We start from the raw sequence: 68,276 nt of genomic DNA, 5'->3' as shown, positions 1-68,276 counted from the left end.
CTTGTTAAAGCCCTTGACCCATTTAAATACCCCTATTAGATCATCTCACACTCTTCGTCTTTCCAGAGAGTATAAGTTAAGGTACCTAAGTCTGTCTTCGTGTGTATAATTTTGGTCATTCACCTCTATACTGATTCTAGTGAATTGATATAATTTCTATAGGATGGAGATCAAACCTGCACCGCATAATCAAGGATGGGTCTAAATATCGCCGGATGGAATTTAATGTTTACCTCTGCACCTTTTTTTTTTTTTTTTTTTTTTTTTTTTTTTTTTTTTGTAAGCGATACATCCCGATGCCCTATTCCGGGCACTAATTCACTGTTTCCTGAATTTAAGGTCCGGATTCACTGACACTCCTAAATCCTTTTCACATTCTGTTTTATTTAATATGGCCTTACCTAAGGTATACCTGTTAGCTTGGCTGTGTAATTCTACATTTTGCACACTCCACTTTGAGATATTGAAGTCCATTTGCCATTTCACCGACCATACAAACTATTTATTAAGATCTTCCTGCAGTATCCCAGACTTTCCCCCAAATCTAATATGGCGTCCTATTTTAGTGTCATCCACAAAATTACTAACATTACTATTAATGCCACTATCCAAGTCGTCTATATGAAATTGAACAATAAGGGATCCAAAATCGAGCCCTGGGGAACTCTACTGATAACACTTTCCCATTTGGATTTTACACCGTTAATGGTGACCCGCTGTTTTCTATCAATGACCCATACATCCATTCACTTTTCCTCCTTTGTCATGGGCCTTGATTTTTATTAGTAGTCTCTGGTGGGGCACCTTGTCGAACGCTTTGCTAAAGTCAAGGTATATAACATCGTAACTATCATTGATATCTGCCGCCTTGTAGACATTAGTGTAAAAGGATGAAAGATTAGTTATACACGACCTACCCTTGGTGAACCCATGCTGAGTCACGAATAAGATTATGCCTCTCTAAATGTTCCCTAATATTATTTGCTACTGATTCCAGCTTTTTACCTATAACCGACACTATAATAAAATAAAATACAACAATAATAATAGATTAAATTAAATTAAATAATAAATAAATATTAACAAAACAAATTTCAAGACTGTCGTGACTCGACAGTATACAGTCTGAGTTTGAATTTCCCACCGATAGCGGTGGCTCTGGGAATATAAATGGAAGGGAGTGAAAGATAGAGTAGAACTAGGAGTGGAGGAGAAATGGGGGTGATTCAAGGAACGAGTCACAAGGTGTTCAAAGATGGTGTGTGGAACAAGGAGGATGGGAGGAAGTAGAAGGAAGGATAATGGGTGGTGGGATGAGGAAGCAAAGAAGGCTGTAGGCGAGAAGCAAACATTCACAGATTGGTTACAAAATAGGACGAGAAAACCATATGAGAGGTACAAAGAAAAGAAAAGAGGAACAAAGCATAAGATAAAGGAGGCAAAGAGGAAAGCAGATGTGAAATGAGGTGAGAGTATGACAGAAAATTTTGAAAGTAATAAAAAGATGTTTTGGAAAGAAATTAAAAGAGGAAGAGGAGGCGAATCAAGTATAGAAGAAAAGATAAAAGGTACTGATACAGAGATGATAATGGAAGCGAAAGCTATAAGAGGAAGATGGGGAGAGTATTTTAGGGAGTTGCTAAATGTAAAGGAGGATAGGGAGGGAAAGGTAGTTGCAGTGGAAAGCGCTAAGAAAAGGACAGTGATGAGTGAGGAAATTGGAGGAGAAATAAGGAAAGATGAGGTGAAGGCAGTTGTTAAGATGATGAGAGCAGGTAAGGCACCTGGGTTAGATGGGTGTTATGCAGAATGTCTAAAAAATGGAGGCACAGTGATGGTGGACTGGAGGAGGTGGCACAGGACAGACATGGCAGAACAGTTAAGCGGTTATGGATCACCAAGTGGCTCGAAGACCAGTGGAGTGAATATCTATTTTAAAACAAATAAATATTAAATGACAAAAAATATATAGTTTTCTTGTGGTTTAATTGCTGTTTTATACACACATACCTGTTAAGTCTTTTTTTTTTTGTAAATCTTTCAGAAAATGTTACGGCATGGTATCACAGTAGTTTAACAAGTACAGTATATGTTACCTACGTCATAGGCAGCCATATTGGAAAGTAATTCTCTTGGACATCTTGCTTTCACTTAGTTGTTGTATGGTTATCCCATTGCGGTGGCGTTTTCTTTGGTTTTCTATTTTTAGGAGAATTTGTGTTACTGTTTTCCTTTTTTTTAAGGAATTCTCGAGTGTCGGATTCATTTTACGACCGCTAGCCAAGATGGATTCATCATAATACTTCAAAGTGCATGTGTTTCTGTAAGCGGTCGCAATGATCAATGTATGTATTAAGAATTTCTTATTATTTTTTCGCGTTAATGTTACTTCGGAGTGGTACTCAGCTCCTTAGTCCTCCTTTAAAGATGTCTACTAAACAGAAAAACCATCATATATTAGCAGCCAAACTTCGCCTCAGACCATGGCTAATGCTACATTTACCCTTTTACATCAAGACCCTTCCGTAGTTAAATTTTCATCATTCAGTGGCTCCCTTCATCCAACAATGTAAGGACATAGTGAATACTAATATGGTTAATGGTTCTAAGAAAATCTCATTCGTGAGATCTCAATTTGTTCCTAACTCACTGGCAGCTGAAATGATGGCAGCCCCATTCCTTAACCCCAAAACATTAAACTACAATTATGATAATTTTAGAGCTAACTTCCTTAAGGTTTTTTAAATTTTTCCTGTAGGTGATAATCTTCAATTGTGTTTCTATTTAACTAATATGCTCACGTCCCATTTGGGAACACTGAACTATACATTATGTGTGCTCAGGCCAATACCAGCAAGATTGCTTTGAGGCTTTAGAGTCATTGTTTCAATTAGATTGAGTAGATAGGGATGCTATCACTTTAGATAAGCTCCGCCTTATTTTGGAATACATTTTTTATATCTTGTTGCTGGTGCCTTTTGGTAGAAGAGTAGCATCTTCTCTCAGCTATAAGACGAATGAGTCCCTATTGTCTTTTGCAACAAGGCATCTAAGAAAACTAAAGGAAGTGCCTCATGGTTCTTTGTGTATTAGCAATGCGCAATAGCATACGGATGCTCCTAGTTCTCCTTTCCACCCCGTCAGTCATTAGTACCTACACAAACCACTCCTTCGTCTACGTTATCACCACCTGTACTTACATGTACCTATTGTAACAAGTTAGGTCACACTAGTGCTTTTTGTTTTCGCCGTAAGCTATACGACCACAAGTCAAAGCAGGCCCCTGTACGTAGAAACTTCTCTGATACCTCTTCTAACATGACACATGATCTATCTAAAGTAATGCTTCAGGATAGACTTAATTACTGTCATGTCCATGGGCAATGTAAGCATTCAACAGAACAGTGTGATTCTGAAACTGAAATCAGAAACCTCTTCAACTCTCAGCCCCATTTTCACCAGGGCCTGTACCGAAAATCAATGGATTGACCAGTAATAATCGGTCTCAGATCATCCCTTTGGTGACTGCTGAGTCTTCTCAATCACTTACATTCCAGTGTATATACAGGAAACACCTGTCTCCGTAACAGTATATGCTAGACCAGAATGTAGTCTTGTAGATAAAAGGGCATATTATGTTCTTGAGGAATTATACAATGTACCTTTACCTTCTTTTTGTAAAGGATTGCATTCTGTACAAGGTTCTCCCTTGCCTATTATTGGGTCTGTTTGGATTCCCTTAAGATATTTTTCCCATGCTATTGTTTTCCATCTTAATTTTGTTGTAGTTTCTGGAATTGCTCTCATGTGTGATTCTCTTGGGTATTGACGCTCTTACAGCTAATAGCATATATCCTAGGCGCCGTGTAGTGACTTTCCACAATTCTGTTATTCCTCCATCAAATAAGCCAGTTTCCATATGTAGCTCACCTTCTGTGCATGATCAGACAAGACAGTTGTCCTCAAAGAGTCCTAATCATTTAGGCTTTCCTATTCTTTCTTGTGGTGCTGTTGTTGTAGGCGAACATTATATTGGGCCTTCAAGTACAGTTCGAGTCCCGGTACGCATTTCAGGTGCTCCAATTGGTTCTGACGTCTTATCTCAGCCTGACTCTGTTCATGTTCGTCGTCTAGCATTAGAAGGAACGCTCTCTACTGTTTGTGAGGATCATGTCACCACAGCTATGGTAATCAACGTAACTGGTGCTCCTATCACACACTCTTCAGGCAGTCATTTAGGTTCCCTTGAATTTGTTGACGTTGACACTGTCCAGGATTCGCCTGCTATCATAGCAGCTTCTCTGCTATAGTCTCCACAAGCAAGTGATGCAGCTCACTTGGCCTCTAAGTATGCAACGAATGTAGATGAGATTGATTTTCCTGAAGTGACGCCTCGGATCATTGACCTGTAAGTAACCCATCATCAAGCTTGGCCTTACCTGGTGATCCATTAGGAGTTTGGATCAAGTTGTACTTAGCATTGATCTGAAGCCAGATATTCGGCTTGCTTGCATACCCTCTTACAGGATGCCTCACTCTCATCGGTTTGTAGCAGTCCTTGGCTGACGACTTGTTAAGTGAAGGCGTTCTCCAAGAGTTACTTAGAGTGGAACTCGCCGCTCATCCTGGTGCCTAAGAAAGATGGACCTTTCCGTCCTGTTATAGGATATAGGCGAGTCAATGAGGTCACAATTCCAGATCATTACCCTTTGCCTGTGCTAAGTGATTTTCTCCAGTCCATAGCAATGGGTAATAAGGTATTCACCACCTTAGATTTAAAGGCTGGCTTTTGGCAGATTCCCTTGGAGAAGTCTCATAAGATCACGGACTTCTCGACTCCATCAGGTCATTCTGAATGGCTTTATTGCCCCATGGGGTTGTGGAATGCTCCCTTGACATGCCAACGCTTGGTTAACTTGATTTTTCATGGCCTAGTAGGAAACAGACTCGTTGTTTACCTGGACGACTTATTCTTAGTCTCCAAGGATGTAGAAAGCCACTTCCATAAGTTGTCCATGGTCTTGCAAAGCTTTGCTGAAGCTGGATTGAAGCTCAATATATACAAGTGTTCATTCTTAAACCTAGCATACAATTCCTAGGTCATGTTGTAGACAAAAATTGTATTCATACCACAAATGATAAAGTCAAAGCTGTTAGGAACTTCCCTACACCTAAGTCAATAGACCATGTATGTTCCTTCCTTGGGCTGGCAGAATACTATCATGCATTTATTAAGAATTTTGCTTCAATTGCACCTCCCCTTGCACGTCTCTTCAAAAAGGATACTTCCTCCCAGTGGCGTGATGTTCATCAGGGGAGTTTTGACTCATTGAAGAATGCACTTACTGAAGCGCTTCTGTTGGCATCCCCAGATTATAGTCTCATTAGAGACATTGACAGATTGGAAAAAGTACAATGGCGAGCCACAAAACTGATTCCAAATATCAAAAATAAATCATGCGAAAATCAACTAAAACATATGAATATGTTTTCCTTAAAAAAGTGTAGACTCAGAGGTGACTTGATACAAGTCTTTAAGATTTTAAAGGGAACTGACATCAAAAGTGACCAAATTTTCACACTAAACGAGAATCCGACAAAAACAATGGTCTCAAACTGTCAGGAAATAAATTCAATTTGGAAGTGGGTAGAAACAACTTTGCCATATAGTTAATGAATGGAATAAACTTCCTGCAGAGGAAGTGCAATGTAGTTCAGTTCGAAGCTTTAAGATTCGTTTTGATAAACACCTAAGTAAGATGCTGTAATGACTGCCATTTATTTTATATTATTTGTTTGTTATTATGTCTGTTTTATTTGTTTTATTTTCATTTATTATATATCTGTCAATTTATTATTATTTACTATTTACCTATTTGTTTATTATTCAACTATATACATTTATTTCATTATTATTTATATTATTACAATATACCGTATTTATCATTATTATATATTTTTTTCGCATTGTATACGCCTCATATACATGACGAGTAGTATCGACCAGTCATATCACCCACTCACTCCCTCACTCACTCACCAGACTACCACCAAACACGCCTGCCCGACGATAAGGCGCCTGCTGACTAAACAATTCCTACCACCACCACAGCCGGGCATCACACACGCACGCACACACGAACACACGCGATCACTCAAGTAACCACACAGTACTAAACGCATTATTACGTATACTGACGAACCTCCCCTGGATATATATATATTTTAGATGTTAGACTACATTATATAATGTAACCCCAAGATAGTAATAAGAAGAAATATTTGTAATCTTGCTCGCATAAAATCATAAGCTTATACGAGCGTGGGACCTCCAAAAATGCTGAATCCTAATTTCCGGTCTTTTTAACGGAATGCAGAGAGCTCGAGTCGGAGTCGGTCCGATGATACGTGCAAAGAAATAATAGAGTGCATTGTGATATAGAACCAGGAGGTGATTGACTTAGTGTAGAACCATAGAAGAAATTGTGAACCAATAAAGGAAAGGAACCAATAGTGAGTTTAATATTGCCGCCTTAAAAACAGTGTTATGTATCTACTCATAGCCAGTTGAGGATACAGCATATTACCTAGTTACCGACCAAAAGGTCTCCTGTTGGCATGTTCCTCCTTTGTAATCCTTTGAGATGAGGTGCCTCAGGAGTATCATAGGGATTACTAGGCTGGATAGGGTGAGAAAAGAGGAGGTGAGGAGGAGAACGAGGGTGGAAAAGGAGTTGGGAGATAGGGTTGATGAAAGAGTATTGGGATGGATTGGGCACATGGAAAGAATGAGTAAAGAAAGACTAGTAAAAGAAGTGTGGAGGGCATAGGTGGAAGGAGTGAACATGAGGGGGCGACCTTGCTGTGGATGTGCTGTATCTTGCGACACCACTTCTGACCCAGGGCAGTGGGCGAGATGCAAGGATGACCCGTCAACCAGAAGGAGCCAAGATAAGAGGGAGGGAGTAGAGTGAATGGAAATGGAGTATGTGGGGATAGGATGGGTGGGAGTGGATTTTATGCCTTTGTTTCTTGGCTACTTCCCTTGTAAGGAGGAAAAAGCCTTTGGTATATGTATGTATGTAATTATTTACGATACTGAACGACTGGACCTATTTATCTTTGTTCGTTTAAGCATTTGCATTAATATTATAAGGTGAATGGTATGTATTTGATGTCAATAATCCTTGTGTTGAATACTGGGTTCTGAAGACATAATGTTGGAAGCTAAGATCCGATTTTGCACCCGTTGAAGGAAGAAAAGGTCTTGTTACTAGTACTGTCATTCTACGGGCATTCGTCTGCTGACCGGACTGACAAATCCTACTACGGAAGTTACGTGACCAACTGAAATATTTCCGTTTTTCTACTTTATGAATGAAATTAACAATAAATGAAAAGTAATGGTATTAAAATTGTCAGTTTAAATCGCATCCTTGTTTTACTCGGGGGGTTAACGTATTTGTCACTGTTAGACAAAAGAGGCTGTCTGCAAAGCCGTCAGAACAGATCAAGATTTATTTGCTGTTTTATTGGATTCCTGCAGTATGAAGCCTTATGAGGCGTCACATACTATTACCAACAGCGTTATCGTGTATTACTATTACTATATTAAGATTATCGTTGTTTCAAACGTATGACTGTAAATACAGTAAGTATCGTTAAGTCGCCCTTCAGGTTGTTTGTTATACTCTGAAAATAGAAAACGAGGTGAGGATGCAAACATACACATACATTTTTCAGATATGACATCCGGTAATCGTATTTTTCAATACCCTTAACGGAATATAATCTACCTTCCACCATTTGTGATAATCTCATAGATTAAACAAACGTTCCCGTAGCTTTAAATCGTTTTCACAAATGTCTGCTTATTTGAAGACTTCCATGTCGTTTTCTTAATTATAGTTATTATAAAGAAAACGACGGAAATATTACGTCAGTAGCAGCTACGAAAAACTGGTTATTAAAGGCACTAGAATGGCCTATTTTCATTTTGGCACGTGTGCCAAATGTTGTCCTGGATAATATTGAATTTCTGCTTATGTAAAGTGATTATATTTTAAGCTTATAATCAATACGTATTTTGTGTTTACTCTACGTATGCATTTGTTTCTGTTTTTTTTTTTTTTTTTTTTTTTTTCTTCTTTACAAATTTGGGTTAGAATGTTCCGTGAATGAACAACCCGCCAACCGTGGCTGATAAGTGATAACTGATAAGGTTGACCAGATAATCTCGTGCACAACAATAATTTGACAAGGTACGTAAAGCTTGCGAAAGTTACTTGGATAAAAAAAAATGTATTTACGTTATACAGGAACAAAGGATTCATCTTCAACCGGACACTAATATGATTTAGGTTATATGAAAATCTGCAACCAAGACGTTAGAAGTATTGAAGCCTATCATAAGACAAGTCACAAGATGAAATGTGATCTCGGTATTGTTAATAACGAGAACAGTCGGATTAAACTATTCGGCGATTACTTAGTTTCTTCGAGCCAGCAGTGAAACCTGATTAGTATAGAATAAATAAAAATGGGAACTGAAATAGAAAAGACCAAAATGAACTGAACAGTGGTTCAAATGAAAGCATACATTAACAGTGGATGGGCGAATTTGTTAGCTCAAGGAGGACGACATAACTTGATTAGATTAAATTAGGGTATGTTATATTGTTCAAAAAGATAAACGAAATCGGAGGTCTATGTATGTAATTGTGTTTAAAGGGTAGATATCCAGAAACGCGCAAGCTTACGGTACTCAATAGCACCTAACTTAACCAAACCTATCCTAACCATTCCAGAAAAATAGATATTTAAAATAAAAATAATAATGAAAATAATAATAAATACATACATACCTATACCAATGACTATATTCCCCTTATAAGGGAGGTAGCCAAAAAACAAAGGCATAAAATCCACTCCCACCCATTCCATCCCCACATACTCCACTCCCACTCACCTCCCTCTTGGCTTCTCCTGGATGATGGGTCATCCCAACATCTCACCCACTGCCCTGGGTCAGAAGCAGTGTCACAAGACACATCACATCCACAGTAAGGCTGCTTCATTTACTTGGAAACCAACCCTCACTGTCCTCTCATGCAGAAAAAGAGAAGACAGGGAGAAATCCCTTTGGGCTGCATCAAAATATTCACACTTACTCCCTCACCCCCCTATCCCCCACCCACTCATTTCCATGCCTCAAATCATCCATACACAACCATTCTCCACTCACCCCTGTCTTCTCCTTTCCTCAACAGATATTCCCATCTTTCCCAATGCCCCTTTTACCCCATCCATCCATCTCATCTTTGGTCACCCCCTCATGTTCACTCCTGCCTCTGCCTTCCACACCTCTTACTAATCTGTCTTCACTCATTCTTTCCATGTATCCAAACCATCCTAATACTCTTTCATCCACCCTATCTCCCAACTCCCTTTCCACCTCTGTTCGCTTCCTCACCTCATTTCTCACTCTATCCAGCTTGGTAACTCCTATCATAGTTCTCAAGAACCTCATCTCAAATACATTGAAACTCCTCCTCTCTTACTCTCTTATGTTCCATGTTTCTGCCCCATACAGTGCTGTCAAGACAATCACTCCTTCATACAATTTCCTCTTCACATTGATGCCTAAATGTCTATTTCTCATTACACTTTTTAATCCCCCAAGGCATTTACATGCTTATCTCAGTCTACATTTTACCTCCACCTCCACTCCTCCCTTTCCCGTCACATTTGTACCCTAGTATATAAAGAAAACCACTTCCTCCAATCTCTCTCCCACTTCCAATTTGCTGCCACATTCTCCCCTTGTACATCTCATTACCTTTTACCCAAATTTTCTTCAACTTCCTTCTTTTGCACACCTTCCCAAACTCTGTCACTAACTTCCTTAATCCTTTCTCTGATCCTGCTACAGGTGCAGTGTCATCAGCAAACAACAACTGGCTTATCTCCCACTTTTCTCCATTTTCTTTAACCATCTCCAGTCCCCAGCCCATTACCCTTGTGTTAACCTCTCACACCACCCATCCATGTATAAATTGAACAGCCAAGGTGACATAACACATCCCTGATGAAGTCCCACCTTTACCTCTAACCACTTTATGTTTAAAATGTAAAGTTTACAATCAATGCATTCTGCTAGCAGTAATCTACAGGTGTGAGACTTAAACTGATGAAGGCAATGGAAACAAAACTACAAAACTAAGGACTGCACTGAGAATGGAGAGATCAATGATGGGAATAACGCTGAGAGACCGAAAGAGAGCAAGTTGAGTGAGAGAGCAGACTAGAGTGAAATATATTGTGGAGGTGGTAAGAGAGAGGAAGTGGAATTAGGCAGGTAAGTTAGTGTGAACGACTGATGAGCGATGGAGCAAGTGTGTTACCAAGTGGACGATGCAAGATGGGAAGCATGGAAGAGGGAGACCAGACAGGTGGAGAGATGAGATTGAGAAGTTTGCAGGAGTGATGTGGCAGAGGGTTGTGCAGTCATGTGAATCATGGAATGCTATGAAGGAGGCCTTTGTTCAGCAGTGGACTCAGGATGGCTGATTTGATATGATATGACTTTATCAAAAGCTTTTTGTAAGTCTAGGAAAGCACAGTCATCCCATCCATCCCTTTCTTATATTATGTTTATTAGTCTTGAGTAAAAAACAATTAATTTTTTGGCACATGATCTTCCCTAACTGAATCCAAATTGACTTGGGTTTATTATATTGTTTTCTTCCAGATGTTTTATCCATCTATTCTTGATAATTTTTTAACAAATTTTGGCTATAGTGTTTGTAATGGAGACTGGTCTGTAATTTGATGGCTCCTTGTTTCCTCCTTTATATATTGGTACAGTATTGGCATTTTTCCAGTCCATTGGATTGTGCTGACAGCACTGTATGGGGCAGAAACATGGAACATAAGAGAGGAAAAGTTTGAATGTGTTAGAGATTAGGTGCCTGAGAAGTATGAGAGGGGTTACTAGGCTGGATAGAGTGTGAAACGAGGAGGTGAGGAGAACAGGGGTGGAAAAGGAGTTGGGAAATAGGGTTGATGAAAAAGTATTGGGATGGTTTGGACACATGGAAAGAATGAGTGAAGAAAGGTTGGTAAAAGAGGTTTGGAAGGTAGAGGTGGAAAGAGTGAACGTGAGGGGGCAGCCAAGGATGAGATGGATGGATGGGGTAAAAGGGGCATTGGGAAGGAGGGTAAATTCTGTTGAGGAAAGACGGGAGAAGATAGGGGTGAATGGAGAGTGGTTGTGTATAGATGATGCTGTGATGAATGAGGGGAGTGGGTGGGGATGAGATGAGAGGTGAGGGAGTATGTGTGAAAAATAAATTGATGCAGCCCAAAGGGATTTCTCCCAGTCTTCACTATTTCAGCATGAGGGGATGGAGAGGCCAGGCCACTGATTTAATGAAGTGGACTTTCTGTGGATGTGCTGTGTCTTGCAACACTGCTTTTGACCCAGGGCAGTGGGCAAGATGTAGGGATGACCTGTCATCCAGGAGGAGCCAAGATAAGAGGGAGGGAGGGGAGTGGATGGAAGTGGATTTTATGCCTTTGTTTTTTGGCTACCTCCCTTGTAAGGGGGGAAAAGCCTTTGGTATATGTATGTATGTATGTATTTTTGAATTAAAGTTGGACCAATGTTGTGACTTATTTTGCTAATTGGGAACAACTGCAGTAGAGGGAGAGTGGCAAAAGTTTATCCAAGTTTGGCAGCACAGGACAACAATCCATTTAGTATTCCAAAATGCTTTAGAGCAACTACTTTTGAATTAAGAAGAACTCAAGGAAGCATACTTTTTAATGAAGTTGACAATTAGTTGAATGAAATTAAGTAGGTTGGAGAATGTGATTCAATAAATTGAGTGAGGTCATGGGTCCAAACCAACAATTTCATGCCTTTGAATATCTTAAGTGGAGGAGACTACAAAATGTTAGAAGAGGAATAGACATCAAAACCATATAGGACTGGAATGAGACAGTCACCTGGAATCACCTCACTGACATAGCAAAAGGAACCAGAACTAAAACACAAATCAAGGGTAGATCCATTACCAAATCTGTCTATAAATGCATGCAGCCCTGAGGTAGTTAGAAAAGGTATCAACAAGCGATAAACAAGGAGATGGATTACAACCTCATGAGTTTCTTTGAGGAGGAATTTGGTCTTGACCATAGGGGATTGTGTGACTTAAAGTCACTTCAGATAATTGTGTTATCTTAAGTTTTATTAAAATAGTAGTTGAATTCTTCCATAGAAATTGAAAGGCAAGGGTTATGAATAATGAAAATATCTAGATTGCAAGAATTTAAGTGAGTTTCCACAGGCAAAAACTCCTATTTGCCTGAAGGAAACAAAGGTATGGATAAGGAGACAGTTGTCATTTTGGACCAGTATTGCAACACCATAGCAATTGGTTCTATCTTTGCGGTAAAGCCTAAATCAAGGAAAGGATATTTGATAAGGACGGTCCAACCAGGTTCCAGTCAAACAGTATGAGGTTTCATTTATAATAGGAATTTTTTAACTTGGACCTCTGCAGTTCCATGGTAGTAAAAGAAATCCAAAATTTTTAGTCTGCAGGGTCCATTATGAGCTAGTGAAGATGTTATAGGCCAATTTCAGGATTTGGATAAATTGGATAGGTTGAAATTGAAGGATTTCATTTCTGTGAAGATAGCAAGGAAATGTTCATTAGAGGATTTTCCTTCAGAGCCCTTTGTGTTAGGATGTGGTTTTGTGTCATCTTTGTGAGTCGAAGGGTTATGGTTTTCAGTCTTGGGGGATGCAATATATGGGAATTGTTTTTGCCATCTGGATTAGGGTTAATGTTTGTGATGGAGGGTTGAGCATTTCTAGCTACTTCCTCAAGAGTTCTGATACAGTTATCACTAGGTGTGGGGGTAGTAACAGCACTGACAGGCTGAGGTGGCTGTTAGTCTGTTTATGTTGAATTTTGTGGGGTAGATCTATCATGGACCATGATAGACCTACCCCTATGTGTTGGCCTAAGGACAGACATGTGTGGTCCTGGGGACTGACTGCTGAGTTGTTCTGGAGCCTAGACACATTACAGTTAAGTACAGAGAACAAACTAAATGGCCTGCCTGCTTGGGGCAGGCAGTATATATATATGCAAGACTGACCCAATTTGACTGAGGGCAGTGACCCTTTCTGGTACTTCTGACCATCATCAATATCAGCATCAGGTCCTAGTACAATTCAACTCCCAAAAGTATACTAGCATACCTATGGGACATGCTTATGGGGTACATATACACCATATTACCCTCCTTCCCCAAAAGGGTGGGGCCCTGGAGGCAAAGCAGGCAGAGGGAAAGAGGTGGCACTGGCAGTGGCAGCGGTGACATCGGAAATAGGAGATCCCGAGCATAGTGACTTCGGTCTGCATTGATCGTGATGTCCAGTGCAAAGATGTGGTAGCAGCAGTGGCTGCAACAACTGTGGCAGTAACCACAGCAGCAGTAGTGGCAGCAGTGGCTGTGAAGGTTACTGCAGTAGCAGCGATGGTGGCTGCAATGGCTGTGACGGTGGTGGTAGCTGTGATGGCAGTGGCGACAGCAGCAGTGACCACAGAAAATATAATCAAGCCAGTTCACAGAATATGATGGTCACTCATCTATAACTAGTAACTACTGTACCAGGATGTGACATTTTCTGTACTTGGTCACAACCTTCTTGAATTCTTCCTGGCTGTCTTCCATGTGGTGCAGTTCAAAACTGTGTTCAGGTAATTCCTGGTCCCAGTCTTGATTTGGTAATGATTAAGTGTCCAGCTCTGGGCCAGTATTAGGTGCTGGCACAATTTTGTCCATTATTTCTTCAGATGTTGGATATAAGGTTTCTATTTTTCTTGTATTTATTTACCTATACTCGTTGCATTGAGAAATGGCCGTTAGGGCGGAGCACTGGGAGTCCCCCTGTGTTGCCACATATAATTATTTTATAATTTTATTTTATTCTATAATTTTATTTTATATTTTTAAAATGTTGCCACATATAATTATATTCCAATTTTTTTGTCACACACCACCACTGAGGTAAAAATCAAAGCAATGTTTTCTATACAAAGGTTTCGTTTCCTCGAGTCAGACATGGCATATGAGCAAGGGAGAGCGACGTTGCCCTACATTTATTCTCTGGCTCCGCCCCCCTCACACTGCATTCTGTGTGAGCCGTGCGGGCCGTGTTATCTGTGGAGATGTGGCAACACCGGGAAATCTCCTAACCCCGCCTTGGCGGTCACTTCTCGTTGTGCTGACTGTAGTTGTATTATACGGGAAGGGAGCTATGCTCGTGGTGACCCGTCTTTATATCTCTCAGCATCAAGTTTTTTCTTAAAATCTTGATTAGTGTTCGCACACACTTGTTTCTTTGTCTAATTTGTTCCAAGTATCTATCACTGTGTGGGAATTTTTTTTTTTTTTTTTTTTTTTTTTTTTTTTTTTCTCCAGATCTCTTCTGTAATTATCTTTTTTTAATTTCTTTTTGTGTCCTCTTGTTTTCCCATTGTCCCACTTCAATAAATCATTCTTATCTAAGATTTCCATTCCCTTCATAATTCTATAGATAGTAGGTCCCCTCTTTCCCTTCTTTGTTCCAGAGTTGGTAATTCTAATTTGGACAGTCTTTGTTCATGTGTCATTTTGGAAAGAGTTGGTGCCAGTTTTGTTGTTGCTCTTTGTATTCTTTCTATTTTTTTTATATTCTTTTTGGTACTGGGTGTCCATAGTGTTGCTGCGTACTCAAGTTTTGGTCATATTAGAGTAGTTAAAAAAAATTTATCATTCCCTTGTCAAATTAGGCAAATGCCACTTTTATTGACCTCAATAAATTGTAGGTTTCTCTGACTATTTTATTAATATGCTTATCTAGTGTCAAGTCTTTGCTGATCATCACTCCAAGGTCTTTTTCCGAGTTTAATTTTTTGACCTCTTCTTCACCAATTTTACAATCTCTATATTCTGTTTTTACTTTTTCCAAATTCCATTATACTACATTTCTTGATATTGAATTTCACTTCCCACTTTTGAGTCCATTTCCAGATCTTGTCCAAGTCTTGTTGTAATGAGTTGCAATCCTCCTCAGTTTTTACTTTCTTTAGTATTTTTGTGTCGTCTGCAAAGAAATTCATGTAACACTACTTCATCCATGTCATTTATGTATATGGCAAACATGATCGGGGCCAGTACTGATCCGTGTAATGATCCCTGCGTATGGATGGTTTGCAGAATATGAAACCAACTCCACCAGTCTCAGCTCAGTGCAACACATTTTGATTCGATTCCAAATGATGAGTTCCCATGTAATTATCTAATTATATTTATCTAATTGTAGTATAGAGGAAAGGACCAACACTTGTTGGATCCCATCTCTTACTCCTCAGTTTATCTCTTGCTTACCTAAATTCTGGAGTGTTGGTCATTCATGTTAGATGAAATTGTATGTGCTTTATTGTCATATCTTTGTTTTACAGGTGTATCACATCATCTGTTGGAGGTAGAATCAGTTTTAGACACCAACAGAAGTGGCAGTGTTTTGTCATCAAGAGAATAGCTTTTATGCAGACAGTATAATAAACAAGGTATGGAATTAACATTCAAAAAGTTTTAACATTTTACTCTAATAACCAATATGTGAGATTGACTGTCAGTTAGTCCAGTAACAAATTATTTAGAATAATACCCAAAGCTTTGCACCTCCATTATTGCAGTCCTAACTGAGAACCATCATCAAAGTATGGCACTAGCAAGATTTCAGCAAATGTTTGGTTGTTTTAAAATGGCCATCATTGGCATGGTTCATGTGAGAGCACTTCCAGGTAAGAGTTTATAGGTATTTACCTAGTTGTATTATATGGGAAGGGGAGTTATGTTAAGGAAATATTGATTTCTGTAAGTACTGGGCAAAGGTCCTTTGAAATCTATATTCAATCACTCAAAAGGCTGAGTAGCTTTTATGAGATGAGTCCTTTCTGGCTGATGAAAGTTTGGTTTAACATCTGCACATACTTTACATGATCTGGTCATCCATCGCACATCTTCCACTGAGTAGGGCATATTCTTAGACTTAACAAAATGGTACAAGTGGGTGACCCCAGAATGACACAAAGCCTTGTGGAGTGTTACTAGAGATTCCTGTCCATCACATGCTGCCTCACAGTGGGACCTAGAGAATACTGTATATCAGGGGAAATATTTTCTGGATCAGGTCGATACATAATCTCAAAGTCACAGCAAGATAGTTCCATTCACCAACGTAATATCTTATCTTTCTTTATCTTACTCTTATGCTGCTTGTCAAATATAAACCTCACAAATTGCTGGTCAGTCTTTATAGTGAAACACCTGCCCATCAGGTAATGCCTCCAATGGCGAACTGCTTCAATGATGGCCTGGGCTTCTTTTTCTATATAAGCATAGCACTTCTCAGGTCCTTGCAGTGTTCTTGAAAAGAAGGCTACTGGACGTCCATCCTGGGAGAGAACTGTTGCAATGGCAACTTCTGAAGCATCAGTTTCTACGTCAGATGGCCACGACTCATCGATTGCTTGAACTACTGAATTTTCAATGTCCTGCTTGAGAGTGTTAAAGGCCACTTCTGCTTCCTTGGTCACAGGGAATACAGTGATGGTGCTCAGGGGGTGGATTTTGCTTGAATAGTCATATATCCAGTGTGAGAAGTATGCAAAAAGGCCCAGGGCTCGGTGGAGTGACTTCTTGTCTTGAGGCACTGCCAATTCCCGTAGGGGTCAAAGTCGTTCAGGGTCTGGATGTTTTTCTCCACCTTCTACCACATAACCGAGAATGCTAAGTTGTTTTGTTGAAAATGTACACTTTTCCTTATTGTAACTTAAGTTTTTCTTCTTGGCAGCCTCCAGGAACTTAATGAGGGTAGCATCATGCTCCTCCTGTGTCATGCCACAAATGGTCACATCATCCAAGTATGCATAAGTTCCAGTGAGTTGTTCCTCTTGAATAAATGAATCCATGATCCGCTGGAAGCAGGCTACTCCACTGGTGACCCCAAAAGGAATACGAGTAAACTGGTACAGGCCATCACCAGCCTCAAATGCCTTGTAAGGTTTATCTTCTCTAATGGGAACTTGATGATAAGCACTTTGTAAATCAATAGTGCTGAAAACTCTGTACCAAGCAATTTTATTCACTGTATCATCGATACGAGGTACGGGGTAGCTATCAAGCAATGTGAATTTATTGATAGTCTTTGAGTAGTCAATGGCCAGTCGCCACTTTTTGAGTGCATCTTTGACAACAATGACTCGTGTATGCCAGGGAGAATTACTAGGTTCTATTATACCCTCCTTCAGCAATCTCTGAATTTCTTTCTCGACAAACATCCAGTCCGTATATGAATAGTGGCGTGGCCTTGCTGATATAGAACAGCAATCAGCTGTAAGGTTAGCAAACAGCTTTGGTGGGCCCACCTTTATGGTACTAAGTCCACAAATGACAAGAGAAGGTAGGTCTCCTCCATACCTCAGAGTAACAGTATCATGCATTTTCTGGAAGTCTTGACTGAGAATCACATCTGAGCACAGTTGTGGCAAAACCGTTAAACACATACCTTTATAATCCTGGTCATTAACTCTGAGGTCTACTTGGCAAAACCCTGATGTCTGAATAGAGAGGGATGTTGATGCCATAGACACTGCACCCGATGAGTGATGGACGATCAAGGAGTGGCACTTAACTAGGTCTGGGTGAATGAAACTTTCAGAGCTGTCACTGTCAACAAGTCCATCCACCTCTGATCCATTGATAAAGACTTTTACAACTGCCTTTGAGAGTGAACTTGGGGTAGCTGCAGAAGTAACTGTTGCTAGTGTTGCATAGTTATTGAAGTCTATATGTGCACTAGCTGTTGTTGATGGTTTGGCTCTGCACACTTTGGCAAAGTGACCTTTCTTCTGACATTTATGGCACACTGCTTCACATGTGGGACACCTTGAGCGGGGATGCCGTGAAAGTCCACAGAAGAAACACTTAGCACCTACAGCAGCAGCCACAGGGGCAGGCTGAACAGTAACTTCTTGACTGGTACTTGGGTCAGGAGTTGCAGCACTTACCACTTGAAATGGCTGAGTACCGTACATTTCAGAATTCCTTTGAGCTGAATCCAAAGCTCTTGTGTGATCATAGTGGATAGGTCCAGAGTTTTATTCTCCAGGTGTTGCCTTATTGCTGGTGACTGCAGCCCACTTATAATGGCATCTCGGATGGACTCTTCACAATATTGAACAGCTGTTACAGCCTGGAAATTACAATCCTTACTCAGAATTTTCAAGGCTTGAAGGTACTCCTCTAAGGATTCACCAGCCTGCTGGCGGAGAGTTCCAAGGTGGTGTGCAAAAACTCATTTGTGGGCTTGCCATACTGTGACTTTAAGATTTTGATTGCACTATCATAGGTGGTACATTCAGAAATTGTCTCATAGATTTTTGGTGACACAAAGTTGGTAAGTAAACCCAGTTTGTCAATGTTTTCCTAAGGTAGGGCACTCAAGAGGTCTTCAAAGGTCTTGAGCCAATGTTTCCATTCCCGGGCAGCTGTTGACAAGGATGGGTCATAATCTAGCCTCTCTGGTTTAAGCAAGTGTTCCATATTGTAGCCTCTGTTTACCAGTGGTGTAGTAGTCCTTCAGTCAACTCCAGTACCACACAAGAATTTTATATTGGATGAATTGTTGTGAAAAATACACAGACCTTATTACAAGGCTTTATTCAACATAAAATCTATACCATTCTCTGAAAACAGAGAGAGAAGAAATGGTATAGGAATATCAGACACAAAGCATGAATATAAAAGCACAAACCTGACATGATATAAACAAACACAACAGTATTTTATGCACATATACATATATTCGTAAATAGCTGGAGTCCAGGAACCATTTTTATGGAAGAAAGTATACGCTGGACTCGACGTTCGTCAATTTATTAACGGTGAGGGACGGTTTTGCTTCACTTTACGGTTACAATTTCTGGGATCTGTAACAGTGCATGCTTCATGTGACTTTTGTTCCTCGTGGTGAGTTGCAGTTTGTTGTGGCACGTCACAGCGTGCAGCTTTTTACACCCAATCTTGGGGGGCATTTTTCACAATGCATTTTGTTTTCTTATTTATTTTAATGTGAACTCCTTTTTGCATGTTTATTATATTGATGGATTATACATTCTTCTTCTTGTTCCAATTTCTTTGTTCTGTGACAATGCATGCTACGCGGGACATTTGTTCCACGGGGTGCATTGTGGTGCGGCCCATCGGCAGCGGGTTGAGTTCTTACAGCCTTCACTGTATTTTCTTTATTTTTCTATAGTAAACTCTGTGAATGTTTTTAAGGAAGTATTGCACATTTTGTATTATAGTTTTATTTATATTTTTGATTCTCATTTGTGTTTTTGATATGTTCTACCTGTGTTGGATTATAACAGTTACTGGGAAGACCTGTCCCAGTGTACCAGGTATCCCCTATGTATGTACATTTCCTATTGCTACCACTGTATTACCCTGAAGACGAATCCCGGACAGGGTTCAAAACGTCAGAATAAATTGACGAACGTCGAGTCCAGTGTATACTTTCTTCCATAAACATATACATATATAATCCATATACATATAACTCCTAACAATATAATACTGATGCTACAAACATACAGAATTGTTAATACAAATGCACCTTTACAAGGAGAACACTGGCCGAATACTGACAGCTGGAAAACAACATGGCTACCATTTAAATGCTTCCCACACAGTGTTGCCAGATCAATGATTATAGTGCACAGTGTTGCCAGATCAATGATTACAATGCAGTACTACCATAAAAAAAAAGATAATATAATAATAGATAAAATAAGTAAATAAATAAATAGGGTAAGTTAGATAATAACCAGGTAAATAGTAAACAATAATAAATTGAGAGAGAATAATAAATGATAATCAAGGAAATGATAAACAGACAATAACAAACAAATAAATGATATAGGATGGCAGGCATTACACCATCTTGCTTAGGTGTTTAAATAAACAAATCTTAAAGCTTCAAACTGAACTACATTGCACTGCTTCTGGAGGAAGTGTATTCCATTCAGTAACTACATGGTTGGTGAAGTTATTTCTACCCACTCCCAATTGAATCTATTTCCTGACATTTTGAGACCATTATTTCTTGTTGAATTTTCATTCAGTGTGAAAATTTTGTCACTTTTGATGTCAATTCCCTTTAGAATCTTAAAGACCTGTATCAAGTCGCCTCTGAGTCTACGCTTTTTCAGGGAAAACAGATTCATATGTTTTGTCAATTTTTGTATGATTTATTTTTGGTATTTGGAATCAGTTTTGTGGTTTGCCAATGTCTTAAATAAGATTTGGTGACCATATGGAAACAGCATATTCCAAATGTGGATGATACATACATACATATACCAAGGCTTTTTCCCCCTTACCAGGGAGGTAGCCAAAAAGGACAAGGCACAAAATCATTCCCACCCATTCCATCCCCGAAAACACTCCACACCCCTCCACCCTCCCTCCCATCTTAGCACCTCCTAGATGACAGGTCATCCCTGCACCCCGTCCACTGCCCTGGGTCAGAAGCAGTGTTGCAGGACACAGCACATCCACAGCAAGGCCGCTTCATTAAATCGGCGACCCCCCCTCTCCGTCCCCCCATATAAAGGAGAGGACGGGGAGAAATCCCTTCGGGCTGCGTCAAAATTTTTGCTCACACACACTACCTCCCCCCCATTCCCCCGTCCATTCCAACTCATGCATCACAACATCATCCATATACAACCATTCTCCATTCACCCCTGTCTTCTGTCCTCTCCCGTCCTTCCTCAACAGACATTCCCCTCTTCCCCAAAGCCCCCTTCACCCCATCCATCCATCTCATCCTAGGACGTCCCCTCATGTTCACTCCCTCCACATCTGCCTTCCATACCTCCTTTACTAGTCTTTCTTCACTCATTCTTTCCATGTGTCCAAACCATCCTAATACTCTTTCATCAACCCTATCTCCCAGCTCCCTTTCCACCCCTGTTCTCCTCCTCACCTCCTCATTTCTCACTCTATCAAGCCTAGTAACCCCCATCATACTTCTCAGACACTTCATCTCAAACACATTCAAGGTGAACTAACAATTTATATAGCTTGTTAATGAGAGATGGGCTTTTGAAGTCAGAAGATTGTGCAATTAGTCCTAGAATCTTATTTGCTTTCTCAGAGGCTGAAATACACTGCTTAGATGATTTGAGATCATCACTGATAATTACACCAAGATCCTTTTCACTATCCACTTTTATTAATGAATTTTCAAATAACTTGTAATCGTACATACTGTTATTTTTACCTATGTGTGTAACCTTGCATTTATTTGTGTTAAATTTCATTAGTCATTTTTCAGACCATTGTTGTAGTTTATCTTTATAAATTTTCTTGAATATCTAATTGGTTTAAGTGATCATTTGCAATTCTGCACGGTTTTGTATCATCAGCAAATTTGGAGACGAGATTTTAGTCTATGGTCTATATCACTTCTATATACTATGAATAGAATAGCTGGGGATCTATGATAGGCTGATGGTGGAGCTGCAAAATGAGGATCCAAGTTCCTTCCAGAACTTCATGAGGATGTCCCCAGCCATGTTTGATGAATTGCTAAACAGGCTAACTCCAAGACTCACCAGGCCAAGCACTAACTACAGAGCAAACTTGGAGGCTGAACTCAAGTTGGCAGTTACCCTGCGGCACTTGGCCTCTGGAACCAAATACAGGGACATGGCGTATGGCTGGAGGGTGCCACACAACACCATCAGCAAAGTTGCGAGAGAAGTCTGTCAGGCTATATTGGAGGAGTACCTGGATGAGCAGTTCACAAGCCCTAGCACTGAAGAAGGATGGCGCCAACTCTCCAATGAATGGATGCAGAGATGGAACTTCCCCCAAACCATTGGGGCCATCGATGGCAAGCATGTCGCATGCAAAGCTCCCCCCAAGACAGGCTCTGAATACTACAACTATAAGGGCTTCTTCAGCATCATGCTGTTAGCCATGGTCAGTTCAGACTATAAGTTCCTGTGGGCAGACGTGTCTGGGAATGGTTCAGCATCAGATGCCCAGATGTTCAACCACAGTGAGCTGAAGGAAGGCCTTGAGAACGACAACATCACGGGTTGGCCACGTCCTGACCCCCTGCCCAATGACACACAAGATGTTCCCTACTTCATCGTGGGTGATGACGCTTTCTCCCTGAGGACATACCTGATGAAGCCTTACAGTGGCAGAAACATGACCAAGGAGGAGCGCATCTACAACTACAGGTTGTCAAGGGCCAGGAGAGTGGTGTAGAATGCCTTTGGCATTATGGTGAACAGGTTTCAGGACATCTTCCCCCTACCAAGTTGGCTGGTGTACTGGTGAGAAATGGAGCGCCCGCCCTGTTTTAAACCTCCGCAACCCAAATGCCACACATGCGCAGTGCATCTGCAATCTCCGGGATACTTCTGCTCTACATCATCCATGCTTCCGTGACACATTCACTATTCTTTTGCTTTGTTTGCAATACATATGCAAAAAATACGCTATTTTCCGCATTGTATCCGTTTTATACCCGCAATACTTGCAATACATCTGGCCTGATATAACGGTATTTTTCACCCCCGGACGGCTTCCGCAATGCTTTCCGCTTTTGTTTGTAATACATCAGCGATACATTCTCAATACATGTGTAATTCATACGGTTCATATGCGCACAGTATGTTGGGAAAAAGTCAATTTTTGCTGCGGATGATTGCGGACGGCTGGAACCCAGCAAAATTGGCATCCTCGATTCATTTGTATTTCATCCATAATTCTGTGGGACCGGGCCTTAAGATCAATAAAGGTGGCTTTTACTTACTTGGATGAAGAAATGGTGCAGAAAATACTAGTCATACTGGTAAGGCCAAGACATTATGGTCACTGAGTACCAAAAAGAATATGAGAAAATTTGAGAGAATCCAGAGAGCAACTATAAAGATGGCCCCAACACATTCAAAACTGTTATATGAAGAAATATTGTCAAAACTAGAATTACTGACTCTGGAACAAAGAAGAGAAAGAGGTGACTTGTTTACTATATATAGAATCATGAGAGGTATGGAAGTCCTTGATAGAAAAGATTGATTAAATTGGGATAAGAGAAATGCAAGGGGACATGGAAAGAAGCTCAAAAAGGACAGTTATATAGAAGAGACCTGAAAAGGAACAGCTCTCCCCACAGAATGGTGGATGTATGGAACAAACTAAATGAAACAATAGTGTGTGCAAAAACCATACATGAATTTAAGAGCAATGTCGACACTACGAGATACAGAGATGGGACACCATGAGCGTAGCTCTCCTTCCTATAAGATACAACTAGGTAAATGCATGTTATCTTGGCCACACAAACCTGATGTGCTAGAAACATGACAGTGCGACCCTGCTTGGTTCAACCTAACCAAATCCCATGTGATTATGTAATTGCATACCATGGGTGACTACCCACATGGCATATATATTGGTTCCTGGCCACATGTAAAATCAGTTCAGTTTTATCTTACAAATATATATACACACACATCTTGTGCCGTTACGAGCAGTAACGGGGCCTTTTTATAATTCCGTGTATCTCCATGTTTACATATTTTTTGTCTTAAGGCTCGTTTCCCCTCGGAAGGGGTTTTCAGTTTTGTTTTTTGTAATGCTTTAATTTTAAGTGTATTTCGAGCAGAGACCTCTTTTGTTTCGAAATCCTACATTTGTAAGTTGTCTGCAAGCTGTGTTGCAAGATAACATCTCATTATTTGTACAATGTTCACTTAAAGAATTAGAATTAAGAAGGTGTGTAAAAACCGGTTGCTGTTTTGTGATGTCACGTCACACTTCTAGGCGCCAGTCTGGTTCAAAACGCCTAAGGTGTACACACCCCTCCCTTCCGCGGCCAACTCATTTTTCATCTCCTCCTCCTCCTCTAAAAATTTCTTCTGTTCCCAAAGTTTCAATGGCAACACCTTTAATGTGAAGAGGAAAATGCCTCTTGTAAAGGAGAAAGCCTTTCCTATCGTCAAATAAACGTAGCACCAAGTACTCAGTAAATCCTTTCCCCTCACGCGTTTGTTTACGTTATGTAAGAGGGCACCCGCTACGTTTCCCCTATGCGCAGCATAGTAATTCGCTGCGCCACACATCTATTCATATACTCATTATACTATATGGACTAATTGCCTAGAGAATATAGAGGAATGCAATTTTCTATGTAAATATTTCAAAACTTTGAATAGTTGAGAAGGTGATATAACCCAAACTGAAACAATACAATGAATAATCATGGTATGATAACAAGAGAATAAGGTGATATAACTCAAGTTAGAACCATAACTGAATTTGAAGTTATGATAACTAGAAAATAAGGTGATATAACTCAAGTTGGAACCATAACTGAATTTGAAGTTAGTTATGAAATAGATAATCTCCAAGAGTGTTGCTCCTTCTCTGTGTAGTACAATTAGGTACCGTATTTTCCGGCTTAAAATGCGCGTCGGGTTATAATGCGCACCCATGCACTTCGTTATCTCAGTACACAGATAGCGCGCTCCAACGTATAACGCGCATGCCCGATCACATTTGTCTATAACGCAGTTTTACCTCAGTATTTATATCATGTGAACGAGGTTACATAGAGAAGTATTTTTCATTGGCTAGAGCCACCGCTGGGAAATCTGTTGATTTGTCACTAAATTAAGTGTCAGTTTAGGCATCAATCAGGACACAATTAAGAAAAAATAGGAACTACATGTACCGGTATATGACTCATGTTGTGCGTTGGTCCCTTATTACTTTGTAGCTTAAATAGTTTGTAGGAAATATGATCTAAAAAAAGTTTATTGAAAGTAAAATATACAACAAGATGGGAGGGAGGGTGGAGGGGTGTGGAGTGTTTTCGGGGATGGAATGGGTGGGAATGATTTTATGCCTTTTCCTTTTTGGCTACCTCCCTAGTAAGGGGGAAAAAGCCTTGGTATATGTATGTATGTAAAATATACAGAAAAATTTTGGGATTTTTACAGAAAATGTTCATTTTATATCTTGAGGAAATAATTCGTCTTTACCATTTTTTATTTAATACTGAAACAAACTACAGACTGTTTCGTTTTAGCTTTGAACCTGCAATGACAGTGGTGAAATAGGACAGTCTCTCATCGAGGTGACGATTAGTTAATATAACTCCCGAAAGAGGGTGTTGTAGTCAGGTGTTTGACACGAGTTTATGAATGGCCACAATGGAATTTGTACCATACCTAAAGTGAAGCAACAAAGCCAACATAAAAATTCAAACTAGGATGCAGTGAACATGGGCAAATATCATGAATATTGATCATGTTTCATGGTGTTTAGGCCTATTTAAACATGAAAAATAAGATTCGATAGATACCTAGCTATACCAAATACAGACGCTCCTTAACTTACGTTTTAGTTACGTTCCGAACGGCCAAACATAAGTTGAAAATGAACGTAAGTTGTTACTGTACTATACATCCGTAAATTCTACTACCATATCTTATAAAAAAAAACCTAAATCATTAATTATACACATAACATTGTAAAATAATAACATTAATTTCAAATAAATTAAATTCAAGCAACATAAATTGAGATGGTGGAGGGGGAGGGGGAGGAGGAGGCAAGGCACGTTCAGTCTGTCGTTTGTGCCATGTAAACAATGGACGCAGCGTCATGCATAAGTATCGTTTGAACTACGGAGAGCGCGCTAAACTAAAAAATTTACCTTTTTTTTTTTTTTTTTGTCAGTTCAAACGTAAAATCGAAAAAACGTAAAACGAATGAACGTAAGTAGAGGAGCGTCTGTATTTATATACGGTAGCCCATGCTGGCATATTCTTTCATGTCACCATGGCTGTTCTTCTTGTTCTCACGGAACGTCACGGAGAAGTGTGCCGTCCTGACTTTGTGACGGCCAATAATCGTCACGTTGCTGTGAAAAAAATTACACACAGCCGCAGAATTTTTGTCATAGGCCGTAGATAATGCGCACCACCAGATAACGCGCACCCCCCATTTTTAGGCCCTTCCAACGGAAAAAATTCGCGCACTATACGCCGGAAAATACGGTAACTATACTAAAGCAACACAGGCAAAATTTCAGTGTTTCTCCTTACAGCAGTAGCATGCAGAGGCCTGGTGATGCCTAGGGCCAACTTCTTGATTATATGTCCCAAAGATTCAAGTATAAGGCTTTTTATTCATGAATATTATGAGAAAGGAAGATATTTTGAATATGTAAACACAGATGAAACATAAGATAAACACCTTATTCAATTTAGATATAAATCAACCAAATTTTAAGTTCTTTTCCCCAAATGATCTGATTGGATGCCTCCCCCCCTATTTGGATGTCCAGGGCCACCACCCCTTTGCACCCCACTGCCTTAGTGAGGTATGTGGGAAGATTTGGGAACTGCTGCAAAGCACTGTAGGACTGCAGTTATTGTTATTTGTTGATTTTTTTAAGGTTCCATGATATTGTGGCTTATTCTAAATAATGTAACAACAGTGACTCAGCTTTCCTTGTATCATCTAAATTAGTGCTGAGAAAATGGTTAGTTATATCATGTTTATCTATATGTAGTAAAAGATATTTACTGTTTTCTTATATTTATTGCTCACAAGGAACACCACACAGTCATCACAGTATACAGGAGCTGATAGATTTTGCAAGTCAAGAGGCAGAACTATATGCAGCAGCTGGGGTGGTAAGGAAAGCATAATTTTTTGTATTAAGTAGTATATACCATATTAATGATGATGAAGAAAGAAGGAAGCTCACCATCAAGATTTCAATTTGATTCCTGGCTACTTTTGTATAAAAGACTTTATTTTATAGGATGAGCTGAAGTATTACAAAAATGCCTATTACCTGGCAGTGTTCAGGTTCAGCAATGTCCAGTTAATAGACTTGTACAGTTGAAAAAACACTACCTATGCACTTAGAAGCAGTACTAGCACAAATATAAATTCACTCAATCAGTCCCTTGCCCTAGGTCTTGTGCATGAGACCCATGGCTCCTAGGTAATGGGCAACTGCCACTGGATTGTTTATTGAAAAAACAGTGTGAGGATGGAACCTTTATTAGTATGACATTTTGGATGTTACAACTCTATCAAGTACATCCATAACTCAAGGAAGAAAAATTACAGGGTGTCCAGGATAAATTTGACACTTTTGTAAAGGAAAGAAAAATGTCCTCTTGGCCAAAAATTTATGTATTCTCAAAATTCAAAGTGCATCTTTTAGAGGATCTTTTGCATAATACAGCTCACACAAAGCTGCCCTGAGCCTCCACCATGGCTTCCAGGTGGGACCTGAACCTGCAGCATGCAGCCTTCATGGTGTCCTTTGAGAGACGCCTGAACACCAGTTTGATCCAGGCAATCAGCTCATCTTTGGTGTTGCTGGTGGTATGATTGGTGTCTTTTTCGACTGTGCCCCACACATGGGGATGCAATTAGGTGAGTTGGGGGGCCATATGTTGGGACTGGTAAAATCATTGAAGTTCTTAGACAGCCACTTCTGGGTTTTTCTGGTGAAGTCATAGAATTTCTCAGACAGCCACTTCTGGGTTTTCCTGGAGGTTTGACATGGAGCTGAGTCCTGCTGCCACATATATGGTCTTCCTGCAGCCACCCTCCCCACCCAGCACTTGACAACAGTGGACAGCAACTCAATACAGCTATCTGAAATGAGTCTGAGTCCCTCTTCAAAGATGTGGGGTGGCATGATGTGGCCTTCATTGGAAACGCACCCAAAGACCTTTGATTACATGGATGAAGAAATGGTAAAGAAAATATTAGTTACATTGATAAGATCAAAATTGGAGTATGCTATGACATTATGGACACCCAGTACTAAAAAGAACATAAAGAAATTAGAAAGAATTCAAAGAGCAATGACAAAGATGGCACCAACACTCCAAATTGACATATGAACAAAGATTGGACAAACTTGAATTCCCTCTCTTCCTCTCCTAATCCTCTCAATCAAGACCCTCCTGTAAACCATCCCAACTACACTTAACAAGCTGATCCCTTTGAAACTACTACACTCACACTTGTCCCTTTTCCATTGTAAAGTGGAACTATACAGGCCAGTCCTCTGGCACTCCTCTCTTAAACAAACATTAAATAACCTCACCAGCCAGCCCACCATCACTGTACCTCCTTTTTTCAGACATTCTGCATGGCATCCATCCAACCCAGGTGCCTTACCTGCTCTCATCATCTAAACAGCTGCCTTCACTTCATCTTTCCTTATTTCTCCTCCATTTTCCTCACTCATCATGGTCATTTTCTTAGTGCCTCCCACTGCAACTTCCTTTCCCTCCTTCACATTTAACAACTCCCTAAAATACTCTGCCCACCTTCCTCTCACTGCCTTCTCTTCTATAATCATCTCTCCATCTGCACCTTTTACCTTTTCTCTGCTTGATTCACCTCCTCTTCCTCTCTTAATTTCTTTCCAAATTTTTTTTTATTACTTTCAAAATTTTCTGTCATACTCTTACCCCATTTCACATCTCCTCTCCTCTTTGCCTCCTTTATCTTATGCTTTACTTCTTTTCTCAGTACTTTGTACCTCTCATATGATTTCCTTGTCTTAATTTGTAACCAATCTATGAAAGCCTGCTTCTCTTCTGCACCCTTCTTTGCTGGTGTAGGCATCTTGATTTTATTTATTTTGTAATTGTAGCTGAGTGACCCCCATATTCTGTGAACTGGCCTGATCTTATTTTTCGGGGTTATTAATATTCAGAGTGAAAGAGAATGAGTAATACAGCTGTAACTTTATATATTACAATGCAAGTATTGTGATGCATCGTTGTACATCAGGCAGCTGATGCTGCCCGCAAGAATTTGACTTGTATTGAAGAGGTTAAATATGGTCTTCTGCAAGTACTTCCTATTTCCAGTACTTTATAGATTTTGATATTGAACTTTATATCCCGTTCTTACCTCCAGTTCGCTGGCTGAGCGGGTTAGGGCGTCGTTACTTGCGGCGAAGGTCGAGGGGATGGCGGTTCGAATCCTGCCACCAGCGAAGTTGAACCAAGGGCATGGTTCATTAAATTCCACGCTACAAAGCCCTCTGTAAGGGGCACCGTCCTAGCCTTCCAATAGGGGGAGTTTGTGACGTTAAACCATATCACTTCCATGCTAAAATATTGTCTCGATCTTTCTGCAGAAGCCTACAGTCCTCTTCATTTTTCAATCTTCCCAGGATATTTGCATCATCAACAAATATGTTACTATAGTTTTTTTTACCTTCCATGATATCATTGAAACATTATTAGTGCAAGAACCTTGTGTAATTTACTCATTACTGCTCTCCATCTTGACATTTTATCTTTTACTACTGTTCTCATGTATCTTCTCTTAAAAAAAAATAACTCATCTATTCATGTACTTTGCCTTTGAGCCCCCAATATGCTCCAATTTCTACATAAGTCAACTCTGAGGTATTTTAAAAAGCTTAAAAGGTTCAATGTACATGATCTGAGAAGTACTGTAAAAAACTTAAAGGTTTAATACACATCTTCCAGATCTGAATCCAAACTGTCAGTCAGAAAGTTCATCTCTTCAAGATAGTCGGTCCATTGATCACACTCCTTTCACATAATTTCACTATTGTGTTGATCAGTGATATCAGCCTATAATTTAGTGGTGTCACCTTACTACCTTTTTGAATTGGTACTACATTAGTCCTTTTCCAATGAAATGGCACAATGCCTTCTTTTAATGAACATATAATAAGACTGAGAACTTTGTCTGCCAGTTGTTCATTACATTCTTTAAGTATCTAGTTTGAGGTCCTGTCATGTTCTGAAGCTTTTGTCACATCCAGTGATCCAAAAAAATTAAGCACTTCCCTCTCTTTTACTTTCATAACCTCCAAAAGTCTCCCATCCCATCCACATTACATCTGAAGTTCACAATATTAGTTGTTACCAGGTCTGAGGACCAAAATGTAGGCTTCCTTTGCTCACATGAGTGACTGTCAACCCCAAAATTCACAATTCATAATCAGCAAGGGGGAGATGAAAACACATGATGGTAGCCTTTCAACACTGACAAGCCATCCTTGTCAATCTGTATTTTCCATCATTTTTTGTACAGCCTATTGCAAGAAAATATGTTTTGACACAATGTATTTACATACATATCAAGGGCTTTTTCCCCTATACAAGGGAGGTAGCCAAAGTCAAAGGCATAAATCCACTCCCACCCATTTCATCCCCACATAATGATACTCCACTTCCATTAATCATCCCTCCCTTCCTCTTTTCTTGACTTCTCCTGGATGATGGGTCATCCCTGCATCTCGCCCACTACCCAGGGTCAGAAACAATGCAGCAAGACACATAACATCCACAGCAAGCCCACTTCATTTAATTGGTGATCCCCCTTCGGCATCCCCTCATGCAGAAAAAGAGAAGGTAGGGAGAAATCCCGACGGGCTGCATCAAAATATCATTCACACACACCCTCACCCCCCATCCCGTCCATGTATCACAGCATCATCCATACACAACCATTCTCCATTCACCCCTATCTCCTGTCTTCTCTCTTTCTTCCTCAACAGACATCCCCCTCTTTCTCAATGTCCCTTTTACCCTATCCATCCATCTCATCCTTGGTTGCCCCAAAGGCATTTACTTGCTTCTCTCAATCTACATCCTACCTCCACCTCCACTCCTTGCTTTCCTGCCACATTTCCCCCCAAATATTTAATGTAATCCACTTCCTCCAGTCTTTCTCTTTTAGTACTTCCAATTTGCTGCCATTTTAATCAATATTTTATCATTACTTTAGTGTGAAAGATGTTAAGTAAAGAAAGTATGAATGCAATTTTAAAGGCATAAATAATCAAGCATCATTATAGAATATATAAAGGAAGTGAAAGATAAACTTGTGAAATCCAACATGTTACATTCAGACATAAGGGCAAAGGAACAAGTTTTATTCCTTTGAAAATTCATAATTCAAGATTTTGTAAATTAGGTTAGCCTGAACATTGTTCTGTTTTATTTGGTATCTATAAGCTATTTTGATTGTAACCTTGTGATTTTCATTGGTGTCTTTATGTACTGCAGGATGGAATTTTGGTGGAGAACATGCATGACATTCCCTATCTTCAAGGTGCAGAATTGGGACCTGAGGTGACAGCAACTATGGCACGTGTTTGCAGTGCTGTCAAACAAATTATCCCTTCTTCTTTGCCTTGTGGAGTGCAGGTTTGTACCATTTCTCATTGTCATCATATTTTTGTTTTTTAGGTACAGTTTCTCTGTCTATTGGAGTCCCTGCCAAAACACCAATGCAACATCAGTAACAAACACTTCTCAAAAACATGTTTTAAGTCCACAACTCCAGAAAATAGAAAAGTAACTCAAATAATAGAGAAAATCAAGCTAGACACAGATGCCACCCCTCCTTTCAATAAAGATGTTGAAAAGTTGATAAAAAAAAACTTAAAAACTCACAATCCACATTAGATCTTATATATCCATTGAAAACACCTCAGCCAAGTGCAATAAAGGCCTTGAACAATACTTTCAGACCATTCTGGTTACATAAGAACATAATGAAGATTGCAAGAGACCATAAGGCCCACACTAGGCAGTCCAGTGTCCATTATCACATGTCACACCTATCATTAACCACTTCAGTACGAGTCGAATTCTCGTGCACAGGATCAGCTGCCATACGTACGCTGCATCACACTACACGCATTATAAAATATAAAGTCGCTGCTGTATTACTCATTCTCTTTTATTCTGAGTAATAGTAAACACAGAAAACATAATCAAACCAGTTCACAGAATGTGGGGGTAACTCATGTACAACTACAAAAATTATATAATCAAGACGCCAATGTCGGCATCCATATGTACCCACTTGTGCCTCATGATGCCTATGTAGGTGTCATCATATTGAAGTGCTTAAAGTTGTCTAACCTTTTTTTAAAACAACTGATATTTTCAGTGTTCATTACATGGTTACTAAGTCTATTCCATTCATTCACCAGTTCTTGCCTATTTCTTTCTTAAATCTAAATTTGTTCAATTTAAATCCATTATTGTAAGTTCCACCCTGTTGTCTTAATACGATGACTCTGTACCCCCCTTGTTAACCTTTTGAATATGATGATGCCTGTATGCATTATGAGCCACGAGTGGGGTATATGAAAGTGCTGGTGTCAGCTTCCTGATTATATTTATTTTGTTTAAGCTGAGTGACCCCTGTTTTCTGTGAACAGGCTTGGTCCCATTTTCTGTGACATTATATTTATTCAGGGTGAAAGAGAATGAGTGTAACAGTAGTAACTTTATATTTTGCAATGTGTGTATTGTGATGCATCATTGTACATCAGGCACCTGGATGTGTGCGCGAATATTTGACTTGTATTGAAGAGGTCAAAACCCTTGATCCACTTGAACACCTCTATTAAATCACCCCACACTATGTTTTTCCAGGGTCTAAATTAAGGTGCCTAAGCATGTCCCCATAAGGTAAATTTCTGAGCCCATATATCATTTTGGTCATTCTCTTCCTTGCTGATTGCAGTGAATTAACTATTCTTTATGATGGAGATCAAAACTGTATAGCATAGTCAAGGATGTGTCTAATAAATGCCAGATTAAGTTTGATAACTACCTCTGCACTTTTATTCTTAATGGTCCTAGTAATGAAATTAATGCTATGTTAGCTCTATTCCTGGTGCTAATGCACTGTTTCTTGGGTTTAAGATCAGGACTAACTAGCACTCCCAAGTCCTTCTCGGACTCAATTTTCTCTGAAAAAGTGTTATTTAAGGTATATCTACTTTCTGGGTTGTGTAAACCTATGTTTAACACACTGCACTTTGAGATATTTAAGTCCATTTGCCATTTCATCAACCATATGAACAATTCATTAAGCTCTTCCAGCAGTATCTCAGTGTCTTCTGGCTTAATTTGGCATCCTATTTTAGTGTTCTCAGCAAACTTACTAACATCACTACTAATCCTATTGTTCAAGTTGTTTATTAACATAAATGATAAGGGACACAAAGCTGAGCCCTGAGGAACTCCATTAGTAACTTCCAATTGTTACCAGTTGTCAGCTCCATGTTTAAGTTAATACATTGGGCTGCACCTCCTGACATGGGTGATGGGTATTGAAAATGTGCATTCTCCTCTCTGTCCATCTTGTCCCTCCATTATTCAATTTCTTCATAAATGATCTCCCCACACCAGATCCAGATCCTAACACTAAAATTTAGTTATGCAGATGGTGTGATGATAATAACTGAACATAGCAAATACAGAATAACTGCTATAACACCCAGACTTCTGAGACAAATTAGAGTAATGGCTAAAAAAAAAAAAAAAAGAATGGAAGCCTCCCTCAGAAATCATTAATTCACTCCTGATACCAGTAACCATGAATCAGAGAGTCATCCAGTAGTAAAAATTGAATGGTCAAACCCTTTTATTGGGAAAAAAAACTTATAATCCTTGGCCCTACTTTTCATACATGGCCTTCAGACCATACTTCGAGGACTGGACAGTGAACATCAACAAGAAAATTAACATACTAAGATCAGTAGCAAGCATGGGCTTAGGTCAGCAGAAGAAAGTTGTAATCACATTTTGCAAACAGCTCATTAGAACTGTACTTAGCTATGCTTCTACAACATAGTTCCCAATAATCGGGAAAACAAACTTAGACATCATGCAAATTATACAACATAAAGCATTGATAATAATAACAGGTGCAACAAAGCTACTTCAATAAAACATCTGTATAGAGAAACTAAAATTCTTTCTATAGAGTAGCTAGCTCATGAAAATGATAGGTACACAGTTCCATGAAAAAAAAAAAAAAAATGGTTGAGTGATAACAATAGAAGTGTATTGGAGTGGCCAGGCAATTCTCCTGATATCAGTGTGGTAGCTAATGCCCAGAATTACACGAAACACATACTGAAAGAGAAGCAAACATCTTCTGTCCCATGCCTGATCCATGATATTAAGGAGATGTGGGTCAGTGATTTGTCACGTAGCATGTGTCACATAGTTGTGATGTGTCACATAGTTGAGATGTCTCATGTCACGCAGTAGCTTATGTAAGTTGTGTTAGGTAATGTTCGTCCATGTATCCCGTAGAGAGTCATGTTATGTTGTAACTACCTTTGGCTGATATCTTGTGGCACCATGATATATTTAAATTGGATTTGGTCACAGTTAAGTTACACAAAGCTATATAATAAAATATAGGACCATAAAAAATAAACTAGAATATAGATACTAATTTACAGACCTCTCGAGGATAAAATGCTGTGGAGTATGGTGGAGGAATATAAGAAATGGTTAAAAAGCAACAGAGGTTAAGAGTCATGTATAAAATGATGGCATAGGGAAGTTGTACCATCACCATATATATTTAATCATTACCCAGATTCAGATAGGTAGCTAGTAATAATTTGTAAATCTTCTTCACACAAAAATAGACTAATGAAATGAATGTGAAGCCAGGTATATAGGGATATAGAGTAGGCCTATAGATATAGAAAATGGAACCTATGCCATTGGCACTTGCAAGTGCCCCACATATAAAAAGAGGATTGTGTACTATAACACAAAAATTGCACTCTCATTCAAACCCCTTGTATTGGGTAAGATTATTTTTGTATAATTTGTGAATAAGTAAAAGTAGTTATATATAGTTTGCATTTCATCTTTATTTCATATCCAGCGTAAGAAAAAAAATTACCCGATAAGTAAGGCAAATACACACTGGCAAATGGATTGATAGAACTGTTCAAATTGTGGCCAAGTTTGATACAGTAAATCAGAAACAACACCAGATCATGACAGCCTTTTGGCTTATGTGTATACCATTGCTGGTAATGAAATATTCATGTGTTATGAACTTTTGGTTTTATTAAGTAACTAATGTATGTTTTCATGTACATCCTTGATATGTTTTACTGTAACCTGAGTATCACTTTTTTTCTTTTGTAGATACTAGCAGGAGGAAACAAGGAAGCTCTTGCTGTAAGCAAAGCATGCAACTTGCAGTTTATTCGTGCAGAATGTTTTGTGTTCTCACATATTGCTGATGAAGGGCTCATGAATGCCTCAGCAGGACCTCTTCTTCGTTACCGGAAAATGATTGAAGCAGATGATGTTCTTGTATTTACAGATATCAAGAAAAAACATAGGTGAGTGTCCCCTATGTTATAGTTATGTACTGACCTACTTACATAGTTGTGTTTTAGACAAAAACCAATATTCTTCTTATGGAAAAACACATGGGAGTGATTGGTATGGAATTTTATACAAAATCCCTTGAACTCTCATATCCATTGATCCAGATATGGTCCCACACATAACAAGGGATAAACAATAGAGACAAAATACATCCACTTGTGGGACTATTGAAGTATTTCTGTCCTAGTGATTTTGTTTTTTTGGGTTACTTTGCACTGTCTACCTGCTGAGAAGTTAGTCATTTCTTATCGATCTTGTGAATACAGTTGAGAATCCTTTATCCAATATTCCAAAATCTGAAAGTTTTAGAGAAAATCCTCAAATGGAAAAATCCAGAAAAGTTTAAATACTAAACCACAGTAGTCACTGCTATATAAGATATGAATAAATGGTGTGAAGTATGAAATGGCCTTGCTATGGATGTGCTGTGTCTTACGACACTGCTTCTGACCCAGGGCAGTGGACAAGGAGCAGGGATGACCCATCATCCAGGAGGTGCTAAATTGAGAGGGAGGGTGGAGGGGTGTGGAGTGTATTCAGGGATGGAATGGGTGGGAATGATTTTATTCCTTTTTCTTTTTGGCTACCTCACTTGTAAGGGGGAAAAAGCCTTGGTATATGTATATATGAAATTGTAAATAACCAGAAAATCTGTACTGAGGTACTGACTGCATGTTATTATGCAGTATTAATTGCACAGTAGTAATTATACAGCCAATAGATGGAGTTATAGGGAAGTTTGGAGTGCCAGGTAAAAATTGTAGTGGAGATTTGATTGTGGAGGTGTGTTTAGAAAGTTGATATTAGCTAACATATTTTTTAAGAAGAATGTTGAAGATAAGTACACATGGGAAAGGGTGGTGTATGGAAAGGTGGTTGATAAGACACTAATGGACTATAGTGATATCCAAAAGAAGAGTAGGAAGAGTTCTGGATGTCTATGTTCTTAGGGGAGAGAGGAGTTGAAAAAACAGGATGCTGAAACCAACAGAGAGCTTAGTGACCTAAGAAAAAAGAATTGAACATAGTAAATAATTAAAACAAAAGGATGAAAAATGAAGATGCTAACAAAAATGAGGCTTTCAAAAGAGAAGTAAAAAGAAATACAAGAGGTGACAGAGAAAGTTGGAGATAGCATAAAGGAGACATATCTTCAAGAAATAAAAAACCAATGAAAAGTAGATCAGGGAAACCAAAAAATAACTTTTAAAGAAATTGTATAACAAGAAATATCAAACTAAGAAATGAATATGTAAAAATATGCAGGGAAGAAAAAAGAAACTATGAGAGAAACACAATAGACAAATGTAAAGATCAACGTAAATTATTCTATAGATATGTAAATGGTAAACTAGATAATAAACAGGAAATAGTAAAACTATGTCAAGGAACATAGAATATACAGAGGGTATAGATATGGCTGAAATTATGTGAAAAGTTATTGAAAGTAGATGGGTTAAACATCTGGAAGAAAAAAATATACTGAATCCAACACAGTTTGGATTTAGACAAGCAAGACCATGTGCCACAAACTTGATTTGATTCTACTCGAGACTAGTAGAAATAATACAAGAGAGGGATGGATGGGCGGATTGTGCTTTTCTAGATCTACAAAAAGCATTTGGTAAAGTATCACACAAAATATTATTGAGAAAAATAGAATCAATAGGTGGTATTAAAGGAAAATTATTGGAATGGATGGAAGACTGGGGAAAAAAATGAGGGTAGTAATAAGAAACAAATACTCGACCTTGGAAGAAATTATGTGGTGTCCCACAAGGTTCAGTATTGGCTCCGATCATGTTTGCCATATATATAAATGACATGGATGAAGGTGTGGAATGTTATATGAACTTCTTTGCAGATGATGCAAAAATACTAAAGAAAGTAAGTACAGAGGAAGATTGTGAATCACTACAGAAAGACCTAGATAAAATCTGGAAATGGAGTCAAAAGTGGGAAGTGAACTTTAACATCAAGAAATGTAGTATAATGGAGTTTGGAAAAAGTAAAAATAGAATATTGAGGAATTATAAAATTGGTGAAGAAGTCAAAAAAGTGAGCTTGGAAAGGGACCTAGGAGTAATTATCAGCAAAGACATGTCACCAGACAAGCATATCAATAAAATAGTCGGAGAAACCTTCAATTTACTAAGGTCGATGAAAGTGGCTTTTGCCTATTTGATTGAAGAAATGCTAAAGAAAATATTAGTTACACTGATAAGACCAAGATTGGAATATGCTGCGACACAATGGACACCCAGTGCTAAAAAGAATATAAAGAAATTAGAAAGAACACAAAGAGCAACGACAAAGATGGCACCAACATTCTCCAAGTTGACATACAAACAAAGATTGTCTAAATTGGAATTACCAACCCTGGAACAAAGAAGAGAAAGAAGAGATCTACTGACTACATAATTATGAAAGGAATAGAAGGCCCAGATAGAGATGATTTATTAAAGTGGGACAAGAGAAAAACAAGAAGACATGAAAAGAAACTCAAAAAGGATAGTTATAGAAGAGATCTGAAAAAGAATAGCTTCCCACACAGAGTGGTGGATATCTGGAATAAATTAGATGAGGCAACAGTGTGTGCAAATACTATTCAAGAATTTAAGAACAAACTTGATGCTGAAAGATACAAAGATGGGTCACTACAAGCATAGCTCCCTTCCTGTATAATACAACTAGGTAAATACACACAGAATCATGAAAGGCATGGAAGTCCTTGACAGAGAAGACTTATAAAAGTGATACAGAAGAAAACCAAGGGGACATGTATGGTTTTTGGACACACTGTTGTTTTGACACTTGGAGAAAGCTGGACGAAACAATAGTGTGTGCAAAATCCATACACGAATTTAAGAGTAAACTAGACACTGTCAGATACAAAGGTGGGACACCACGAGCATAGCTTCCCTTCCCATTAGATATAAGTATGTAAATACACACACATATATATGTGTATATATATATATATATATATATATATATATATATATATACATGTGTATATATATGTAGAGAGAGAGAGACATCTAAAAGAAGTATTTTGGGACTTTTCAATCTCTGAGATTGTGAAACATTACACCTCACTAAGGAGATAAGAAAATGAGTGCAGTTTCCGTTGTAGAAATTGTAAAAGGATGAGTGAAATGTTAGTGAAGATTTCTTTCTTCCATGTCTTACTACCAAACTTTGTAGGAAATGACAGATTAAAAAATACACATATATACATTATATATATATATATAAATATATATATATATATATATATATATATATATATATATATATATATATATATATATATATATATATTTGGTTAAATTTAATGGCAAGATTATTATTGCAGAGTTTTTTATCTGCCTTTTCTCTTTCTCTGAGAATCTCTTTCCCTTCCACGGGAAGTTGTCTTATAATGTCACCATATGACATTGTTTTGTAAGTTACTTTGGGCATGTTTTACAAATAAATCTAAAAAGGGAAGGGACCCATCTTTGCTGTGCTCAATTGTAAAATTGATACCAGATGTCTCTATTAATCGTTCTTTTAGATCGTCTATTTGTTGGCAATTTTCAGCTTTAACGAAAATATCGTCTATATATCTGCAGTAAATGTGAGGTTTTTGCAGATTTGCGAAAATTTCATTTTCAATGCTACCCATAGAAAACACAGAAGTGCTGGCAACAAACCAAGACCATAGAAGACTACCTATCCTCGAGGCTCTCTTTATTAAAGAAACATCACCCAATCTTAATATACAAACTAGGGATTTAGAGGCCCTCCCTAGCGTAAGGAGATCTCAGCTCCCTGAAAGAAGGCACAATACTGATGACGTCACACAACAGCCGACCAATCAGGAAGTAGAATAGTTCGGGAGTCCCAGTCCAGCCCACTAGCCAATCAGAAGCCTCAAAAATGAAATATCAGACCAACACTAATAGTATATAAACACAAAAATTCAATCAGATATTCACACTCTAGCCACTGATGAAGCACTAAGTAGTGTGAAAACGCGTTCTGGCCAGTTTTTCACTTTGGTAAAGCCATGCCCAAAGTAACTTACAAAACAATGTCATATGGTGACATTATAAGACAACTTCCCGTGGAAGGGAAAAAGATTCTCAGAGAAAGAGAAAAGGCAGATAAAAAACTCTGCAATAATAATCTTGCCATTAAATTTAACCAAACATGCTTGAGAGAAAATCTCCTGCCCATATATACAATGAATATATATATATATATAATATATATGAGAGATTTTGGGTGGTGGAAGTAAGATGAAGATGCTCTTGGAATAGGTTATACTCTTACGTTACGACCACTTTGGTCTTCTTCAGAGAGTTGTCTACAGAAGGTTTTACATGTCACATTTTATATCATTCCTGAGGGGCCTCTGGTCAGGTCACAGCATCCAGGAGGTGAACATTTGCCTGGTGTCTCAGCAAGTCTAGTATAAGGACACTTGCCACCTTTGATAAGCAGATAAATCCCTCTCTTCCATTAGTGTTTTCTTTGACGTTTATATATCCAGCTTCAATCATTTTTCTTGTTTTCTTTTCATGACCCTTTCTGAGGACTTTGGCCTCTTTCCAATGGGGAAGGTGGCCAAATTTGTCTGCATGCTGAACTAAGGTGTTGGACGTCCTGTGCGCTCTTAAGTCATTTTTATGTTCAGATATACGTTTGTCTAAACCTCGGCTCAGCTCACTGAAATAGGAGGCTGAGCACCCTTTACAAGGAATCTCATAAACCACACTTAGGTCATTGATAGGACTTTTTTCTTGTCTTTTCACAATTCTTGCTATTTTGTTGGAGGAGACTTTAGCTGTTTTGAGTCCACCTTTCATTAGGAGCCGATCGATGTTCTCAGTGTTAAGTGCATTGGGAACAGTTATGTAAGTGTATGTCTTCTCACTCTCGGATTTGTGGGCTTTTGTCCTATTGTCCTATTGTGGATTTCTTTGGCTTTGTTCCTCATCCTGCAAATTAGGCCACTAGGGTATCTCGGTTCTTTGATTATTTTTGTAATATAATTGAGCTCATCTTCTAAATACACGCTACTACAAATTCTGTAAGCTCGAAGGAAGAAACCAATCAGAACTCCTGTTTTCACCCTCTTGCTATGACCTGAAAAATAATGGACAAAATCATCTCTGTTCGTAGGTTTACTATACACTGCAAATTTTACTTCACCATTTGTCCTGTGAATCAATGTATCAAGAAATGGTAGTTTGCCTTCTTTTTCTATCTCAATGGTGAACTGGATGTCTTTGTTGACACCATTGAGTCTACTCAATTTATTTTCCACACTAGCAGAACTGTAAAATTGCGATGACATAGTCCACATATCTCAACCATGATGTTCATGTATTTGTATGTTTCCAACATCTCCATGTATTTGTCTTAGCAAATCTATTTCTCCCCGTCTTCTCCTTTTCTGCATGAGGGGATGGAGTGGGGGGGTCGCCAAATCAATGAAATGGCCTTGCTGTGTCTTGCAACACTGCTTCTGACCCAGGGCAGTGGACAAGATGCAGGGATGACCCATCATCCAGGAGGTACCAAGATAAGAGGGAAGAAGGTAGAGGGGAGTGGAGTATGTAGGGGATGGAATGGGTGGGAGTGGTTTCTGTGCCTTTGTCTTTTGGCTACCTCCTGTGTAAGGGGGAAAAGAGCCTTTGGAATATGTATGTATGTACAGGTACTCCTCGTTTAACGACCTACTCGGTTAACGACAACTCGGAGTAACGACGGGCTTTATGACGTCGTTTAACGTAAATCTCCCAAAGTTACGACGTCGTGTACGATAATTAAGTTGGCTGAGGCAAATTTGTATGATGTTATAAATGAACTTGTACGGTGGATATTAGCTGTGAGGTAAAGTGTTCTGAAGCTTAGGTCTACATTACCATCCTGCAAGCTGCAAAAACTACCTGGGGTACAGTGTATACTGGTAGTGGTAAATTTTTAGTTTCGACCATGGGCGTAATATAACAATAGAAAATTAATTATTAATTTTGTCAATTATAATGTATCAACGTAATATGCAATTTTGTGAGCGGAAATGAAAAAAGAAAATTGCTAAAACAGATTTCGTAAGTAACGAAGTCATGTCGGACGAATGGTACACCATGTTTGTTATGATAGATGCCGATGTCGAAGAAATGAAAGGATGATAAATTAATTCGTCTAACCTAAACTAAACTAACCTAACCTGTGTTTAATAAATCATTACCTGCAAATTAAATGTCATCCGGCTCCTCCTCGTTGTCGTCGTCGTGAGAGACGTTGGCAGACGACAAGATGGCGTCCCGAGCCTATGCTACCGACTTCGTTCATTAGCATATTTTCTTGTAGCAAGGTATTTTTTACTTTCATTTCCGCCCACAAAATTGCATATTACGTTGATACATTTTAATTTACAAAATTAATAATTAATTTTCTATTGCTATATTGCGCCCATGGTCGAAACTAAAAAAATACCCCGGTATTCAATATGGAATGTCAGCATACGCGGATTTGGTCATATACGGTAATTTTATGAACCTAACCACCGTAAATAAACAGTAAATAAAGCTTTAATGTACTGTATAAAAGAGGGAAAATACACGAAAATAAAGATACATGTATTGCTGAACATTGTACATACAGTACATGTACGTATATGTATACACTTTCGCTTAACGACCAATTCGGTTAACGACGGCGCGCTGGTCCCAATTGTCGTCGTTAAACGAGGAGTACCTGTATATACAGTATATATATATATATATATAAGTTATTTCTGGTTCATTGATATAGTAACTTGTAGTAATGAACTTTGGATACATTTTCAGTGCACACTCATTGACTGCTGATTTAGATGTTGTAGAGATGGCAAAGGCAGCTGATTTCTTCTCAGCAGATGGTGTGATTCTTACAGGCAATGCCACAGGATGTGAAGCTGATGAAAACCAACTTAGAAGTAAGTGGTTTCTTAAGCATAACCAAAGTAAACCTGAAGCATAGTCAGCCAACAATGAAACAACATTCCTAGTATACAAAATTGATTAGGGCTTTTCTACTGGCATTATTGATAATATTCTCTTCTTCCCTAGCACAAGTTGACTAATAAAGCTTATGATCAACTGAGATGAGTTTTTTGTTTGAACACATAAGAAGTGAGAGTATAAGTTTTGATGAATAGGTGGCATGCTTGCTCAGGAAATGGATGGCATTATGAGGCTTATTTATGTCTGGGGTATTGGCTGCTTGTTATTGTGGCAAAGTAGCATGCAGTCGATACTTTAGGGTCTATATGGGGCGCCCCACGGACCAGAGCCACACATCATTTTGTCTATGATAGAAGAAATTCTGTTCATAGAGAAATGATGACACTTTTATACTACGACTGTCCCTCCGTTATGCTGTCCCCCAACCCCTTGTTGCTGTCCTGTACCATTTCTCTGAGTATTCTCTTTCTGTGATGGGGGAATTCCCTGTGGTGGGGGAAAAGAATACTGCCACCAAGTTTCCCACTTGGATCGTAAGAGGCGAGAAAAAAGGGACGGGGAGAGGGACTAGGCATCCTTCTCCCTGTAGCCCCACGGGGCACACATCCTAAAGAGAAAAGTGAAGGCATAAGGGGTGCTGGAGGGCCTCGGGCCAGCACCCTAAGGTTTGGGTCTTTTAATGTGCGTGGATGTGGTACAGATGAGAGTAAAAGGGAGGAGATAGGTAGTATGTTTGTGAGAAGAAAGATGGATGTGTTGGCTTTGAGTGAAACTAAGTTGAAAGGGAAGGGTGAGTGTAAGTTTGGGAGTGTAAGTGGGAGGTTATCAGGAGTGAAGAGAGGGCGAGGGAGGGAAGTGGTGGCTATTCTAGTAAGTGAGGAGATAGGTCAACAGGTAGTGGAGTGGAAGGAGGTTTCCTCAAGGATAATGTGGATGAAGGTGAAACTGGGAAAGGAGATGTGGGTCTTTGTAAGTGCATATGGGCCTGGCAGTGAGAAGAGCGTGGAAGAAAGGGAGGCCTTTTGGATAGATTTAAATGAGTGCATAGAGGGTTTAGGAAGAAATGTCAATGTAATAGTACTGGGAGACCTTAATGCTAGGGTAGGAAATGGTCCAATTGATGGAGTGGTTGGGAAGTGTGGAGTTCCAGGAAAGAATCGTAGTGGAGAGTTGATGGTGGAAATGTGTCTAGAAAGAGAGTTGATGATAGCAAATACAGTGTTTCGGAAGAAAGTCAAGCATAAGTACACATGGGAGAGGGTGGTGGAGGGAAGGGTGGTAGATAGAGCACTAATGGATTATGTAGTGGTAAATAGGATTATGATAGGAAGAGTTAAGGATGTACATGTGCTAAGGGGAGAGGGTGGGGGAATATCAGATCATTTTTTGGTGGAAGGTAAGCTGAGAGTGGAGGATAGATGGAGAAAGAGGTAAGGGACAAAAGGTAGGGAGGTTCTTAGAGTGAACTCCTTGAATGAAAAGGAAAAGGAGAAGGAGTACGAAAAGAAGCTGAAGGAGGAGTGGGAGGGAGTAAAGGATGGAGTAGAGATGGGTGTGGAGGAGGAATGGGGATGGTTCAAGGAGGGAGTCTTAAAGTGTGCAAGGATGGTGTGTGGAACAAGAAGGACAGGGGGAAATAGAAGAAAGGGTAGTGAATGGTGGGATGAGGAAACAAAGAAGGTTGTAGAAGAGAAGAAGCGAGCATTCACAGATTGGTTACAAAAGAGGACGGAGGAGTCATATGAGACGTACAAAGAAAAGAAAAGAGAAGTAAAGCAAAAGGTAAAGGAGGCAAAGAGGAGAGCAGATGTGAAATGGGGTAGGAGTATGACAGAAAATTTTGAAAGTAATAAAAAGATGTTTTGGAAAGAAATAAAGAGAGGAAGAGGAGGCGAATCAAGTAGAGAAGAAAAGGTAAAAGGTACAGATGGAGAGATGATAATGGAAGAGATGGCAGTAAGGGGAAGATGGGCAGAATATTTTAGGGAGTTGCTAAATGTGAAGGAGGATAGGGAAGGAAAGATAGCTGCAGTGGGAAATGCGAAGAAAATGAGAGTGATGAGTGAGGAGAATGGAGGAGAAATAAGGAAGGATGAGGTGAAGGCAGTTGTAAAGATGATGAAAGCAGGTAAGGCACCTGGTCTGGATGGATGCCATGCAGAATGTCTGAAAAAGGGAGGTTCAGTGATGGTGGACTGGTTGGTGAGGTTATTTAATGTTTGCTGGAGAGAGGGTAGAGTACCGGAGGACTGGAGAAGTGCCTGTATAGTTCCTCTTTACAAGGGAAAAGGGGACAAGTGTGAATGTAGTAGTTTCAGAGGGATTAGCCTGTTAACCCCTTCCATACGGTGCCGCACATGTAGGCGTCATGGGGAGCGAGTGTATTCGCGAGGCTGCCATATCGGCGTCTTGATTATATTTATTGTAGTCACCCCTCCATAATGACATTCTTTCTAATTCTTTTGTAATCGCATTTTCTATGGTTATCAAAATTCACGGGTGAAGAGAGAACGATCGATATAAGCGGTGACTATATTTTATGATGCGAGTATTATTACGACACGTCGTACGGCTGGCATTGGCTGCTGCCACCGAGATCTAAGTCCATGACGCCTACGTGTGCGGCACCGTATGGAAGGGGTTAAGTGTAGTAGGGAAGGCTTATGGGAGGATCTTAATTGAGAGGATTAGGAGAGGAACAGAAGGAGTAATTGGTGAGGAACAGTGTGGATTTAGGACAGGTAGAGGTTGTGTAGATCAGATCTTTGTGGTAAGACAGATATGTGAGAAAGCTATAGGAAAGGGGAAGGATGTTTTTTGGGCTTTTATGGATCTGGAAAAGGCTTATGATAGGGTAGACAGAAAGGCACTGTGGGAGGTTATGCAGATTTATGGGATAGGAGGAAAGCTTTTGGGAGCTGTCAAGAGTTTTTATGAGAGTAGTAGAGCTTGTGTCAGGATTAGAAATGGAGAGAGTGAGTGGTTTGAAGTAAAGGTGGGACTTCGTCAAGGATGCGTTATGTCGCCCTGGCTGTTCAACTTATACATGGATGGGGTGGTGCGAGAGGTGAATGCTAGGGTAGTGGGTCAGGGATTGGAGATGGTTAAAGAAAATGGAGAAAAGTGGGAGGTGAGCCAGCTGTTGTTTGCGGACGACACTGCGCTTGTGGCAGGGTCAGAGGAGGGATTGAGGAAGCTGGTGGCAGAGTTTGGGAGAGTATGTGATAGAAGAAAGCTAAAGATAAATGTAGGTAAAAGTAAGGTGATGAGATGTACAAGGGGTGAAAGTGGCAGTAGACTGGAAGTGAACATTAAGGGAGAGCGACTGGAGGAAGTGGATAGTTTTAGATACTTGGGTGCAAGTGTAGCAGGAAAAGGTGGAGTAAAGGTGGAGGTAGAATGTAGATTGAGAGAAGCGAGTAAATGCCTTGGTGGATTAAAGAGTGTAATGAGGAATAGACATTTGGGAATGGATGCGAAGAGGAGACTGTATGAAGGAGTGATTGTGCCAACAGCACTGTATGGGGCAGAAACGTGGAACATAAGAGAAGAAGAGAGAAGGAGTTTGAATGTGTTTGAGATGAGGTGTCTGAGAAGTATGATGGGGTTTACTAGGCTGGATAGAGTGAGAAATGAGGAGGTGAGGAGGAGAACAGGGTGAAAAAGGATTTGGGAGATAGGGTTGATGAAAGAGTATTAGGATGGTTTGGACACATGGAAAGAATGAGTGAAGAAAGACTAGTAAAAGAGGTATGGAAGGCAGATGTGGAGGGAGTGAACATGAGGGGACGTCCTAGGATGAGGTGGATGGATGGGGTGAAGGGGGCTTTGGGGAAGAGGGGAATGTCTGTTGTGGAAGGAAGGGAGAGGACGGAAGACAGAGGTGAGTGGAGAATGGTTGTATATGGATGATGTTGTGATTGCATGAGGAGGAATGGGCAGGGGGGTGGGGGGTGGGGTAGTATGTGTGAGTAAATTTTAACGCAGCCCGAAGGGATTTCTCCCCGTCCTCTCCTTATATGCAAGGGGGGACGGAGAGGGGGGGTCGCCAATTAAATGAAGCGGCCTTGCTGTGGATGTGCTGTGTCTTGCGACACTGCTTCTGACCCAGGGCGGTGGGCAGGGTGCAGGGATGACCCATCATCCAGGAGGTGCTCAGATGAGAGGGAGGGTGGGAGGGGTGTGGAGTGTATGTAGGGATGAAATGGGTGGGAGTGTTTTTATGCCTTTCCCTTTTTGGCTACCTCCCTTGTAAGGGGGAAAAAGCCTTGGTATATGTATGTATGTATGTATTTATGTCTCATGGTGGAGCGTACTGAGTGTTGATAAAAAAAGGGGAGGAGTAGGGAATTATCTTGCTCTAGGATGCTCATTTGTGCTTTCTCAAAGTGTAATGATGCACCTCCGACTTGGGCAACCCATGCTTGGGATAGCTTGGGTTGCAGCGCAGGGTCTTGGCCAATCATTTCCCAGAGCAGCAGTCACATGACATAACTTGCACAGTGTGGGGGAGATAGCTTGTGTCGCTGGGCATGCTAGTCACTACACGTAAAGGATAAAGAGCACTCAACTCCACACACTCCTCTAGATGCCTTTTTAGTGAAGTCTGTCTCTCGTGGGAGCAATGCAGCAAAGGTAGATTTTCTTGTAGTAGGATGCTGGACGATGTAGCAAAGTGTTGCCCAGTAGTATGATGCGTGATGATGCAGTGAAGAGCATTGCCCCATAATATGATACTTGACAAAGCTCAGTGTAGAATTAGGAGGTGGCTATGTTCGGCCAGAGTGTAGATCTCTGATGTATCTTCTCAGCATGTGGAATCCTAGTTGTCTGCCACCAAAATGTAATCTTGTGTTGTTCTATATTGGTTGGAGGTGTTGGAGATCAACTATTTGTGGCTTCTGGTCTTTATTGTGTCGCCACTGTGACTCATGGTTTCCGTCAGGGGAGGTGACGAAGAAAATGGTGACAGTTGCCAACAATATATTTTACACTTAGAATTCAAATTGTGGCAATTGCCAACAATATAATGCTTATTTCTCCAACATCTGTCTGATTATATACATCTATGCACATTATGGAACTGAGTATGGACACTCAGTATTTACTTTAATTCCATACAAATTTATATATGTACAAGAAGTGATGAAATTACACAAGTGGCAACCTTACAATCAGCACCACCACAAACATGTTGGCACAACATGAGGCCTAGTGTGGACAGGGCCTCAGCCAATGATGTAGAAACAGTTCTACATTAAGGTAACATAGGCATCAGTCCAAAGTTTCTTCTTAAATGGAAGTGCTCAAGAACTGTTGCCAGCTGTTGTGGGGCTGTGATTCTAGTTAGTGAAGCATGAGGCAACAGATATTATTGACACATTCAATATTTCTGCTGCTGAATAACATTGGTGTTCTTTATGATAAAATATGCAGTGTTTCTTTGAAGCAAGGGGTTAATGGTTGTACCCATCTGCTAGTGGTACTTTGTAAGTTGAATGAAATTGTGTTATTTGTCAAAGTAAAATCTGTGGAGTATGTCTTTGTAGCAGTGATTAATCAAGATATAGTGTGAACTTCACTGTGGTGGCAGTTCCAAAGCTTAATACGTAAGTACTAAGACTAGAATTTGTCAATAAATTGGGTCAGTGTAGGTACTCCCAACCCATGACAAATTGTGCTGGTCTCACATTAGCTTAGTTGTGGGTTGGAATCCCTCTGATTCCTAGCATTGACTGTTACCCCAACAGCCTATGCACATAGGGCAAAGACAACAACTTCAGGAAAGAGGATTAATGTATTTCAAAATTCCTTTGTGCAAAATATTTTTATATTCTCTTATTAAACAGATGTGGTTGCCCAAGTGAGTTTACCAGTCTTGGTTGGATCTGGAGTGACTGTTGATAATGTGGACAAGTTTTCAGATGCCCATGGTCTCATAGTGGGTTCACACTTTAAGGCTGATGGAAGGTTAGTTTCAAGTCTTTCACCAAGTAGATCATTTTTCATAATTTGATTATATTGAAAAGCTCTTTATCTTGAAGTTGTATATATTTATAAACATAATTATGTATACATACAGTATATAATTATATGTACACATATATAAGTAATGAGGTAAGATATGACAAAGTTTTGAAAGTAATAAAAAGATGTTTTGGAAAGAAATTGAGAGAGGAAGAGGAGGCGAATTAAGTAGAGAAGAAAAGGTAAAAGGTGCAGATGGAGAGATGGTAATGGAAGAGAAGGCAATAAGAGGAAGATGGGGAGAGTATTTTAGGGAGTTGCTAAATGTAAAGGAGGATAGGGTGGGAAAGGTAGTTGCAGCAGGAAGTGCTAAGAAATCACAATGATGAGGAAAATGGAGGAGAGATAAGGAAAGATGAAGTGAAGGCAGTTGTTAAGATGATGAGAGCAGATAAGGTACCTGGGTTAGATGGGTGTCATGTAGAATGTCTAAAAAAGGGAGGTACAGTGATGGTGGACTGGCTGGTGAGGCTTTTAATGTCTGTTTAGAGAGGGTAGAGTGCCGGAGGACTAGAGGAGTGCTTGTATAGTTTCACTTTACAAGGGAAAAAGGGACAAGTGTGAGTTTAGTAGTCCCAGAGGGATCAGTTTGTTAAGTGTAGTTGAGAAGGCTTATGGGAGGGGTTTTGATTGAGAGGATTAGGAGAAGAACAGAGAGAGTAATTGGTGAGGAACAGTGTGAGTTACTTGGATCAGATTTTTGTGGTAAGACAGATATGTGAGAAAGCTTTAGGAAAAGGTAAGGATGCTGTTTGGGCTTTTATGGATTTAGAAAAGACTTATGACAGGGTAGACAGGAGGGCACTGTGGGTGATATTGCAGATATATGGGATAGGAGGAAAGCTATTAAGAACAGTCAGGAGTTTTTACAAGAGAAGTAGAGACTGTTAGAATCAGAAATAGAGTGAATGGTTTGAGGTAAAGATAGGACTTTGCCCGGGGTGTTATATCACCCTGGCTGTTTAATTTATTCATGGATGGTGGTGCAAGTGGACACGACAAGGGTAATGGTCCAGGGATTGGAGATGGTTAAAGAAAATGGAGAAAAGTGGGAGATAAGCCAGTTGTTGTTTGCTGACAACTCTGCTTGTAGCAGGATCAGAGGAGGGATTGAGGAAGTTAGTGACAGAGTTTGGGAAGTTGTGCAAAAGAAGGAAGTTGATGATAAATGTGGGTAAAAGTAAGGAATATTAAGGGAGAGAGACTGGAGGAAGTGGATAGTATTAGATACTTGGGTGTAAATGTGGTGGGAAAGGGAGGAGTGGAGGTGGAATTAGAATGTAGATTGAGAGAAGCAAGTAATTTCCATGGGAGATTAAAAAGTGTATTGAGAAATAGATAATTGGGAATGGATGCTAAGAGGAGATTGTATGAAGGAGTGATTGTGCCGACAGCACATTATGGGGCAGAAATGTGGAACATAAGAAAGGAATTTGAATGTGAGATGAGGTGCCTGAGAAGTATGATAGGGGTTACTAGGTTGGATAGAGTGAGAAATGAGGAGGTGAGGAGGAGAACAGGGGTGGAAAGGGAGTTGGGATATAGGGTAGGTGAAAGAGTATTGGGATGGTTTGGACACATGGAAAGAATGAGTGAAGAAAGAAGTAAAAAGGGTGGGGAAGGAGTGAATATGAGAGGGTGACCAAGGATGAGATGGATGGGGTAAAAGCATTAAGAAAGAAGGGAATGCCTATTGAGGAAGGATGGGAGAAGACAAAAGATAGGGATGAATGGAGAATGGTAGTATGTGGATGATGCTGTGATGCATGAAAAGGAGTGGGTGGGTGATGGGGGGGTGAGAGAGTGTGTATTTACCTAGTATTATATGGGAAGGAAGCTATGATTGTGGTGACCCATCTTTGTATCTTTCAGCATAAAATTTGTTCTCGTGTGAAAAATAATTTGACGTAGCCGAAAGGGATCCCTGTCTTCTCTTTTTCTGCATGAGGGTACTGAGAGGGCGATGGTAGCAGATTAAATGAAGTGGCCTTGCTGTGGATGTGCTGTGTCTTGTGACACTGCTTCTGACCCAGGGCAGTGGACAAGATGCAGGGATGACCCATCATCCAGGAGGAGCCAAAAGAAGAGGGAGGGAGTGGGGTGAATGGGAGTGGAGTATGTGGGGATGGAATGGGTGGGAGTGAATTTTTTGCCTCTTGTTTTTTTGCTACCTTCCTTGTAAGAGGGAAAAAACCTTTGGTATATGTACATATATACTTTTGTTATCAGAACTTTTCAAGTCTCTCCTTTTGGATAAACACATATCCCATTAACACTTTGACCATCTTACTATCCACCACCCTAAATAATTTTTATAGTACTCATGCCAGTCTCTCTTCTTAAACACTGTGTTCACTCATATCATCTCCCTTTCTGAACACATCTCTAACATCTCTGTGCTATAGTTCTTACCTGTTACCTTGTATCTCCTGATTACTTATCAAGGTAACTCTTATTCTAGCATTGAGATCCACCAACACACCACATTTTTATTCCTCCCAAAACCCTCTACACATTCATTTAAACACATAAAAAATCCTCTCTCTCCTTTCACTTTTCTCACTACCAGGACTGCATATTCTCACAAAAGTCCATATTTCCCATCCCAATTTCACCTTTGCCCACATTCTACTGAAAGATACTTCACAAAGCACTTGCCTATACCAAAGGAGTCATTCCTTCCCTCCCTTGCCCCATCATCACTCTTGACACCCTACCCGCTAGACTTCCAAACTCAAACTCCCCACTTCTCTTTCAATTTTGTTTCACTTGGTGCTAACACATTCATCTTTCTTCTTACAAAATATACTATTCTCTTCCCTTTTACTTTCATCTGTACCACACCCAGTTGCTAGGGCTTTGGTTGGAACCCTCCCAAATCCTCTTTTTCCATGACCAGGAGAAAAAGAATGGGAGATCCCGAGTTCCTTCATTCCATCTCATTTAGTTGCCTTCTATAATCCACATGAGAATACAGTGGTGGCACTCTTCTCCATTACAATAGGATCAGATAATGACAAAGTAGTCATAGAAGTGGTGAAGAATCGATTCAAGGGAACAGTGCAAAGGAGTGATTGCATTAATACAAAATATCATCAATCCTTTATGAATAGAAATTTTACTCTAACATAGACGAATGATGTGTGGCTCTAGTCTATAGTGTTTCCCTACAGAGAAAAATGTGAGAGGAAAGCAAAATGTAAAAGTGATTCTGATATGTATTGTAACTCAATTAATGCAGGAATTTAATTTGGTAAATTCTTTTGGCAGGTGGAATGCAGAATTAGACTTCAACCGTGTCAAGATCTTTGTTGAACATGTTCAGAACTTCAGGGCAAGAACTATTTCTTCAGATTTACATCGCAAGTAACTTTGGAAGGAAGGAATATCATGTTTCTAACTTAACAGAGTTTAGATTTTATTACAGGGTTTTATATTTTAACATAGCTCTGCCATGTTCTGTGTGATATGAAGGATATTTAAAAGCACTTGGAAAAACATGATTTAGAAACACTTATTTACAATTTGCTATTATTACATTTATCAGTAATATAAACCACATGGGGGGACGGAGAGGGGTGGGTCGCCGATTTAATGAAGCGGCCTTGCTGTGGATGTGCTGTGCCTTGTGACACTGCCTCTGACCCAGGGCAGTGGACAAGGTACAGGGATGACCCGTCATCCAGGAGTTGCTAAGATGGGAGGGACGGTGGAGGGGAGTGGAGTGTATTTAGGGATGGAATGGGTGGGAATGATTTTATGCCTTTTTTCTTTTTGGCTCTCTCCCTTGTAAGGGGGAAAAAGCCTTGGTATATGTATGTATAAACCACTTATTATCTTTTCCTTTGTTTCATTATTCATCTATCCATATTTTACATTCATTGTGCCCTAGAATTGAGTCACCACCTTCCATACAAAAATATTAGATAAACCTCATACTAGGGTATTGACTGTATGTTGACATGCATTCAGTACTTTAAGGACTGGGTTTTGGGAACACATCAATGGATCAGAGACACATATTCGTTTATGCTAGAGTTAGATCTCTACTCATGAAGGAATGATGTTGCTTTCATACAACTGTCCTTTATGTTGTTCTCTTGAACCAATTCCATACCAGTTCTTAGATTATACATATTACTTTTCTAGTCCTCCTGTGGTTTGGCAGAGAAAAATGCTGTCACAATGATCCCATTTGTGTTATAGAAACCAACTAAGTGGGATGGAGTGTGGGGACTAGGGCTCTCCCATATATTATTTTTCTTATACAATGTTGAGGCGTAAGAGGACCTGGGAGTATGATTCCCACCAGAACCATAGTGATTGAGTACAACTTAAAAACAATTAAAACACCTGGACTAGACATATACTCATGTATAGTATGACAGAAACATACTTCTTTTCCTCCTACCTAGCTACCTCCATCTTCTCTCATTCCTCCCCTTCCTTATCCTTCCCATTCCTCCTCTTCCTTATCCCTCCCATTCTAACTCCTCCCATTTCCACCCCTCCTCCTCTACTCATCCCCAGCTCCCTCTCCTCACATTCCAACTCCTATTCTTCACTCACTCATCCTTTCCCATGCTCTTCCTTTTCCTCACTCTATTTCTCCTCTTTTTTCATGCTCCCTCTCCTCCTCTCCCTCCCCCTCCCCCATTTTCCTCTTTCTTCATCATCCTCCTCCCCAAATAGTCTCCTTCCTCTTCAGCCCCATTCCTCCTCCTCCTCCTCCTCCTCCTCCTCCACCACCTCTCCCCTCTTCTCCTTTTACTACAACCCCAAGTATTCATCGTCCTTCCCTCTCCTTCCCATCCTTCCCCCTCCCCATTATTTTTACCTCCTCCTTCCTCATTCCTTCCTTGTTCTTCTGCTCCCTTCCCCTGCTCCCCCTCCTAGTCCTCTCCCTGCTCCTCCTGCCTCTTCCCCTCTTGTTCTCCCTGCTCCTGCTCCAGCTCCCCGTCACCATCCTGCTCCCCCCTCCTATTCGTCCTCCTGCTCCCACCTCCCCTTCTTCCTCTTCCTCTCCTCCTGTTCGACCTCCTGCTCCCCCTCTTCGTCCTCATCCTCCTCTTCCTTCTGCTCCCCCTCCTTCTCCTTTCCCCCACCTCCTCCTCCTCCTGCTTCCCTCTTTCTGCTCTTCCTCCTACTGTAGTATCTTATCCTTCCCGCCACTCCCATCCTTCCCCCCCCCCATCGTTTTTCTTCCCACCTCCCAGAAAATAGATAAATTATAAACAACATTAACTCGCCATAACTAACCATGTGAATGGATAAAGTCATATGAAGAGGAGTCATAGTTTTTGGCGAAAAAAAAAAAAAAGTCACTGGCCATACTTTCACATAAATAATTTTGGGAAGGTAAGTCTCTTTGACATAATGCACTAGTCCAAGAATAAAAAACTGCAAGTTCATAGAACATTGGCTTTCCCAAAATGCATCAGGATTGACGTATGGAGACGAATATGATCGTTTTATACTTCTGGACAGAGAAGGTAAGTGGATAGAAATTGGCTGTTGTAATCAAAGCTCTATTTTCACATGGTGTTAACGGACTAACAAAATTCTATTGTATAGGCAACTTCCGTTAATTTCATACATTAATATTCTGAGAGAGGCAGAGGGAAAACGTACAAATAGAACGAGAGTTTATTCTTTAACTAGTTTCGCACTATGGTGCTTCTTCAGAAAGAATAAAGAATAAACTCTCGTTCTATTTGTGCGTTTTCCCTCTGCCTCTCTCACAACCTGTCAAGATGTCGTCACATAAATGTTCCTTATTTTCAGATTTTTAATACACTTATGATGATATGACAATATAAGTTTGTGCTATTGGCGGATGCTCAAGACAGAACGACGAAGAGGGAATAGTGCAATTAGTGTCGCACATAAGAAGGTCAACCGTACAGGTGTTGGGCCACTTGACTTATTAGGGACAAGGTACATCATATGAGAGTGTTGTGGTGGCTCACTAATGTCGGTCTGGCTAATACCACCTTGCTGAGGTTTACCGAGCGCGACTGAAGGGCAGAGTAAGGGTGCGAGAAGAACCCCTGCCACAGCTAGCACAGGACGTTGAGTTGCTGGTGAAGCAAGCATACCCCACAGCTGCAGAGGACATGGTGGTTACACTTGCTCGAGACCACTTCATGGATGCCCTGCTAGATCAACAGCTCCAGATTTATGTAAACTAGGAGCACCCAGTGGATGTCCAGATGACACTGGTGAGAGTCAAGGAGTTCAAGGCGTTCCTGCGCACCACCATTATGTTGCAGGCGCCTGTGCCCCTTTGTCGAGAGGCTAAGGTTCATCAAGCACAGGTGAAGAAGACCACTAAAGCATGGAGACCTAGCCCTGAATACTTCAGAGGAAAATGCTATTGGTGGGGCCAGGTAGTACACAGGAGGGGTACGAAGGACGCGTTTTCTAAAGAGACTGGATCCATCTATGTTCTTGCCATGCTGGTGGAACTGTGATCAGTATGGCCAGAGGACAGATGCTTGCCAGCAAGCCAAGACTGGAGTAAGCGGGAAAACCTATTGGGCTGGATACGGGGCCCAAGACCCAGCTAGCATCCCCAGGGCCGCAAGAGGTGGTGTTACTAGGCACTGTATGCCACTCAAGGATACAGTGCAGGTTAGTATTGGCGTGGGCAGTGTAAAGGAACAGCTGCCATTCTACGTGGTCAGTACAGAGGAGCCTTGTCTACTGGGCCTGGATTACCTGATGGAGAGTGAGGCGATCATCATCTTTGGGAGTAGGAAGCTGAAGGTGGACGATGAAGAGGTACACTTGATCATCCTAGGTGACGCAGAACAGGTAAGTCAGCCACAGTTAGCAGACCCCCTGGATGGAGGTAGAGTTCAATGCATGCTTTAAAAACTGGGCAAGACAACAGGAGTCTGCAGAAGCCAAGGAAATCAGCCACAGCCGATAAGGGATGCGAGTGGTGGACAGTCGAATGAAGCTGTAACAACTGTGAAGGAACTGCCAGAGCACCTGAAGGATCTAGCACAGAGGAAGGACACATGCCTGAGGAAGAGACTGAGTTGTTGTGTCATCTCCTGTCCCAGTTCTCGGACATGTTCAGCCGTGGAGACATGGATGTCGGCCATACGTCGTTAGTAGATCACTCAATCAACACCAACAACAGCCTGCCGATCAAACATCCACCGAGGAGAGTTCCTACAGCAAAACGTGCGGACATGGAATGAACTGTGTAAGAGATGGTAACTTTGGGTTTAGTGGAGAAATCTGACAGTCCCTGGTCATTGCCGGTGGTACTAGTAACGAAGAAAGATGGTACCAAATGGTTCTGCATTGACTACCAGGCCCTGAATGCAGTGACTGTGAAAGACTCGTATCCATTACCTATAGGAGCGACAATACGCTGACAGGAGTACAGTGGCATTACATGCTGGATCTCAAGTCAGGTTACCACTAAGCAGAGATGGAGTTGGAAAACAAGAAGCCCACTTGGACACTGCTAAGGCCAACAACACGGGCGCCAGAGGCGGAAATGTGAAAAATCGGAGAAAAGGCTCCACTTTGGATGGCCACCACACACACATTTACATTGGTGTGTAAATGTAAATAACAATGCCATCTATTGAGTCTACCTAGTGTATTGTGGGAAGAGTTTAGAAAAAGCCCGTTAAGAATGCAGCCAATATCACTGGGTAACAGTTTTTCACAAAATTTTTCTCTTGTTTTTTATTGTTTCTAAAGCAAATATTTGTGCTGGTTCTAAATATGTACTTGCTTTTCTTCTACCATCAACCGTTTTAGTGATAAAGAAAATTATACTAATGAATAAGTGTACGGGGTACGGAAAACACAATTGTCGCTTACAATTTTCTTGAACATGGCTACAAGAGGATGCAGGAATTTACAAGGTTCATTCTATTATGTGTGTGGTTTCTGTGCTGATGTATATCATAAAAAATTGTGAAAGGTGCAAAGCACTGGATTGCTTATAGAGCATTTTGGAATGAGTATAGGTGACCAAGAAAAACCATGGGCCCCTCATGTGATATGTGGAAGTTGTCAAACAAATTTAGATCCATGGCTGATAGGTGCAAGAGAAGCAATGCCATTTGCTGTGTCGAGAGTTTGGCTAGAGCTAAAAATAAATAAATAAATAAAAGATAATCCCAATGATTGCTACTTGTACATTATTGACATATAAGTACAAAAAAGCTAAGGGAAGAAAATCCCTTTCATATTCCAGCAATTTATCCTTTATTGCACCTGTGCCACATGATTGCACTGGTTCCACTGCCACCAGAAAATGTAACAAAATCAATATTGAAATCTTCCAAACATCTACCTATGTTTTCTTGTAATACAATTACACATACAATTTATATTTATATTCCAACTGATAAATACATTTTTTCAGGTAGAGGATATGGTGGGGGTTTCATCAGGAGAGTGGGAATGGTGTGACAATGAGGAAATGGATACAAATTTTGAGCCAAGACTGAGTACCACCCCACACTTTCCAAATCATCATGAACTAAATGAGCTCATAAGGGACTTGGGCTTCACTTTGTCAGGAGCTGAGCTGTTAGCATCCAGACTGAGTGAATGGAACCTGTTGGGGGAGTACTGTAGATCAACAGTATACAGGAAGCGCCATGAGGAATTCAAAGTATACTCGTACTTTAACATAAATGATGATCTCTGCTTCTGTGAAGATATTAATGGCTTATTTACAGCTATTGGAATTGATCATAACTGGACAATGGTGACTACTCATAGATAGTTCTACAAAAAGCCTCAAAGCTGTTTTACTACATAATGGGAATCAGTATCCATCCCTGCCTATAGGATACTTGATACAGATGAAGGAAGAATATGACAATGTAAAAAGGCTTCTCAAGAAGGTAAACTATGGTGAGTTTAAATGGGATGTTTGTATTTACCTAGTTGTACTATATGGGAAGGGGAGCTATGCTCGTGGTGACCCATTTTTGTATCTCACAAGATCAAATTTGTTCTTAAATTCTTGTGTTTGCACACACTATTTTTTTCATCCAATTTGTTCCATATATCTATCACTCTGTGTGGGAAGCTGTTCTTTTTCAGGTCTCTTCTGCAGTTATCCTTTTTGAGTTTCATTGCATGTCCTCTTGTTTTTCCTCTACCCCCCTTTAATAAGTACTCACTATCAAGGCGTTCTTTTCCTTTCATAATTCTGTAGATGGTTAATAGATCCCCTCGTTCTCTTCTTTGTTCCAGTGTTGGTAATTCCAGTTCAGCCAGTCTTTGTTCATATGTCAGGTTTGAAAGTGTTGGGGCCATCTTTGTCATTGCTCTTTGTATTCTTTCTAATTTTCTTATATTCTTTTTTTGTGCTGGGCGACCATATGAGCACTGCATATTCTAGTTTTGGCCTTATCAGTGTTTGTAATATTTTCTTAATCATTTCCTTATCCAGGTATTTAAAGGCCATCTTTATTGATCTCAACAAATTGTATGTTTCTCTGTCTATTTTATTTATATGTTTATCTGGCGACATTTCTTTGGTGATTTTAAAATGTTTGCCTTCTTACATGGATTACAGGATGTGTACACCAAATATTAATGTTTCTTTGTGTTTGGGACAGTTGGGCTGATAATGAACACTACCAGAGAGTGGAGTGGCCCCCTCAAGATGACTTGCAGCCAGGAAAACTCAGTGCTATTAGACAGCATATAATAGATCCTGCCAAAGTGTTGCTACCCCCACTTCATATAATGCTTGGTTTAGTCAAAGAGTTTGTGAAAGCATTAGATCATGATGGAAAAGCATTTCAAGAGATTTGTCTACTCTTTCCAAAACTATCAGAGGCCAAAGTTTAGTGTGGCATATTTACTGGTCCACAAGTAAGGAAAATGTTGAAGTCAGCACAACTTGAAAATGCAATGAGTGATGTTGAAAGAAAGGCATGGTGTGCATTTTGAGGTATAGTTGTATTCCTTGGTAACAATAAAGACCCAAACTACAAACAGCTCATAGTAAAACATTTGGAAAGTTATAAGAACTTAGGATGTAGAATGTCATTAAATGTGTACTTTTTGCATTCACATTTGGATTTTTTTTTTTTTTTTGTGAAAACTTGGGAGGAATGAGTAAAGAACATGGTGAGAAATTCTATCAGGACATTGCTGCAATGGAGAAAAAATACCAAGGAAGATGGGACGTGCTATAATGACTTATGGTCACTGATGCGTAAAGATCAAGGAGTTTACAGTAGGAAATCACGCTCATCAATGTATTTATAATGGGCACTCATAACTGTATCATATGCTTTTATACTTATATTTTCTCATTTGTTGAAATGGGAATAAAAGGACAAAGTATCGGCTACTATTTATAAACAATGTGAATATGCTAAATATAGTGTACTATCATAGTTTAGCATAGTTTGTTATGCATATAAAACCTCAATTATCTTTTGAAATATCGATGCTATGCAATTTTCACAGTGACTGAGGGGGGTTCTTAAAAGATAGCAAAATTTATGTAAAGCTGCACAAGGTTATAAATTTCTCCCATTTTTGTCCGCATTTTGGCGACCTTGTACTAGCTCCTCCCATAGATAAACCAGGACCTGGGGTACTCAGTAGGATTGGTGAACAGCTGAATTTTTCAAATCATCAGAGCTGCATAAATTGGATATTTTCAATTACAGCCCAAGTTTTAGCATACCAGATTTAACAAATGGTTGTATTCTGATCAGTTTAGCCTAAGTTGTAGGGTATTCTTCCCTACAGCAGGCATTGCAAAAGATTCTTTAGTAATTTATATAAAACTAGAAAGGACAAATAAGTAACAAGAATATGTACTTTTTATTTCATATCACTAGTAGGTATTTTAATGTTGCTGCTTAAAATCTGGCAACCTGAACGATGACAGGGGTTCCATAGATCTGAAATGTACAAAGTTATGTTGATAAAGACTGGCAGACTTTTTTTTGTCTATATATACAAATATCCAGAACTCCACAATGAAATAATTTCTTTTATAATTGCATATCCTCTTAAGAATATACTTAATTTGATATGTCTCATTATTACATGTGTTATTGTTCAGTATTTGTACTTTTACAAAATGTGACCTTGGTATTGTTTTTTTTTAACCTTAGCATTATTGTAACTCAAAAATCATATGAGCAACATCTTTGATTATTGTACTTGTTTATTTATCATTTGGTGTTAAGGTATTAAATAATCACTATTTTCAATAATTGAAAAATCTAAGGAACTTCTGCAGTAGCAGTTTTTTATCATTAATTTGGTTTAATTTATTATTGCATAACTTTTAAGGTATGTTACTGTGGTACTCATTGTTGTATTCTACTCTGACAGAGAATGTATATGCCATATTATCTAGTCTAAACCTAGTACTGAATATGCTGTATGTAATGATGTGGTACATTGTAAAAAAGTGTTGTACAATTATTGTGTATTATACTTACGTACTGCTCAATTAGAAATTGTATATTTTCCCCCATTGTATAATTATCATAGGTTTTGTGGGACATTAATTTCATTACTGAATGTATTATTTATTTACAATATTTGTACAATTAGTTGATGTCCTTATCTCCCAATTGGGTACTCTTTACTATATGCATGCTCAGGCCCAGGCCAACAAGATTGCTTTTGATGCCTTGGAGTCATTGTTTCATTCAGATGTAGGTAGATAAAGATGCTATCACTTTGGATAGGTTCCTCCTTATTTTGGGATTTCTTTTTTATGTACTATTACTGGTACCTTTTGAGAGGAGAGCAGCATCTTCTCTCAGCTATAAGACAGGAGAGTCCCTATTGTATTTTGCAACATGGCTTTCAAGTGCCTTATGGTTCTTTGAGGAAAATGGAGGAGAAAAAATGGACCCGAGTTTGATGATGTCATGCAGAATGTCTGAAAAAAGGGAGGTACAATGATGGTGGACTGGTTGGTGAGGTTGTTTAATGTTTGTCTAAAGGAGGGTAGAGTGCTGGAGGACATGTATGGTTCTGCTTTACAAGGGAAAAGAGGACAAATGTGTGAGTGTAGTAATTTCAGAGGGATAAGTTTGTTGAGTATAGTTAGGAAGGTATATGGGAGGGTTTTGATTGAGAGGATTAGAAGAGGAACAGAGTGGGTTTAGAAAAGGTAAAGGTTGCATGGATAAAAAATGTGGTAAGACAGATATGTGAGAAAGCTTTAGCAAAGGTTAAGGATGCTTTTTGGGCCTTTATGGATTTGGAGAAGGCTTATGGTAGGGTAGACAGGAGGGCAATTTGGGAGGTTTTGCAGATATATGGGATCAGAGGAAACCTGTTAATGGCAGTCAAGCATTTTTATGAGAGTACTAGAGCCTGTGTTAGAATTAGAAATGGAGAGGGCAATTGTGGAGGTTTTGCAGATATATGGGATCAGAGGGAAGCTGTTAAGGGCAGTCAAGCATTTTTATGAGAGTACTAGAGCCTGTGTTAGAATTAGAAATGGAGAGGGCAAGTGGTATAAGGTAAAGGTGGGACTTCACCGGGGATGTCATGTTGCCATGGCTATTCAATATGTACATGATGAGGGGTGTTGGAAGTAAATGCAAGGGTAATGGACAGGGGACTGGAGATGGTTAAAGAAAATGGAGAAAAGTGAGAGATAAGTCAGTTGTTGTTTGCTGAGGACACTGCACTTGTGGCAGGATCTGAGGGGGGATTAAGGAAGGTGCTCAGATGAGAGGAAGGGTGGGAGGGGTGTGGAGTGTATTTAGGGATGAAATGGGTGGGAGTGTTTTTATGCCTTTCCCTTTTTGGCTACCTCCCTTGGAAGGGGGAAAAGGCCTTGGTATATGTATGTATGTAGTGATGGAGCTTGGGAAGGTGTGCAGTAGGAGAAAGGTGAAGATAAATGTGGGTAGAAGGTGATGAGATGTACAAGGGGAGAGGATGGCAGCAATCTGGAAACAAGTATTAAAGGATAAAGGCTGGAGAAAATGGATAGTTTTAGATACTTGTGGTTGCAGGATCAGAGGAAAGATTAAGAAAGTTAGTGACAGAGTTTGGGAAGGTGTGTGAAAGAAGGAAGTTGAAGATATATGTGGGTAAAAGTAAGGTGATTAGATGTACATGGGGAGAAAGTGGTAGCAAATTGAAGGCGTATGAGTGTGGTAGGAAAGGGAGAAGTGGAGGTAGAATGTAGATTGAGAGAAGCAAGTTAATGCCTTGATGGATTAAAATGTGTAATGAGAAATAGATGTTTGGGAATGGATGCCAAGAGGAGATTGAAGGAGTGATTGTGGCAACAGCACTGTATGGGGTAGAAACATGGAACATATGAGAAGAGAGAAGTTTGAATGTATTTTACCTAGTTGTATTATACAGGAAGACAGCTATGCTCGTAGTGACCCATTTTTGTATCTTTCAGCATCTAGTTTGTTCTTAAATTCTTGTATAGTTTTTGCTCACAATGTTGCCTCATCCAATTTGTTCCAGATATCTAACACTCTGTGTGGGAAACTATTCTTTTTCAGATCTCTTCTATAACTATCCTTTTTTACTTTATTGGATTCAGTATATTATTTTCTTCCAGATGTTTAATCCATCTACTTTTGATAACTTTTTCACATATTTTTGCTGTTGTGCTTGTAAGGGAGACAGATCTATAGTTAGGTGGATATTCCTTGTCCCCTCCTTTATATATTGCTATAATATTTGCATTTTTCCAGTCTTCTAGTACTTTTCTGTCTTTGAGTAATCAATTATCTTTTGTATTTTGTGTTAGTTCATCTATACAGTCTTTTAATATCTAATTTGCAATTCCATCTGGACTGCGTGATTTTCTGACGTCAAAGTTTTTTATTTGGTCCCTTATTTCCTTCTGTGTCAGTTATTTCTTTCATTGGGGGTGAATCTTTCAGTCCTTCCTCCCAATTTTGTGTACTTTCAGTTGTGAATACAGGTTTAAGATTGTTCATAATTTCAGCCATTTCTACATCTATTCATCATTCCCTTTATGTAATTTCACTATTTCTTGTTAACTTTTAGTTTACCATTCACATACCTGTAGAATAGTTAAGGTTGGTCCTTGCATTTTTCTATTATATGTCTTTTTCATATTTTCTCTTTTCTTCCCTGCATATTTTTACATATTCATTTCTTAGTTTGATATACAGGGTGACCACAAAAACACTCCTTGATTTAAATTATTAATAATATAACATATTGAGTTCAGAATCTTACAAGTTTGGTGTCCAAAGTTGTATAAACTAATGCATTTTTGTCTCTCTTTTTTTCCAGTTCACAATTTCTACCTGACCCGCTAGGTGGCAGTCTTATCCAAGGTTGCGTACACCCAACTCCAATGTGTGTGTTGGAGTTTGGCAAAACAGTGTTACAAATGTGCAGCGTTCGTTCAGACACATTCATCATAACAATCCACCTACTAACAAGTCCATTTTAAAGTGGTACAATGATTTCATTGCGAGGGGGTGCATCTGTGATCAGAGAAAAGGACATTTCATCTGCCCAGCAGTGTCAGAGGAAGTTGTTGACAAGGTCAGAGACGCTTTTGTTCGCAGCCCCAAGAAGTCGACACACAGATGTAGCCGAAAGTTAAAACTTCCACAAAGCACAGTCTTACACAAACACTTGAGGTTTACCTCTTATAGGCTGCAACTGGTCCAAAAGTTATACCCGAAAGACAAAGAAATGCGCTTTGAATTTTGCCACAGTCTCCAGGAGTCAATGGAAAATTATCCTGCTCTGCTGTCAAAGATCATCTTCAGTGATGAAGCAACCTCCAACCTAAGTGGAAAGGTGAACAGACACAATGTGAGAATATGGGGGACCCAGTATCCTCATGCTAATCTTGAGTTTGACAGTGACTCTCCCAAAGTGAATGTGTTTTGTGCAGTAACAGAGAGGTCTGTGTATGGGCTGTTTTTCTTTGAAGGACCATCCATTACTGGCCAAACCTACCTAGAAATGTTACAGAACTGGTTGCTGCCAAGACTACAAGCTGCTGAAGGTGATGGCTACATTTTTCAGCAGGATGGAGCACTGCCACACTGGTCTCTCAATGTACTTTTCTGTGAAAAAATATTGTAAATACTTATATATAAACTATTAAGGGAGAGCATTTTATAAGCCTTTACTTTTTCTTTTTCGTTTAGGAATGTCCCCTGTGGGGCTACAAGGAGAAGGATGCCTAGTCCCACTCCCCGTCCCTTTCTTCTCATCTCTTACAATCCAAGTGGAAATACTTGATTGCAGTATTCTTTTCCCCCACCCCAGGGATGACCCGTCATCCAGGAGGTGCTAAGATAAGAGGGAGGGTGGAGGGGTGTGGAGTGTATTCAGGAATGGAATGGGTGGGAATGATTTTATGCCTTTTCCTTTTTGGCTACCTCCCTTGTAAAGGGGAAAAATCCTTGGTATATGTATGTATTTTATAAACTACTGCTTCTGCTCTCTCCTTTTCAACAAATTAATGTTTATATTTCTTTTGAATGGAAGTGAGCATTAAGGGAGAGTGACTGGAGGAAATGGATAGTTTTAGATACTTGGGTGCAAATGTGGCAGGAAAAGGTGGAGTGGCAGTGGAGGTAGAATGTAGATTGAGAGAAGCGAGTAAATGCCTTGGTGAATTAAAAAGTGTAATGAGGAATAGACATTTGGGAATGGATGCTAAGAGGAGACTGTATGAAGGAGTGATTGTGCCAACAGCACTGTATGGAGCAGAAACATGGAACATCATAGAGGAAGAGAGAAGGACTTTGAATGTGTTTGAGATGAGGTGCCTGAGAAGTATGATGGGGGTTACTAGGCTAGATAAGAGTGAGAAATGAGGAGGTAAGGAGGAGAACAGTGGTGGAAAGGGAGTTGGGAGATAGGAGGTAGGGTTGATGAAAGAGTATTAGGATGGTTTGGACACATGGAAAGAATGAGTGAAGAAAGACTGGTAAAAGAGGTATGGAAGGCAGATGTGGAGGGAGTGAACATGAGAGGACATCATAGGATGAGATGGATGGATGGATTGAAGGGGGCTTTGGGGAAGAGGAGAATGTCTGTTGAGGAAGGATGGGAGAGGACAGAAGACAAGGGTGAATGGAGAATGGTTGTATATGGATGATGCTGTGATGCATGAGGTGGAATGGGTTGGGGGATAGGGGGTGGAGGAGTATGTGTGAGCAAAATTTGACGCAGCCTGAAGGGATTTCTCCCTGTCTTCTCCTTTTATGCATGGGGGGACGGAGAGGGGGTCGCCGATTTAATGAAGTGGCCTAGTGTGGATGTGCTGTGACTTGCGACACTGCCTCTGACCCAGGGCAGTGGACAAGGTGCAGGGATGACCCGTCATCCAGGTGCTAAGATGGGAGGGAGGGTGGAGGGGAGTGGAGTGTATTTAGGGATGGAATGGGTGGGAATGATTTTATGCCTTTTTCTTTTTGGCTGCCTCCCTTGTAAGGGGGAAAAAGCCTTGGTATATGTATGCATGTATTTCTTTTGAGTTAAATTCACCCATAATTACTATGTTTCCTCAGTAATTCAGTTAATATATTCTTTGTGCCTTCCAATATTTTGGAATGATCACTCTCTGCCCAAGACTGTGTTTTTTGGGGGGCACATATATTACTACAAATTTTCTACTTTTAATGTCACTGTTTTCAACTTTTATCATAATCAATTCCACATTATTTTTTCCTTCTGTTATCTTTATTACATTTAAGCAATAGTAAAAAACATGACCCCACCCTGTTTCTCCTTTCTATTTTTCATCCAATGGATGTATAGACCTTGTCCCACAGTATTAGGTGGTAGTGGACCTTTTATTTTTGTCTCCACAATTCCCATTATGTCTGGTTTCTCTACTGCCTGATAGTCATTTAATTCATTTAGTCCTGAATTCATGTCATGTTGGTATATGTTTTTTAATATTTTCCTTTCTCTTCCTTTTTTGTTTATTACATTTCCTTTTTTTATATTTCTCCATATTTTTATCATTTTTGCTATGTGCCAGTTTTTGATAGTACTTCTGCTTTTATTTGAGACCTTAGTTTGATTTTTAGTAGTCTATATATTTTTTTCTTTAGGGTATTGCCCCATCCTATGTACCTCTCCTATCTCTTTGTGCATAACCTGTCCCTCCTCTTGTACATCTCATCACCTTACTTTTACCCATATTTATCTTCAACTTCCTTCTTTTGCACACCTTCCCAAACTTCGCAACCAACTTCTTTAATCCTTCCTCTGATCCTACTACATGCACAGCATCATCAGCAAACAATTGGTTCATCTTGTACGAGTACCAATGCAAAATTATCTATACATTACTTAATATGCATGCTATCTTTTTCATTTAACTTTCAGTGTAATGTTAATAGATGATGATAACTTCAGAAAAATCAAAATATTTATTCTATATGAGAGGGAAATTAATGTCATTCAGAAATCTTAAATTTCCATCTATTTTAACAACAAAAGTTGCATGAATATCGTAAGTAAAAATATGTATGATATTTCTGTTGTTATAATCATGTACTCTGGTGCATTTACCAGTATTGTGCCAACTTTTGTGAAGTTCCATCCAAGCGTACATTTTTTACCCAATTTACTGCTTTTCATTTATATCACACTTTTTTAGACCCTTACATGTTATAAACACACATTTTTCATAGAATGGACCCTAATATTTTGGTTAGTGATCTGAATTTAACATCTTAAGGCCCAAACAAAAGGAAAAAATCATCAAACCTATGTTGTACAAGGGGTGCAACAAAAGTGAAAATTTTCATAACAGCCCCAGGTCTACTTATAAGGAAAAAGAAGCTCTTGGTATATGATATACAGATAGATATGTAGACACTTTGCTGCTCCAAAGTGCTTAAGGTCTTGTCATTCTTAACAAAAAATGGCACAAGCTTAAAAAGGATTAAATACAAGCTCGACATTACAGAAAGTTTATTACTGGAGTAGAACAGTACATAATATACAGCATGTACATCACAGAACTGATAATAATAAGTGGTGAAACCTACATGAAGCTGAGAGATGGGGACGGGCGAACACACGATACACAGCGTCGACCCCTTTTGCGCTTCTTACTACAGACGACGAGACTTACACGCCCCTAAAAGCCCAAAAATGTGCCCATAGGTTGACGTTGTGTCACTTGGTCTTAAGAGGTTGCGCCTGATTAAACCGTCACCCTCTGGACTCTCACGCCCCAACCCCATCGTTTTATGTATGTGCCAGGATGGGGGCTTTTCCGTCTTCCTCTGTCCACATCTTGGCCTGCCACACCCTCAGCACCTGCTGCTGCTCCGCACTGCAACCACCAGCCCTCACACCTCAGGTTCCTGCCCCACCACCATACTTTGTCAGTCTTGGTGTATGTCCAGATTTTGTGGTGGTGGTGATGTCCTCCAAGCAGTACAAGCTAATGTCTTCACAGATGGGGTGATCATGTTAACATTAGGTTCAATTTGGAGTTGGCACTTAAAGAAACATTTTTTTTATATGGAGAGTGGTAGAAGTGCGGTCATCTGGGTGTTATGGTGGTGGTAGTGATTATAGTGGTTGTTGGTGGTAATGATTGCAGTATTACTAGTTATTGTGGTGTAGTGCTGGTGGTGTATTTTGGGGATGTGTAGTGTTGACAGTTGTTCAGCGATCTGTTCATGGTATAGTGTTGATGTGTCACGGTATGATGTGTATATGGTGTTGGAAGGGCTGTTTGTGTAACAGTGGTGATGTGATCAACTGGTGATGTTCTGGTGGCAGTAGCAGTTGTAGTGGTTGTAGTGGTGATGGTGGTGGTTGTGGTAGTGGTGGTGGTGATGGTGGCCGCTGCGGCACATCCCCAATGTGGTGTGGTGACGGGTTGTTTTCTCTGGGGTCGGGGTACCGGATTAAGTGTTATCAATACAAGGCTATTGATTTAAACATGTGGGGGGGGGGGCTGGCTGAATCCTTGTGTACTCCGTATTCCTCAACCAGACTTGTTTCCAATATGCAACGGTGGGGAACATGGGGCTGTGGAGCTTCTTACAATATATTATAATACCCTAAATTAGAACCAGGTAGGTTTATAATGACAATTTTGACAACCTGTTTGTACCCTCTTAAGATCACCCCTTCTCCACAAGCCCCAGCTGCAAGTGCAGGTCCCACCCACCCCCCACCATTAGGCTACAAACAAAGTACACGGAATCTTGTATTTAGCGGCTACTAGCAACAGACATGGTGCAAACACTTCATTTAGTAAGCAATCACCAGAAAAAGGAATACAGGAGCAATGGTGGATAAGACTGACACTGAACACAAAACACGTTCTTAAGGAGCAACAAGAACTGTGGGCCAAAAAAGGGTCAAGTGACCATCTTTCCACGGCTGCACAAAGTCAAAAGGTGAAAAATGTACACACATGTACAACTCCCGACTACCAACCACCTCCACAGCTGTTTTACTACTACACTCCTGCTGTCGCTATTGTAAAAGAGTGCACATAGCTGGCCATCTTCTTGGCAGCAGTACCATGACCTCTGTTAATTTGTGTTTAAAACTCCATGCTGGTGGCCTGATGAGTATGGCACACTTCTTCAGCCTGTACAGAATGTTCTTGCTGGATTTCTGCCATCTGTCTTAACCTATGGCAGGCAGAAACATGGTGAGGGAGGTTGCTGCTGACCAACCTTTGGACATCCAGCCATGGAAGTGGTCAATTCGGGACAAGAGAGCTTTTATCTACGGAGAAGTGGGAATCCAATTAACTCAACTAATAAGAAATGAACAAACCTTGGGGATAAAAACTAGATGGCTATGATAATAATAATCATAAACTAGACAAGACAGC

General features: G+C 39.8%; 2 protein-coding genes and 1 pseudogene across 5 annotated transcripts; 2 read left to right on the top strand and 1 right to left on the bottom strand.

Moving 5' to 3' along the window:
* Window positions 1-8,154: 8,154 nt before the first annotated feature.
* Window positions 8,155-52,285, top strand: LOC143023049 (uncharacterized protein F13E9.13, mitochondrial-like). 4 transcript variants are annotated; one of them, XM_076181518.1, is made up of 10 exons: window positions 8,155-8,261; window positions 15,522-15,629; window positions 15,759-15,866; window positions 26,776-26,858; window positions 30,497-30,596; window positions 31,254-31,394; window positions 35,169-35,368; window positions 42,263-42,390; window positions 48,268-48,388; window positions 51,716-52,285. In XM_076181518.1, exons 4-10 carry the CDS (start codon window positions 26,842-26,844, stop codon window positions 51,813-51,815), a joined length of 807 nt encoding a protein of 268 aa, XP_076037633.1. In that variant the 5' UTR covers window positions 8,155-8,261; window positions 15,522-15,629; window positions 15,759-15,866; window positions 26,776-26,841; the 3' UTR covers window positions 51,816-52,285. The 4 variants fall into 4 exon arrangements, with proteins under 4 accessions (XP_076037633.1, XP_076037634.1, XP_076037631.1 ...); XM_076181519.1 differs by lacking the exon at window positions 15,759-15,866; XM_076181516.1 differs by lacking the exon at window positions 30,497-30,596.
* LOC143023048 (uncharacterized) lies at window positions 15,979-19,347 on the bottom strand (annotated as a pseudogene).
* A 4,576-nt stretch (window positions 52,286-56,861) lies between the features above and the next one.
* On the top strand, window positions 56,862-64,164 carry LOC143023047 (uncharacterized). The gene is made up of 2 exons (XM_076181515.1): window positions 56,862-57,340; window positions 62,720-64,164. The coding sequence occupies exon 2, from the start codon at window positions 63,131-63,133 to the stop codon at window positions 63,527-63,529; it is 399 nt and encodes a 132-aa protein (XP_076037630.1). The 5' UTR covers window positions 56,862-57,340; window positions 62,720-63,130; the 3' UTR covers window positions 63,530-64,164.
* Window positions 64,165-68,276: the final 4,112 nt, after the last annotated feature.

The sequence above is a fragment of the Oratosquilla oratoria genome, unplaced genomic scaffold (genome assembly GCF_046742065.1).
Source record: "Oratosquilla oratoria isolate Oo_2021 unplaced genomic scaffold, ASM4674206v1 SCAFFOLD291, whole genome shotgun sequence".
In the NCBI taxonomy this organism is placed as follows: domain Eukaryota; kingdom Metazoa; phylum Arthropoda; class Malacostraca; order Stomatopoda; family Squillidae; genus Oratosquilla; species Oratosquilla oratoria.
Note: the sequence above shows the minus strand (reverse complement) of the source record. Positions and strands in the feature narration are given on the sequence as shown.

What these genes read in the sequence shown, in the direction of transcription:
- LOC143023049 (XM_076181516.1), top strand. Translation starts at nt 15,785, where the DNA reads ATGGCACTAGCAAGATTTCAGCAAATGTTTGGTTGTTTTAAAATGGCC. An exon ending in CTTTGCCTTGTGGAGTGCAG is followed by an intron (nt 31,395 to 35,168) that starts GTTTGTACCATT and finishes TTTCTTTTGTAG; the next exon opens with ATACTAGCAGGAGGAAACAA. An exon ending in TGATGAAAACCAACTTAGAA is followed by an intron (nt 42,391 to 48,267) that starts GTAAGTGGTTTC and finishes CTTATTAAACAG; the next exon opens with ATGTGGTTGCCCAAGTGAGT.
- LOC143023047 (XM_076181515.1), top strand. Translation starts at nt 63,131, where the DNA reads ATGCGCTTTGAATTTTGCCACAGTCTCCAGGAGTCAATGGAAAATTAT.